Source organism: Caretta caretta, chromosome 10 (assembly GCF_965140235.1).
Source record: "Caretta caretta isolate rCarCar2 chromosome 10, rCarCar1.hap1, whole genome shotgun sequence".
Classification (NCBI taxonomy): domain Eukaryota; kingdom Metazoa; phylum Chordata; order Testudines; family Cheloniidae; genus Caretta; species Caretta caretta.
The window spans coordinates 65,094,575-65,149,106 of record NC_134215.1 but is presented as its reverse complement, the minus strand read 5'-3'; the positions used below and the strand labels follow the sequence as shown (position 1 = coordinate 65,149,106).

Sequence of the window (54,532 nt, the reverse complement as noted above, 5' to 3'; positions counted from 1 at the left end):
AGAATAATCAAGTGATATCTCAGAATCTGTTGCTGTGGAAGGGAGAAAATGGAAGAATCCTGAAGACTACTGATACAACTCAGGTGCTGCTGTAACACACCCATATTCTATTGACAAAAGACATACTTTCTAGATTAAATCACTAGAACTCCAGTTAGTCTTCTCCAAAAAACAGAGAGACCTCTATCATTTGCGTATTAATAAGTCCCTGACCCGCTCTGTGGGATAGCTACTGCTTACAAAGTACATTATCCTATGCACAGTGGCAGAATTCTAGAAAGTTTTCCTGAAAACCATCTTAAAGCCTCTGAGAAAAGTCATTGGCAAGCATGCCTATGCAAGTCACTTCACCTTTCTGTGCCCAGGGGGCTATTACTTCGCAACTGAAGTTGTAAGAATTGGTTAATGTATGTAAAACTCTATCTGTGCTAAGTATTATTAAGATGTTACTAAGCCCCACTAGGAAGGACACAGATGTACTTAGGGAAGCCACACTGAAAATGCTGAGCATTTCAGTCCCTTTATCAAAGTGCATGCAGATTCCACTGAAATAACAGAAATTTCCTTGAACAGATTAAAATTTGTATTTGGATAATTTCAATAAATAAAATGTTATAACACACGCACACAAATATCTGTGTGCTCTTATCTACCTCAATATGTCTCTATCAGGACTTCCAAAGTTTATATGATTTAATGCTGATTCAAGCAGTGGAATTATATGTTTATGGAAGATGTCAATGGGTCAAATTCTTTTTCTTAGCAGATGAGCAAATGATTCATACCTGGGAAGACCCTCTGTATTGTTAATTGTTATGCAAATATATGGTACAGGCAGTGCCTTTGGAGTTCTTTGAGCAGCAGAAAAGTTTGGCTTTTGACATGTTTCTGATTATAATCAATTCTTGAGGCAGAGTCATTCTCTGAGACTTGAGTAATGGTGGTAGGCTGAAAGAGCTGAAAAAGGGGATTGCTCTGAATGTTGTTTTACCACTTCATCTAGTATATGTGTGTTAATAAAACCAGCTAGACTTAAAATATGCCCAGCAATTTGCACATTTGGGGAAGCAAATGTTCCCCCTCCCCCACAAGATTTTTGTACTTGCTCAAAATTTCATATGGCACCCGGGAGCCATGGCTTGACCATTCTTAAGCAGTGGATTTGTGCTAAATCAATATGATCGCTGCTGGAGCAGCCCTGAGTGTCCTTTTAGCTGCAACATCATAGGAATTTGACCCAGCCACCCCACAAAACAGAGGAAATTTCTATGCGTGGGATTGTGAGCAGGCCCAAGGGATCAAAATACACTCAGATTTGGCTAGGTGCCCCTCTGTCCAGATAGAGGGGTAGCCAGACCAAATGGTGGGGTGACTTGGCACATGGGGAGTGTGTTCGAATGCAGAGAACTCCACTCAGAGCGCAGCTCCTGGAAGCACTGGCACATGCATTGTATGGATAAGAGAGAAGGGAGACTTTATGCCTAAGGGAGACCATAGGTCCCTGCAGAAGGAAGAATGTAATGAGAGGGGACCAGAATATGGTCTCTGCAGGGGAAGGACTGGAATTTGGTTTCCTGCCCCCAAAGTATCTGAATTGGTGCCACTTATTTTCAGGCTCGATATGTGTTGACTGCTGTGTCCTCCACGGGGAAGCCAACCTGTAAGACTCCAGCCACCGCTACCATTCGGCAAAGGGACAACATGGATATCTGAATCAGCTAATGATATCAGTGAATGGGGAAATGTTACAATACAAGCATGTGATATGCAGCATCATTCATATACCCCTGTCTCCCAAAGAAATTTATTAAGAAATCAAGCAATTATCAATTCAATAGTCAACCACAAGCTGCACTCAAACAGCTCATGTTAAAATCAGTTTCAGACCTCTCATCACATGGCATCTGTATAATGCCCCCACATTTCAGCTTCACATGGTCATGGGCTCCTGCTGTGATGTCATGTCTCGTTGCCATGGCAGGATGCCATCATGTTGCTATGGCACCGCCATGTTTTTGGTGATGCATCACATGTTGCTTTCATAACCGTACATGGCAGACCCCGTGGTGTGTGCACGTCCCACGCCCCCCTCCTGTTAGGGTCCCTCCCAGCTGTAGGCCTGGGACGCACAGTGGGGACGAAAAGGGGGATAAGGGACTGGCCAGCAGCAGAGGTCCGCTAAAACCCGCCCCTACCAGCCATTGGCTAAGTTCCCTAGCCAATCAGCGAGCGGCAGCGCTTCCCGCGGCCTCCCGCGCCTGCTTTCAAACTGCAAACTCTGGCGTTTGCGGCGCAACTGAACCTGAATGAGGAGGGACAAGTAAGTCCCGCCTCTAGAGCAGAGCCCGCTAGGGCGCAGAACAGCGGCCTGGTCGCTGGCTGGAGGATTCGGCTGTCACTCAAAGAGGGTTAGGCTGTGTCACGCGGAAGGCTACCGGTGGGATTTGATGGAAGGCGAGTAACTGTAGCGTCCTGCGGCCTCTGGTAAGTATCGGTGCGGGCTCCGCGCTGCTCCTCTCCTGGAGACCTACCGGGAGTGGGAGGCTCCCCCCTGGAGCGCGGGCCCTGCCTCTTCCCTTCCCCCCTCGGGGGGCACGCGAGCCCCGTTCCCAAGCCCGCCCGGGGGGCTCGGTACGGTCCCTAGCTGGTGGCCACAGCGAGTGGGGCCTTGTCCCTCCCGGGGGCCGCCTCCTACCGCTTCCCTCAGCGCTGGCGCTTCCGTGGGATGGGGAAGGATGAGGGGGACGGAGAGGGAGGCGCGACCGGGCAGCTAACTCCGCCCACGGGCTTGTCTCCTGTAGCCTTCCGGTGCCACCGTTCTGCTGCCGCGGGGCCTTCTGGCAGCCCCCCGCCCGAGGATGCGAGTGCAGCCGGCTGCGCGGGGGGTGGCGGTGATCCTGCGATTGCCTCCCCCTCGCGTGGGCGGAGCCCAGAGTCAGTAGAGGGTGGGGATGGGGCGCGCCCACCGCCCTGTCGCAGGATCCTCGGCCGCTGGAATCTAAAGACTTTTAAACCGAATGGGACCGAATGGCTAGGCAGCAGTTCTGCGGAAAAGGACCTAGGGGTGACAGTGGACGAGAAGCTGGATATGAGTCAGCAGTGTGCCCTTGTTGCCAAGAAGGCCAATGGCATTTTGGGATGTATAAGTAGGGGCATAGCGAGCAGATCGAGGGACGTGATCGTTCCCCTCTATTCGACATTGGTGAGGCCTCATCTGGAGTACTGTGTCCAGTTTTGGGCCCCACACTTCAAGAAGGATGTGGATAAATTGGAGAGAGTCCAGCGAAGGGCAACAAAAATGATTAGGGGTCTGGAACACATGAGTTATGAGGAGAGGCTGAGGGAGCTGGGATTGTTTAGCCTGCAGAAGAGAAGAATGAGGGGGGATTTGATAGCTGTTTTCAACTACCTGAAAGGGGGTTCCAAAGAGGATGGCTCTAGACTGTTCTCAATGGTATCAGATGACAGTACGAGGAGTAATGGTCTCAAGCTGCAGTGGGGGAGGTTTAGATTGGATATTAGGAAAAACTTTTTCACTATGAGGGTGGTGAAACACTGGAATGCGTTACCTAGGGAGGTGGTAGAATCTCCTTCCTTAGAGGTTTTTAAGGTCAGGCTTGACAAAGCCCTGGCTGGGATGATTTAACTGGGAATTGGTCCTGCTTTGAGCAGGGGGTTGGACTAGATGACCTTCTGGGGTCCCTGCAACCCTTATATTCTATGATTCTATGAAACCCCACTCCTGTTTGGGGCCAATGGCTAATGAAATACAGTCGTGACCTGTCAGCCAGTGTGGCGTGCCACTGATGGCTGCAGTGGATGTTTTCTCATTGCTGGGTAGTGAGAGCTGCTCTGGCAGAAGCAAAAGGCATTCGCTCTACTTTAGTTGGTTTAAAAAAAAAACACCTCAATTGTTCTTCAAAACAACTTCTGGGTACGATACTTTGAGTCTTTAAAAAAGAAGAAACTTGAACTCTCGCTCTGTTGTCACACTGGTTTATGAGCATCTTTCTAGCAAGTTAGAACAACAGCAAATTCCTATGAACTTTGCATCAGGAAGGAATCACAGCTGAATATCATCAAAAGAGTGATCTGATTATACACAAAGTACTGCAAAATTCACAAAATAAAGAAAATGAACAACAAAGAATTTTCTGCTACCTTTCAGTTGTAGTCATCTTGGATGTTGTTTGTAACTATATAGTGGGTAAAGAGATCTTCAGTTAGAAATGTATGCTGGCGATTTCAGAGGTCATCTGTATGTCTCTGAAATTGAATATGTGGTGGGTGCCACCCCTAGGTCTCCTTGAAAATCCCAGCTGTAATTTTCAAGCTGCTGGTTTTTTTCCTTAACTAGTACTGCCAACCCTGAAGTAGCTTTAGAAAAGGGAGGCTTGCCAATGGATCTGGTACTATGTGTATGATGAGATGCTGTTACGTTTGTGTTTGATTAAAAGATGAGTGTGTGTGCACTCTGATTATGTGCACAGGACTTCAAAAAATACATGTATTTATGGTGAGTAGGTGCTAGCAAATTATGCAGGATTTGAGCTTGGACTGACCATCACAAACTTCACTACCTTTTGTTCTATGTCAGGGGTTCTCAAAGTGGGGGGTCGGGACCCCTCAGGGGGTCCTAAGGTTATTACCTGGGAGGTCGCAAGCTGTCACCTTCCAACCCAAACCTTGCTTTGCCTCCAGCATTTATGATGGTGCTAAATATATAAAAAAGTGATTTCAGTTTATAAGGGGGGTCGAACTCAGAGGCTTGCTTTGTGAATAGGGTCACTAGTACAGAAGTTTGAGAACCACTGTTCTATGAGCAAGGTGTGCTTATTTGATCTTTTCTCTTCTAATATTTAAAAATAAAAAGCATGTACATATTAACGTAAATAAAACATCTCTACCAAAACACCATCCTGCCCCCAGTTCTCCCTCTGCGGAGAGGGGGAGAGAGGAATTGAACCACACATGACAGATGTTAGTCCTGTCATTTATGTATTGTTGGAAGCTGCCCAGATGCTATGGTTTGGAAGGTATTAGAATCTAAATGTAATATGATAGGCTTTTAGAGAAAAATATTGTTTTACACAGATTCACTTTCCTGAAATCAAGCTAAACTAATGCATTGCTGTCTTCCTAATTCTGAAGACTGCTTCAGTGCCTTATTTACTGCTTATTGCTTTTGTCAAGCTGCAGTAAAATGAAAACTGACCACCTGAAGAAGAGTGTGTAGCTCAAAAACTTGTCTCTCACCAACAGAAATTGGTCCAATAAAAGATACTGTATTACCTCGCCCACTTTTTTTGGTCAATGTTACTACTACCAGCAGGGTTCTGAATAGCTGCATTGAAAACTGACAAGAATTGGATCAATTTCACTGCTGCTGCTTGGGAAAATTATCAGTAGATGCAGGTGCAAGAGCTATTTAGTAGAGATGATTTAAAAACAGGCTGAAGGGAGGAGTAGATGAGGACTGCTGCAACCAGTAAGCTCAAGTAACCTTATGCATGTTTTGAAGGAAATTTTGTGATGGGTGCTATTTGTGCTGTAGGAAATACTCAGATTAAGTAGGCAAACACCTTTAAAGTAATTATTTACAAAACGTTACATTGTTGATTCCAATTGGATGTCATCTGCTTTCCTTAATTTGGGAATGATGCGTTTACTAAACCTATCGTTTGGGGGTGGGGTGGGAATAGCAACATGTACTACAATTATATCTCCAAAAAAGTAGGGGGGAGGCTAGGTGTAAAAGTGTTGTAAAAGCTGCTGTAATAGTTCTGGTGTTGCCACTTACAGTTGATCAGAAAAGATTAAATTCTAAACAGCTAATTAAGGCTTGTCAGAAGTCTTTAATTGACTGGGGACTTTTTTTGCTTCTATTATGGTTTGTATCGGTGCTCTGGCAGTAGCACACTTCCAGCATTTTTTATATCAGTTACATGAACTATAAAACAAACAAACAAACCCAAAACCGCAGGACTAATACAAGGTAGAATTTATCTACTTATACTGAGTGAATATATACTAACTCCCTAGAGGCCCAAAGTTTTGAAATACTTCAGAACATAATTTATTTTAAGTAAACTGTTTGTTTTAATGTTCATGTAATGATTAAAGGTTAAACACTTTAACATCTAAATGTTATTTATTAAATGTTTTAATTGCTAAAACACAGAATTCTTAGAAATTAAAAAGTTGCTAATACATTGAGATGCTACAGTGGAAGATCAAGTTAATGCACTGATAGTTGCAGTATTTGTTCTGAAGTAAACATTGTGTTGCATGTCCACTTGATTTTTGTTGTTGCTCATATGTAACTTTTTCTTCCTCCTGTGATAGGTTTTAAACAAGTTGGACAGCAAAAACTTTACCTTGTTAGAAAACAATGTCACTTGACTTTGACGGTGGAGCTCTGCAAACTCAACATGAAGAAGAAGATGAATATGACCAGGAGGACTATGCAAGGGAGCAAGAGGTGAAAGCAAAGAAATGGCATAAATCTGAAGGCTTGTTTAATTCTTTCCTTTTCATTTCTTTTTTATCCACAGTTGTAATTATTCTAAAGGATTATAAATTTGAATTTTTTAATTCCCAAGGCTCTCATGAGAGCACAGCATTCAATATTGCAGTATGTTGTTTTTAAAAGAATTACGCCAAATCTCAAGAAGAGATGAGAGCCTACTTTTTAAAGAAGGAAGCTCATAACAGAGTGCAATAATTGTGAGAACTGCACACCTTCAATACATGATGAGACAAAGCTAAAGGCCTCCATCACCTGAGAACTGTGGTTATTTCTCAGCAACCTCTCCCCTGGTTAGGATTACTTACTTAAGAGGCTAAAGTTTTGGTTGGAGTTGAGGGAATATTTTCTACTCTGGGCACCAGCTTGATTGTGTGACACAAAATATGTTTTAATATTTTCATTTTGTAGTTGAGGTGCTCCCTTGTCTGATTATGCTGGATGCTTTCAAGGTGGCTAAAAACTGATTTATTTTTTATTTTTCAATCAAAATCATCAGACTGTTTTTAAATTTAAATACAGGTTTATATTTAAAAAAATTAAAAATTAAATTTGAAATTGACAACCTAAGTTGTAAATGTCTTATCTATTAAAATGATTTATATTAAATATAAAAAATATTAAGCAAATCTTTGCTGCCAGGTTTAAAAAAAAAAAAAAGGCAGATCTTGAACTGGTGGAAGTTTAGGACTTGGATCCCACAGAGAGGAGTACAGTATAAATGTCTAGAAATCTCATTGCCCATGCACACACAGCACAGACAATAGCAATATAGCTTGCATACGGCGTCTAGAGAATCAGGGAATATTCTCTGATCCCTGTGCGGGTCTCTTGCTGTGTCATCCACTCCCTTTTGGGGTCCACTCTGCTATCTAAAGACAAGATGGGCTCTTGTGATACCTTATGAGGTATTACAAGCACTTGTGTGTGGACATTAATGACGTTTTATAGTAAATGCCAAAGTTCCCTAGCACAGACTGACCTTTACAGTTGCAACATTTCTGTAATAATACTATGATTACCGCAACACTTTTCACAAGAATTAGGAGCACTAATTTCAGTGTCCTAGCCAAACGTTCATTTAGGGAATTTAAATTTTACTGTCTTAGTTAAAAGTTACTTTCTATTTCTTTCTGGAAGCATCACCAGCTACTTTTAAAATAACGTTTAATGTTGTCAAGGGAGATAAGGTTATGGTGACATCACAATCTGCTTGAGTTTACTTTTGTGTCTCTTGTGATCACACTAGAAACAGCTGATGGGTTTTTAGTTCCTTTTATTTTATTTTATTTTATTTTTGGGGGGGTGGGGGGGCTCTTGTTCTAGCTGAAGGCATGTTTCTTGACTTCCCAAGGTCAGTTGTTTTAGGAGAATTGTGAAATGTGCCATTTAAAGATTGATTGTGTGTGTGTGTGGTTGGGTTGTGAGAAGAGAATTTATGACAGCAGTTGTTATAGTTGAACTATTCTCAAAGTTCATCTTTATCCTTTAATGAGAAGGGACGGCGTCTGAGAGTGTTGGTCACACTTGTTTGTGGTGTGGGGGAACTTCTTGCACCTGCAGACATTGAGGCAGTATTTGTCCCATGGTGAAATGTTCTATGCTTTATGTAAACGTTGATAATAAAGAACAGACTTGGAAACAATTAATGACCTCTTGATACACAAAAATTATTTTGCTTCTCTTTGTAGCGGTAGCTTCTATGCCACTCTCCTTGGATAACAATAGTGATAGCTCTTCACAGTGAGAGATGCTGTGCTCCTGAACTGAGAGAAGACATTCTGAGATCAACAAAGCAATTAATGTTCCATATACTTCAGTGGAGGGTGAACTTTTTTAAAGAGATCTCTATTATGATGTATGCTCTTGTATACTATGGCTAAGGTATATTACCTGAAAGAACTCCTTGTGTGTCATTCTTTTTGTGTCAGCTTATGTTTGCTTCCACTGACTCTTAATTTTTGTTACTACTTGCTGCGTTTGCCTTAGAACTGCAGATCTCTATGTGGCAAGAGGGTGCTTTGGTACCAGAGGGTTGAAGGCAGAGGTCAGAGTATTTGTAGTGTCTCACTACAAGTTTTATTCCTTGGCCACTTTGCTGAGTGGAGCTTTCTTTAATCTGGAATTTCTCTGTACTCATGAGCTTTTGGAAGTTGACTGGTTACTGCTTCTTTCCTGAAACTGGGGACAGTTATGATCTTTACGTGTGTGATATGGTGATCTGTCTAGGACTGGAAACACCTATTGGACTGGAACTGTATATAAGGTCAGGTTTGTGGTATGAATGGCTGTGTGTAAGCTGGAAATCATCTGAGACAGAGAGAGCTGGTTTGGGGCCATTGTGTTAGAGGTGTTAGCAGTGAGATGTTGTAGACCTCCTTGACTGAGTCTTGGGAACTTTAGTACGGTTAGACAGCATTTCAGTCAGCTCTCTGAAGAAACCTCTTCTGGTTAAAGACTTATATGTTAGCAAGATACCCACATTGGTCTTATCTCTAAAACTGCAAATGTAACTAGGCGCATTTGAAAGTCTCTGATTAGACTCTTGTATCTGAGGCCAGTTTGGAATAGAATGGCTACTTATTCATTTTAGTACACTAGAATCTGTGATGTACTCATTTAGCCTGAAGAAATGAGGGGAGCTACCATTGGGCCCATAGTGTTAGGCAACCAAATTCTGGTAAATCATATCCAGTTAGGGTGCTCACAGGTGATGAGATCATAAATGTGATGTGGTCTTGCATTGGTTAAGAGGAACTTAAGTTCTGGAATTGATCTTATCTGTGTGCATATACATGTGTAATTGCTCTGGATTGGCTGTAGTATCCAATGAGACACTGCTTGTGGATGTTTCTTCTAGATAAAACTTGCATTGGGAAGGAGCAGGATTGGGTTGAAGGTGATATTGGGGGGTGGGAGGAGTTGTGTTTTGGTTGTGGTAATCTATCAATACTGTTGTTAGAGTGTGGCAGGTGTGTGTAGGATTCTCCAGGATGCTGCATTAGTGTTGTGATTGTGGGAAGGGGGTAGAGTTGGCAAAGCCTTCTTCATGAATAGTGTACAGAAGAGCTGCTGGTAGATGATCTTTTCCTTGTATTGAGGCTATTTAGGGCTGTTTTCTTCTTGTGTTTGGTGTTTGCATCCTAAGAGCTTTCTGCTGCTGTAGATATTGACAGGGAAGGGTGACTGTGGTGATGTAGCCTCTGATCTAGGCTGTTGAAATGTCTTTGTTAGTGTGAGGTCACACTAACCCAAAAGTTTCTTCCACCACTTGCTGGTGAGCAGCTCCTCTACTGGAGCTCGGAGAAGAGGCTGTTGGAGCAATGGGACCCAGTCTTTTATAGGCCTGAAAAGATAAGCATAGTTTATTGGTTCCTTTCTGTTTTAACTCCAGATGCTCCAGAATTATTTCCTTCATTTCCCACTAGGTGTTAAGTATTACTTATGATGCTTTGACATCTGTTTAATCTAGTTATTTAATGCCATAACATTTGTTTTATAAGCCCAGTTCTCTTTCCTTGTGCATTAGAGAACACGTCAACAAGAAAACTTGTAAATTTACCAAACCAAAGTAATTGCCCATTTCTTCAGACATAGTTATAAGTGAGGGTCTTTCCATCCCCGTGAATGGCTTTGCTTATTCTAGGTTTGGGAAAACAGGACTTTTTAAAGGTAATTAGTATTATTTTCTGTGACTTTATTGCATGTGGAATGTGATTTTCTTCTACCGTAGGTGTTAACTGAGTATGGTGGTCCTCTCCCCCATCAAAAAAAGGGTGTGGTGGGGCAAGGGGACACAAAGACATGGCACTTCTCATAACTGGGCATAAATCGTGTCCTGACACCTTTTTTTAACAAGTTTTTTTGTGGAGTAAGCTTAAAAAAACAATACTTCTAGCAAAAAATATACCTCCCTGCCCTGCTAAGATTACTTACCGCCCTGAGTATCTTGTTAAGTCACATGCTCTGTCTAGCATATGTGGTAGGTAAAATGGAAAAAGGCAGCTGTTCTCTTTTTCAGTGCAGCAAACAAGGGTAGACTCTCAAAACTTTGGGCAGTCATTTTTGTCACGAAGAGTCCCAGTCTTATTGGAACCAGGCTCACAAGGAGACAAACAACCTTTCTATTTTTACCTGCTTTCTTTTGCTCTATAAAGTCATCTTTATCTTTGAGTGATTTTTGTATTGAGGCAGGTCCGTTATTAACATCAAATTACTGCTCTTGCTGCTCCCACTGCCATGCTACACGGCCTCAGCCTGCTTGGAGTCCCATGACTTTCTAATTTATAAGAGTTACCAGAGATCCTCATTGTACTAACTCTTGATGGGTGCTCAGCTTTCTGCTGCATGCTATCAGTATACTAGATCATACGCTCACTGCGCTTCAGTTCCTTCTGCCGGACTTCAAGTCCCCACCCCAAGGTGAGGCCAGCAAAATTGCTGATGTAGTAGTACTTCCCAGTTGTAGTTAAGGAAGAGGAAAGTCCTGCTACTTTTAATGTTGCTGCTTTCCATTTCTGATCTCCTGCTGGAAACAATAAAGCTAGAGAAATATCTGAAGTCCAGCAAGGTTTTGAAGAGCAGTAAAAGTTTGTCCTTTCAATCTGAATACAGGAGAACTCTGCAGAAGGCATCTCTTCTCTCTTCCTTTTCTTTGGTATTTTGCTGTAGGCTTCAGAATTATTACTTATAATTTTACATTGTAGTCTCTCAGATTGAAAGACTAAAAGGTGTTTGATTCATATAACTAGTCCATAGTATTGTTGAACGTCTGGAAACAAGCAAAGGTTTAAGTGATGAGGTAGTGGTGTTAGGAAGATGTTTTCCCTCACTTCCAGCCTTCCTCTTTGTATATGTGAAGTCTTAGGAAGCAGCTGAGTATGTTAATGATTTTTTTAAAACAGAGATTTAGCAATTTGGGAGAGTTTGATCTGAAATGTTGTTGTTGGGGGGCAGGGGGAGGTTATACTAATTTTATCTTTTGTCATAGTAGTAACTGCTACTCTGAGATAGTGTCTTCTTTTTTTTTTTTTTTTTTGGTACTTCATGTGTAGAAGCTGATGTTTCTGCTCTAATTAACAAGTATGTGTAGACTTTGCTAGTTTAGAGAAGAACAAAGTTCGGGTGCAGGCATTAGATGCAATAACTGATTATATATTATGTAGCTTTCTAGTATCCTTTTGAGAAAAAGAAAATGTACTGCCCAGATCTACCAATTGAGGGTCAATATATGGCTATATACAGAAACCTTTCTGAAGGTTTGGAAGAACAGGTACATTCTATACAGGATTCCTTACTCCAAGTAAGTACAGAAGATTATTTTATTTATTTATTTATTTAGAATTAATTTATGTGGGCAAAGGGAATGACTAAATATGGGAAAGTCAGGGTAGACTGCTTTGGGGAAGATAACATGGCAGTGAATATTTTAAAATGCTTTTTGTGCCTTTCTCCTAAAAACTTTGAGGTGATTTAGCTTGTTGAAGCTAAATAACATGCCAAATGAGATCTCAGGATATTTTTTTTTAAAAGACATACTGTTTAGAGGAGTGCCGTCTTTTTATACTATATTATTTCAGTTATTGCACTGACTGCAGCAGTATAAACAACTCCTTCCTCAGGGGAGAGTTGAGAGGCTTAGTTAATGTTTGTACAGTACTTTGGAAGTGTAAAACACAATATAAGTACTATTCTGATTTTTTTAGCTGACAGTCATTCTTGGTTTGACTGGTGTCTATTTACATATAGAATAAATTATAACCTCCCCATGCCCTAAACTAAACAGTCAACTTTCTAAATAAAATAGCCTTGACTTGTGAATAAACAGCATGCATGGCATACTCTGGCTACTGCACCTTCCAGCTGTAGTCTGGGGAGCAATAACTGCCTTTGACAAGCAACTGCAACTCTTGGGCCCATGTCAGCGATGCTCTTGTAAACACACAGGAATAACCCTTTTTGACTCTCATAAGAGATGTTTTCCCCAGAAATAAGGATAAATCTCTTTTTCCTAAAGTTCACCTTATGTGCCAGTATGTACAATTTATACACAGGTATTTTCCCCAGATATATTGTGTACCTAGCCCGCCACTGTTCTATCAGCAGCCTCTACCCGGTGGAGGAGATCGTATACTTGACCTTCAAGATTAGTTATTGCCAGTAAAATTCCTGGCCAGTATTTTGAAGGACATTTTTGTTGTTGTACTAGTTTCCTCCCTGGCTGAATACGTCGACAAGTCTTCCATCTATCTTACGGTTTTTCACCAGCCGTCAGCTCACCTTGAAATCTGTCTTGTGAAATAGAGGCTCTGAGGCTGAGTGTACTCTGGTAAACTGCGTATTAGGTGGGGAAAGTGACACATTTACATGTTACAATTTTGATTTTATTGTATATTCTTGATATACAGTAACTGAAAACATTAATCATCACCACTTTTATTCTCCTTCTGGGCTGCCACTAGGGCAAGGGCAACACAACTTTCTCTTTTTCTTTGAGCATGTTGGATTTTCTCAGTTAGGGCCTGACTACCCTGCCCCCTGTTCTACTTGAACATCTTTGAATACTGCAGCACTCTGATCTCCTGTATATACTAGCATTGGGTGGAACACTCTGTAATCAGCACTCCACTCTATATGCTTCATAGCTTCAAGTGAAGGACTGCTAAATCCTCCCCTATTATCAGCTAACTAATCCTGCTAAGGTAGTAGCACCCAAGGAGTGCACCTTAGCATGGAGGAAGAGGTTCCAGCAAGTTAGCTCTCCAGAAAGAGGCTCTGTTCTGTGACACTCGATCCAATGACTCTTCAGCACAAGTCATTTACTGCAAGTACCTGCCAGAGAAATCACTAGGGTAGTAACTCCACCAACAAATAAGCATCCTTAACTTAACTGTGTCCCTGAGTTGCCATGGTAGCCCTGATGTAACTGGCATCTTCTCAATGGAGGGAAAATTGTGTTTCACATGTGTTTGCTATTTCATCAGTCTCTAAGATGTGTATGACTTTTTTTAGTTTAAGCATACGTTTTCAAAAAAGCATGAGTAAATTGTACTGTATTATTGTTTGCATAGGTAACATGTATTATTTGTCTTATTTCAGTTGCAACAACTATTAACAGACCTTCCCCATGACATGCTGGATGACAGTGGAGACCAGCTCTCTAATTATTCTGATTGTAGCATACAAGAGGATGCAGAGCAGTAAGAAAGTTAATTTTTCTTGGTAGTCATTTTGCATGCGTTAAGAAAGTGTAGTGAAGCTGAAGCTCTATCTATGGGTAGATGGTGTACAAACAACTTTAGCTTAACTTTTACGAACAATGGGAATATACCACAACTTTAATTAGGCCTTAGGTTCCACAATAGATGGAGTAGATGCTAAATAGCTTAATCTAGTTCTCTTTATGAGAACATGGACATAACTATATACACACACACAAACACACACAGTATAGTTACTAATGTTTCATGAATATTTTCTTTCTCTCTGTATAGAGCACATGAACCCTGGGAGCATGAGGGCAGGTGGAATGATCATCTGCTGATAGCTAATCCCCAAAGTGTAAGTCCCCGACAAAATTGTGACCCAATAATAGGGTCTTCTCATTAAGAATAACTTGTTTTTGATCTAGGAATTTATAGGGTACAATATTAATTTATATGGTCCTTTACAAACAAATAGTAATGCACGTTGCCTACCCTGACAAGCTTGTAATCAAAGAGGAAAAACAGGAGACAACAGTTCAGGTAAGGAAGAATATCAAATCTCTAATCTGTTCATAGGGCTATGAACAGGGACAGAATTTGTATCCTGAACAGTTCCTGTATGACCAAGGAAATAATCATGGTGAAACACATGCCAGTAATTGGACTGACCAGCACAATGCAGACAAGGAAAGATGCATTTACGAAATTAAAGAGAACTACTCTGATAGACAGAGTGAAGAGGATTCTGATGATGTGTATCTCGGCAGAGATGGGTATAAAGCACCAAGTCGTTGCCAACAGAACAATGTATATCATCTCCCAGAAAATTTTAGGCCATACACAAATGGTCATACACAGGAATTAAATAACCAACAAAACAAAATAGTAAAGTTTCCAGATGCTCCGAAGGAACATCTGAAGGTATTTAAAATATTGATGTATTTCTTTATCTTGTGTGTATTTTAATGATTTAAGTGTTGATGCTAGAGTATTATTTTAGCTGCTTTCAGTTTAGAAGATCTGGATTTAGTGCGAAGTATTACATTTAGAGGAAAAAAATCAAATGGACAGACACAAAATGGGGAATAACTGGGGAATACTACTGAAAAGAATCTGGGGGTTACAGTGGATCACAAATGGAAGATGAGCCAATAACGTGATTCAGTTGTGAAAAAGGCTAATATTATGGGGTATTAACAGAAGAGTTGTATCTAAAACATGGGAGGTAATTGTTCTGCTTTACTCTGCACTGGTGAGGCCTCCGCTGGAGTACTATGTCCAATTCTGGCTAGCATACTTTGGAAAAGATGTGGATAAACTGGGGAGAGTCCAGAGGAGAGCAACAAAAATGGTAAAAGGATTAGAAAACCTGACCTAAGAGGAAAGGTTTAAAAAAAACCTGGGTATGTTTCGTCTTGAGAAAAGAAGGCTGAGTGGGGGGGGCGCGATGTATACAGTGTGTAGTTGTAACCGGGTCAGTCCCAGAATATTAGAGACACAAGGTAGGTGAGGTAATATATTTTATTGGACCAGCTTCTGTTGGTGAGAGAGAGGTCTTCAAATATGTTAAGGGCTGTTATAAAGAGGACAGTGATTAATTATCCTCCATGTCCACTGAAGATAGGACAAGATGTAATGGACTTAATCTGTAGCAAGGGAGATTTAGGTTGGATATGGGGAAAAACTTTCTAACTGTGAGGATAGGTTTTAGAGTGGTTTTTAACTATAAGGATCGTTAACCTCCCTTGGTAACCTATTCCATTACTTATTGAATCTTCATCACTGGAGGTTTTTAAAAACAGATTAAACAAATGTGTGTCGAGGTGGTCTAGGTATACTTAGTTCTGCCTCGGTGCAATGGGATGGACTAGATCAGTGGTCCTCAACCTTCCTTGTGGGAATAGCATATTGCTATTTCCAGAAGACTGTGGCGGGCGCCAGACACGTCGCCGCCAAAATGCCGCCGTTTGGAAGCAGCAGCGGCAAGAAGCGTCGCTGCCAAGAAACGGCAATGCTTCTCGGCGGCTTTTCGGCGGCGGGGTGTCCTGTGGGCGCATAAAAATGGCCCAGCGTGTGTCATGGCGCCCGCGGGCACTGCGTTGGGGACCCGCCCGGACTAGATGGTTTCTTGAGGTCCCTTCCAATCTACGTTTCTTTGATTCTATCTCCAGTTGTTACAACATGATATGCTTCTGCAATCAGTTTATCATATTAAAGTAACTCAGAGTTAACTAGTTGAACTTTCAAGCATAAAAATGTAGTGTTTGGTTTTATTTATAGAATAATTAGCAAAAAGTGGTACTAGATGTGTTTTCATATTGACTGTGTAAACTTTGCCAATAAGACCCCATTCAACAAAGCACTAAAGCATGTGTGTAGTCCTGATTTCAGTGGGACAACACACACATATTAAGTGCTTTGCTGGACTGGAGTCTCTGCAACTTCTTTTTTTTTTAAATACCAAACCTTGTAAATCCACAAAGGGAAATACTTTTGCTGTGCAAGACGAGGGTAGGTTTAAAACAGTTGTCCTTACTTTTAATCTGTTGTCACAACAGCAATTTGGTGCATCTGAAGTTGCTAACGGCCAAGCTGTGGAATCTTACAGAGTGACGTATAAACCATATCAAAATGCCATTCAGCAAAAAATCCCAATAACCCAAGATGCAACAAGAAGAAATGAAGTGCTTGAAGAGCTGCAACGGGAGTTTTTGGGTACTGAGGAGAGTAAGTGTTATCTAGTTCAAGCTTTGATAAATGTCCTGGGGTGAAATCCTGGTCCCTCTGAAGAGTTCAGTGGAGCCAGGATTTTTTCTTAGGCTTTGTTAAACAAAGGAAAAATACAGCAATACCTTGGATGTGTCCTAACCTCTAAATTTTTATCAAGCGATAGCTCGTTGAGGTGGTACTAGTTTCTTCCTGTTACAATGAAAATAAGAATAGACCATTTCTTTTGATCAGTATGTTCAGTTTTAAATGCTTCATAATATTCACTGTAGGCCAGTAGGATTTTGCCTGAGTAAAGGCTGAATTCTTTTATTTTGCTGATGGCTCTTGTACTACTGATTGCATTGGGAGGAGCTAAGGCCTGATCTGTAATTGAAACTTAGGTTGACATCCTGCTCAAGGATGTGAAAAATCCACACCCCTAAGTACTGTGGCTATGCTGACCTAACCCCCAGTGCAGACACAAGTAGGTCAACGGAAGAATGCTTCAGTTTACCTAGTTACTGTTGCTGGGGAAGGTGGTGTTCCTACAGTGATGGGAAAAACCCCTTTCATCATTGTAGTCTGTGTCTACGCTATGGGGATACAGCAGCATAGCTACAGTACTGTAGCTATGCAGCTGTAGCACTCGTAGTGTAGATGTGGCCTAATGGTGCTCAGCATCTGTTCGGAGTCACCCTGCTGCTTACAAGACTGGGCCTTGAATGGTTCGCCGCCTTGTCCAATAAATGTTTATACTATCAAATCTGTAGGCTTAGTGGAGAAATGTCAAAAGTCTCTAGATGACTAGGAATGGAACTCTGAGAATTTACGGTAAGTACACTAATGTTAACACTCCGTTAGTTGGTGACAGTTGTGTGGAGTTTTAGCTGACATTGTAATTCAGGCCTAATGGTGGGACTGTGAGCTGGTGCACTTTATTTAGTAAGCAAGTTGTATAATTTTTCTCTGTTTTGGAGTTACATCTTGTGCACCAACAATGAATTTGGCACTGTTCAGAAGGTAGATGGTTTTTGCCCCAAAGACCTTATAATCTATTTCAGACTAGTTAATTGTACTATAAGAATGTTATGCACTCTTCAGAAGCTAGCTTGTTAGAAAGTTAGTTATATTTTAAACTTCGACAGATTCTGCGGACAATATGCAGATTCTTCAACTTCGGGTTCTTAATAAAGCAAGAGAGAGACAACTGGAAGAACTTACTGAAAAGATGGAAAAGAGTGCACAGCAGATTAGGTATCTGAATCATCAGCTTGCAATGGTCAAAGGTAAAACAAAAGTTTATATGGACCTTTAATTTCTAGAATGTACTGAGATCTAATGTGCTCATCAATTTCTGTTTAACACACTCCAACATACATTGATTGTACTTGCAAACTTGATTTGGGTTCAGAGTCTGAGCCTGATTCCCCACCCTCTTTGCATCTTTTATAGTCATTTACACAATGGGGGTGTAAAAACACTATCAGCGGTCCAAACAATTGAAGAATTCTATTTTGCTGGCATTTTAAACCCCCTGTGCACTCACTCAAAACAGGTGTAACGCTGCAGAGACTTGGCCCCTTGTGTATAGCTGAAGGCTTACAGTTGCACTGAAACTTTTTTCACTCTTTTTAGTACTTTTTAAAATAAGATAGGAATGGCCACATTAGATCAGAGCAGCGATCTCCGACAGTGGCCAATACCAGCTATTTCAGAGGAAAGTGCAAAAAACCCAATAAATGGATGACTAAAGAAAAAGAGAAATTCAGTAAACAAGAGCCAAATTCAAATAAAATACTGCTGTACTTTTTCATCTGTTTGACACACATTACCCACCATGTCTAATCTCTATGATTATTAAATAAATTAGACAACACTAATCTGGATCCCAATTCTAAAATATTGGCTTATTATTGATCTACTTAATAGCCCCTGTCATTTTAATAATAGTAGAGCCCGGGGGCGAGGGGGAAGGAAGGGTATGTGTAGAAAGGAAGAAAGAATCATCTCTCTTTCCTGCTAAATTGCTGCTTTTGTAGTACCTTTACTTTCAGGTGGATAGTAACTAAGTGCTTCCTCTAGATCTGTTAATACACCCGCTGGTTCCAAAGAGATCTGTTAACTTGGGTGCAGTGAGCAATGATTGCTGAACTACTTGTGCCCATTATTACTATATTAAGGTCTTGAGTCGGGAAAGTGTTCTGTTCAGGACCATTCTTAACTTTAAGCGCTTTCCCAAATTGGGGCCTAACACAATACCTCTTTGGTTTTCTTTTATTTAACTTTTAAACTTATATTTATAGCCCTAGAGTGAAATTCTTTAAACTTCATGGTGATAACTAATGTGAGCATCCTGGAGAGAAAGGATGCAGTATTACCCAAAGGCTTCCATCAGGATCTGGAGCTGCACTATGCTAGACCCTGTAGAAGCATACAGGACAATGTGGTCCCTGCCCTAGAGAGTCCAAACAGTCTAAAAATAAAAAATTGGACGAAGGGTAAGAGACAGAGACACAACCGAGACAGTGTTCAGTGATGATGGGTACACACTTTGTTGTCTTAATTTCTTTGTGTGGGGGCAGGAGTGAGGTAAGGGGGAATTGTAGCAAGGTGGGAGGGAAAGAAAGAAGAGAGGAGTTTGGGTAGGGAGGGGGAAAGGGTGGGAAGAAAGTTGGGCAAAAAAAGCAAGCAGCAGACAGAAAATAATGGCCAAAGTTCAAAAAGAAACCAGTCTGCTGACATCCTTGGTTGTCTCTTGGCAAGTCACTGTTGTTCATCTTCTGGGAGGTCCTATTTTGTTTCCTCCATCCCGTCCCCTGCCGCATGCAATGGTGCTGGTTGCTTGTGCAAGTAGAGTGGTGTTTCTTTATAGTAGGATGTTGAGGGTGCAGGGGGTCCTGGCTGGGCCTCTCCCTGTCCCTCTGCTGGTCTGGTTGTTGCTGGCTGTACTCTTGGAGAGTCTGCTCTGCTTCCTCCAACCCATTAGGTTGAGGGAGGAGGCCCACTAAGGTGTTATACTCCCAGACCCAGGTGCCAAATGAAAATTCCTCCAAAAAGGCTTGTTGCAGAACTCCTCTCATAGCTCCCAGGATGCTTAAATATTTATTTCTCTTGTAAGATGAAAAAGATGGCTTGGCACTCAGCCTCCAGGAATCCCAGAAACTGTATCAAAATGGAAAAGAACGGGAGGTACATCTTGAAGGTCAAATTAAAACACTTGAAACCCAAATTCAAACTCTTACTGCCAACGGGGAGCAGGTACTGTAACTGTTATCTGTAACTGTGGGAAATTTCTGTAGTTGTACTTACGATGCAAAAGTGAATCTTAAGTTTAACAAAGATTTAATATATTCTTATGGACATGCTGGCAGGATTATTTAAGACCCAGAGTATATGACTAATGAGTTGGAACTTCTAGTGTAAAAATTATAGATTATAATCTATTATCCAGACTGGAATTAGCAAAATTTCCCCACTCTTATCAACTGTTGACACAAAGGCCCTAGTCAGAAAGGTAAATATGACCTCACTAATTTACAGAGTTATTTATTCTGTAGTTTTGTAATTGCAATCTGGAAGTATAAAATCCATAGTTTCTCAGATGTCTTGGTTCTTCTGGTGATACATCATTTACTTTGAATATCCAAAGTCCTCCTATCTGCGAACCCTGCCTATTTATTTTTATATATGTATATATGTTGCCGTGGCTAAGATGAGTGTTAGTCTTTAACTGCTGCATGTTCAAGATGAAGCTTCTATAATGAAAAAAATATTAACATCTTGTTTTCAGATCACCAATATTCTTGGTCTTAAATGAGTCACATTAGCTGATGGGAGTCAGACCTCAATGAAAAAACTATTTTGATTTATCAGAACCTTTTTAAAAAAAAAAATGTCAATAGCAGCTCTTATAAGGATTCATTAGAGCACTTTGTTTGTTTTTGTGTTTTTCCCCTCTGGCATACCTCTCTGGATGCTTTACAAGGCCTTCTCTGTTACTGCTCTGTCTCCATGACTCAAAACAGGATGTTTTTACTTTCCCAAAGGTAAATACATTGGAAATTCTGAATTTTGTACTGGTTGTGATGCACTTGGATATCATTAACCAGATTGTAATGGTCTTTAAGTGCCTCCCAGCTATTGAAGTGGGAGGAACATTGCTGTGATTTGGATCATAAAAAAGTTTACAGATAATCCAGTGAGATTTATTTTATTTTTTGTGTGTGGCATATGTCTACTACCTGATAGAACATACACAAAGCCTGTGGATTTCACAACTTCTCAACACCAAAAGTGACTAAAGAATGGTTTTAGGAAGTATAGCAACTTTCTTACGTATCATATGATGCTAGTTTCCTTTTCCTCCACTTATTTCGTGTCATCCAATCCAGGAACAAGAGTGTAACAATCTACTCATAAACTAAAGTCATTTATTTTAGTTCAGTTTTGGTGGATGGTGGGTAGAAGCAACTTAAGTGGAATGTAGCCCAAGCTTTCTAAAAGGACAGGAGTTTTCCCTGATGCTCCTATCCCTTAAGAAAGTGAACTGTTCAGATACTTCTAGACCAAATAAGTCATTGACAAGTCACTTGAAAGCTTGAAGTTGGCTTCCAATTTACTCCTTTTTGGTGGAGGGATTTGCTTAAACATAAGTGGTCAAATCCTACACAAGGCAAAACTGATTGGCTAAATGGATATGTCATCACTGTACCATGCAGAGCCTGGCTAAGGGATGGAGATGAGGTGGCTTGCACCCTAAGTCCCCCATAATACTAAAGCTGCTGGGGCGGTTGATCCCACAATACAGTTAGGACAGCCTTCAGAGGTACCCTATCTTCCCCCAGCCTTGCGGCAACCAGGAAATAAACAGGGAACAGGACTTTCCTGGTCCTTTTCTGCTGTTGGAAAGTCCCCTTCTTCCCAGAGCACAATCAAGAAAGCCCCCTTCGTTGAGGGCTCTTGTGTAGGGATACAGAAGGCCCCCTGCATTGGAGGTATTCCTTTGGAGGGCTCTTATAGTTGCATTGCTTCCCTATTGCTCTGACATACTTGGTGTAAAGGGCAGGATGACTGTGAATCTGGAATGTGACTTCACAAAGTCAATGGGAGTTATGCTTGTGTAAGGATTGCAGAAGCAATGGTGGTAGTTTATAAAATGTTTGGTTTATAGTTCTCACTTGTCTAGTGTACTTTGACTGCTATACAGATAACAAAATATATGTAATTGTGACAACCTAGGAGAATTTTAAAGTTTCTTCATAAAATTCCTCACCTGCTAAACTCTTTATCAAAAAGATATATAAGCATAATATGCAAACTATTTAAGAAATGGAGATCTTTCTAACAGCCAGAGTACTCCAACCACTGATTAGAACATACCCAAGGAGACAAACTTGTGCTCCAACTTGCTGTTGGTTCCTGCTAACTCATCCTGTTAGGGATGGATCCTACAATATTGCATTTTTAATAACAAACATATACTTCTGGTTGGAAATGGAGTTGGCAAGAGCTGTTTATAATGCACACACGTGTGTGTGTGTGCGCACGCGCACAGGATTTTCAGTGGGGCTGATCTCCTCTTAGAAGAAGATGCAGTCCCAGCTGACTCAAAAGAATCGTATTTACTTTGACTTGTGTTGTAAGATAAATCAGTGACTTTAACTTCTTGTGGTTACATTCTCAGATGTGTGTGCATATGCCTCTTTGGGGGCTCTTCCTACATCCCCCACAGGAGAAAGTGGTTGCAACTTACCTTCCCCTTGCAAAGTCTCTAGGGATCTTTAAATATCTGGGACTCCGTATGAGTTCTGCTGACAAAGGCTGATGTGCTGGGACCTTGATTATATCCTATTAACTAAATGGCATTATATTTTAGCACTGGCTTCTTTTGAATTATACAATGCAGAGTTCCGTCAGGGCACCCATTCTGTTAGAGTACTTGTTTCCCCACATTAAAGGTGGATGTAATTTACCACTCCCCCAATTCTAACCAATAATAAAGAAGACAGGTCACTGAAACAGAGCAATCTGGATCACTTGTTAAGATGGGCGCAAGCAAACAATATGCATTTTAATACAGCTAAATGTAACTGTATAGATGTAGGAAGACTGAATGTAGGCCATACTTTCGGGATGGGGGATTCTATCCTGGGAAACAGTGAATCTGAAAAAAGATTTGGGATAATCTGCTCAGGTAGGAGTAGAGAGGTAATTTTACCTCTCTGTTTGGCGCTGGCACAACTGCTGCTGGAATAGTGTGTCCAGTTCTCGTGTCCACAGTTCAAGAAGGCTGCTGATCAATTGGAGAGGGTTCAGAGAAGAGCCACGAGAATGATTAAAGGATTAGAAAACATAGTGATAGACTCAAGTATAGTGATACTTGATACACCAGGGGTCGGCAACCTATGGCACGCGGACCAAAGACGGCATGTGAGCCAGATTTTAATGGCACACTGCTGCCTGCAGAGTCCCAGCCACCGGCCCCGCTCCGCCCGCTGCCAAACCTAGGCCGGGACCTCGGCAGTCAGCAGCATGCAGTTAAAAATCCTGCCTGCCCCAACCTGCTCTTCTCTGCCCCCCCCACCAGCTGCTGCTGCAGAGCAGGCAAGCTCCCCCTTCCCCCAGCATGCTGCATTCCTCCCTCCCCCTCTCCTTCCCTGCCGCTGATCAGCTGATGGCCCTTGAGCCGGAGGGGGAGAAGCGGAGCCAGTGCACTCGCTGCTCCGGGGAGGAGGCGGAGAAGAGGTTGGGACGGGGCCTTGGGGAAGAGGGGGTGGAATCAGGGCATATCCCCTCCAGCCCCCTGCCATGAGCTGCTCTGGGCAAGGGGCTGGAAGTACCCCCAGCCCACACCCCCAGCCCTCTGTCCTGACCCCAGCTCTAACTCCCGTACCTCCCACGACCCCAGCTCTAACTCTTGCACCCCCACATTCGCACCCCCACCCTGAGCACCGAACAGGAGCTCCTGCACCCCCCCATTCCCATCTGCACCCCTCGCACCAAATGGAAGCTGCCCAGGTAAGCACTCCACACCCCAACCCTGAGCCCCCTCCCTCATTCTAGCTCCTGGCCAGACTATACACCCCAACCCCCAGCCAGCTCCTTCACCCCCAGCCCTGTGCTCAGTGCACTCCCACCCTCAGCTTAGTGCAGAGAGAGAGGAAGAGAATGGGCTAGAACCAGGGAGAAGGTAGGTACCCACTCTGTGGCACAGCCGGGATCCCAGACTGGCAGCGGGCTGTGCGGGGCCGGCAGCTGGGACCCTGGCTGTCAGGAGCCGGAGGACTGAACCCCAGACCGGCAGTGGGCTGAGCCGCTCAGCCCACTGCCAGTCTGGGGTCCTGGCCGCCAGCCCCGCTCAGCCTGTTGCTGGTCTGGGGTTCTGGCTACCAGCCCCTTGCCAGCCAGGGTCCCAGTCGGGGGCCCCGCTCGGCCTGCTGCCGGCCTAGGTGAACAGAACCCCAAGCTGGCAGTGGGCTGAGCGGGCTGGTGGCGTAAGATCAGCATTTTAATTTAATTTTAAATGAAGCTTCTTAAACATTTTGAAAATCTTGTTTTACTTTACATACGACAATAGTTTAGTTATATAATATATAGACTTAGAGAGAGAGACCGTCTAAAAAACATTAAAATGTATTACTGCCACGCGAAACCTTAAATTAAAGTGAATAAATGAAGACTTGGCACACCTCTTCTGAAAGGTTGATGACCCCTCTGATAGACTCAAAGAGTTCACTCTATTTAGTTTAACAAAAAGAGGGTTAAGGGTTAACTTGGTTACCATCTAATAAGTACCTTCATGGGGAACAATTATTTGATAGTAGGCTCTTCAGTCTAAACAAGGAAAAGTAGAACACAATCCAATGACCGGAAGTAGAAACTAGACCAGTTCAGACTGGAAATAAGGTGTACCTTTTTTACAATAAGGGTAATGAACAATTGCAACAGTTTACCAAGTGTCATGGTGGAGTCTCCATCACTGGCAGTTTTTAAATCAAGATTGGCTATTTTTCTAAAATATATGCTCTAGGAACTGTTTTGGGGAAGTTACACAGGAGGTCAGAATAGATTATCACAGTAGTCTGTTCTGGTCTTGGAGTTTATGAAGCGATGAAAACGTATTTTTAACTTTGGACATTCTTAACTGTGCAGTCACTTCTCTTGAAGCCTTTATATGTTCAAAGCTTTTTTGTAATTGAACTCAAGTATTCTATATCGTGGGTTTTTGCAGCTATTCAAGCAATCCAAAGTGGCAGAGTTAGCCATGGAAAGCATGCAGCAGCAGCTGTTAGAGCTTCGGCGTTCTGACTCTCTTCAGCGAGCCAGAGAACAACATGAGACCATAGTTGCAGCCCTGAAGCAGAAGTATGAAGAGCAAGTATTGTCATTAGAACAGAAACTTGAAGCTACAAACTCTGCACTGCAGGAGCAGGTTAGGATGGAATTTAGAACACTGAATATTTGCCTAAGTCATAGAAAACTGTAGAGCTGCACTCTTTTCCCTATCCAGTCCCTTCTGAAACCATTCTTCCAAATGGCCTGTAAATCTCAATCCCATCTTCCAGAAGATGGTAACAGAACAGAGAGAAGTAGACACAAAAGTCACAACATTTTGAAACAAACACGATATATGATATGTTTATAAACATTGCCATGCATGTCCACAAAGCCATTTAAGTGTGATTTAGTTAGATACTTAACAAAAAAAGCACCCAATACTTCTACATGAGAATATTTAAGCTATCATTGCTACAAGTAACACCTCAGACTTCTCTAATTTCTTTTAGTTATAACACAAGATAAGATCACACCTTAATCAACTCTTCGCATTGTTACACTTTTAAGGAATTGGCTCTTATTGATGTATAATTTTTAAACTGAGGTGTGGTCTGAGCACGCCCCAGGAAATCAGGAACTGACTGTTTTCCTTCGCTTAAACTCTTTTGCAGGTGGGAAACAAAATTAAATTGTAAAAATAATACTGAAAAACATACTTCAATTGGAGTGTTTTGAGGATTAACTGATTGTGAACTGGAAGGCATACATTAGTGTCACCATTCTTTCCTCCAACAAGCATTCTGCTGCTAAGGCTTTGTCTTCACTGCAAAATAAAAAGGCGTATTTTTTACATCAAGATAGCTATTTCAGTATAAAATTTTTAGCAGAAACAAGATGCTGTAGTTTTTACCTCAGTGTAGCTAGTTGAGGTCAACCTTATGATCCCTGTCTGGGGCTTACCTTGATGTAGCTAGATGAGGTAAAAACTACTTGTCTTAACATTTACATCAAAGTAGGTTTCTTGGTAAGGCAAACTTTTTTTCCAGTCAAGACACTGTTTAGGTTGTGATATGAGGCTGATGTTTCGCACTTAATGACTTGAATGATACCTTTCTAAAAGATTTTGGTAGATTTTGTAGCTTAAAAACATTTAGATCATACTTTCCTTAGTTCATAAAAACCGTAGAGAAAACCACGATCCGTATGATCTCAATACCTCTGATATATGCTTAATTTAATTGTATTTTAAATTTTACTGGATGACTATTTAGACTACTGCCTGTGAGTGATGGATTTGTAACTTGAAAAATCTCTCATTAGAAAGATCTTTGCTGTAATCTAAGGGAACATGTGAAGCAACTCGAAAGAATGCTTGAAGAAAGCAAACTAGAAAAAACAGAGATAATCAATCGACTGACAAGGAGCCTAGAAGAAAGCCAAAAGCAGTGTGCAAACTTACTGCAAACAGGTTAGTCTCGTCCATACACCTTATCTGCTATGGCAGAAACAATTTCCAATACGGATGGAATTGAATAACAGGTGCAGTGTGATTAATAAACGTGTTAGACTTTTGGGGAAGAAATAAGTTAACCATATATTTGAAATTCATTAAATGATTCTAGATTTGAAGTGACATGTTAGGACAAACAACTTCTTGTGCAAGATACGTAGCATGAATGTGTAAAACTTGTCCCCTGTACTACTCTACAGTTGACTATTGATAAACCACTAACTTTAGCAATATGGCTGTGTCCAGTTTCTTAAAAACTGTGCCTCAGGGCACTGGATGGTTTAGGAGATTAGTGATGAAATAGTGTTGTCACTTGGCCCAGATAAATAACGACTCAAAGCCATGAGTATTTCATTGGTGGCTGGTGGTTTCAGACCTTGTCTACACACAAACTTTCAGTGATTTAGCTAGATGTGTTTTCAAACGGGCTTCATTAAATCTCTGTAAGTTTGTGTGCAGGTTTTGGTTTGAGTGGTTTATTTTGGGTTTAATACTGTTTATTTAAAACTAAAAATGTGTGAATGACGCTAAGTCAAAATAAGCCTCTCTTAAACCAAAATAAGAGTGCCTGCCCACAGACTTGCACTGGTTTAACTAAACTAGTTAAGCAAACACAACATAAACTAATCCCAAAACAATGCCAGTTTATGTGCAAACAACCTTAGTTCAGTTCTTACTGGACTGGTGTCAACATACCCCTGTTGTAGTTTGCCAAAAGGAGTACCATTGAATGCTATCTCCATAGAAGAGTTAAGGATTTGAAACTAAAGGAAAAACAAAACAACTTTTCAGTTCCAGGCAGTCCCTTAAGAGCCACATTGAGGAGCATTCGCCAGACATATTAGGAAGCTTGCACTATTGCAAGTTGCAAATTGTGATTTGTAGATAGCCTTGAACTTCTCCATCTTTTGACCAGCATTCTCATAATGAATTTATTTAATTGCAAAAAGAGTACTTATGGCACCTTAGAGACTAACAAATTTATTTGAGCATAAGCTTTCGTGAGCTACAGCTCACTTCATCAGATGCATTCAGTGGAAAATACAGTGGGGAGATTTATATACATGGAGGACATGAAACAATGGGTGTTACCATACACACTCGAACCAGAGTGATCACTTAAGGTGAGCTATTACCAGCAGGAGAGTGGGAGGGGGGAGGAGGGGAAGGGGGAACCTTTTGTAGTGATAATCAAGGTGGGCCATTTCCAGCAGTTGACAAGAACCTCTGAGGAACAGTGGGGGGTGGGGGATAAACATGGGGAAATAGTTTTACTTTGTGTAACGACTCATCCAGTCCCAGTCTCTATTCAAGCCTAAGTTAATTGTATCCAGTTTGCAAATTAATTCCAATTCAGCAGTCTCTCCTTGGAGTCTATTTTTGAAGTTTTTTTGTTGAAGTATTGCCACTTTTAGGTCTGTAATCGAGTGACCAGAGAGATTGAAGTGTTCTCCAACTGGTTTTTGAATGTTAACATACTAACCCACAGAGAGCTTCCTACCAAGACTACAAAAAGAAGGATTCTGGGTGGACTCCTCCTGAAGGTCGAAACAACAGACTGGACTTCTACATAGAGTGCTTCCGCCGACGTGCATGGACTGAAATTGTGGAAAAGCAGCATCACTTGCCCCATAACCTCAGCCTCAGCTACTGCCATAGTCAATATATTTACTTTTAATGGTGAATTTTTAGTAGTAATCTTCCTTACAGTAAGGTTCTCTTTCTCTACAGGCTCAATACAGGAGACAAATCAGTTACGATTACAACTGCAGCAAGCCCAGTCTGCACAGCTGATAAGCAACAACATGAACAAGACTTTGCAGGTTAATATATTTTATGAAAAAATATTTTGTTAGAAAAGGGAGGGGACATAAAGGGTAAGCATCTGCTAGGCTGAAGCACTTTATGGACATGGCCCTGACATGGTATCCCTTTTGAAAGAATCAGTTGGTACCCCATTCCTGAAGGGAGAATGGTTCTCCAGAGTCACAGTGAATATTCCATGCCAGGCTTGCTCATTAAAACACAGGGATACATGTGTCTCAGCAGGCCAAACTTTACGTAATGTGTTTAACTCGTGTGCTAGTGGGAGAAGAATGGAAAGTACAGTATTTAAAATTCAAATCCTGTTTCCAGAGGGAGGAGAAAAATCTAATTTAATTGGATAAGTAGGGAGGGATAGCTCAGTGGTTTGAGCATTGGCCTGCTAAACCCAGGGTTGTGAGTTCAATCCTTGAGGGGGCCATTTAGGGATCTGGGGCAAAAATTGGGGATTGGTCCTGCTTTGAGCAGGGGGTTGGACTAGATGACCTCCTGAGGTCCCTTCCAACCCTTCCAACCCTGATATTCTATGATTCTATGACTATTGGAAGTATAATATGGTTCTGAAGTTTATCTTCATGAGCAAGAATTATTATCATGAGCGAAGGGGGAGAATCCCTCTACCAATTATATCTGGAAGTCCATGTTCTCATTGTAGTTCAGATATTTAACGTGTAAGATCCTGCCATCTTTGAAACTATGAATCTTCTCGCTGCTCTAGCTGCTACTGCAGCTAAACTGCACTCCCCTTTACAGAGAGATCCCCATCATGATGATGATTGGGAGAAGAAAAAGAAGAGGTAAGGACGTAAGAGTCTGAAACCATCCTTACCTGAATGCTAGCTGTGATACTAAGAACTCTGTATTTACTGGACATATAGTGAGAGTGTAAGAAATATTCCCCACTTGGTTTTTAATGTAACTTATAGTATAGTAGAGAGGCTATCACATAAGTGATTGAGTAATAACTGGTATTAGCAAAACAAACTGTGTTTCTAGAATTAAAGCAATGCTTGGTGGTTCAAATATGTATGGCCCATAAATACAGAAATTAGTTTAGTAACTTAAGAAATTTGTTTTACTTTTAGTGACTTATCTGGGGAAATTCTTGTTGGGCCTAAAAGGCTTGATTTCCTGGTTTGTTTTGACTTAGTTGACCTACTGTCTATAATACTACTATTTTGCCTTTTTTAGGAAGAGCTAACAGAACTAAAGGAAGAAATTGCTTTGTACGAATCTGCTGCCAAGCTTGGGGTGTTTCTGAATGATGCAAGTGGAGAACTTCATGTGGACATGACTGATTCTTATGTGGATTTGGGTATTAAAAAAATCAACTGGAAAAAAGCAAGATTTCACAGGTATTGGGTGAATATCATTCTAGCAAATGATGCATCAGATCAGTCTACAGTAGAAGATGCAGTCTGTACAAAATTATTATATGTAGTAATTTTTTAAAAACTCAGTAAATTAGCAGCAGAGTACTTCTAACAAACGCAGAATTCTTTGGTCTCCTCAGCATATTTAATAAATTACCATAGATTATTCTAACGTGGGAAACAGCGCCCACCTTCTGTTCAGTTTGAATGAAACAAGCTTACCTACAGATCTATCTTTCTGATATTGGCCTACAGAAGTGGTCTGCAGACTCTGTTGTATGAATATTAGGAGTACATGAAAATATTTGGATGATAAATCTGTACACTGAGCATAGTGTATTATTGCAGATAAAAGACAACCATTCCTTACCTGTTGAAACGCTTGGTCTTCAAGAACAGCCTACAGAAATATGTACAAATGCACTTGGACACTCAAAACGGCACTGCTTATTTACTGGTTTAAAATAATATTTCAACCAACTAATCACTAGTTATAGCTCACAATAGCTCAATTTGCGCAGGGGTGAAGCAGTTTTAGGAAATGACTTCTTAATCCTGGAAACTCAGCTACTTGTTTTCTAATCAGTTGCATAGGCAAGTTGCTGAAAGATATTTATTATAATACATTAAATGTATAATTGAAGTCCTTTCCAGGTAACATAATAACAAAGCAAACATAATTTCTAGCATTGCTTGAGGTACTCGCTCATGGTGAGCGGTCTTCTTACAGTTCTTTTAACTGTTCTATTTTTGGTAGATTTAGTAAAGTGAAGGAGAGTTGCTGCTTGTTTTATTCTAAGCTATGTCTACAGGTTTTAACAAAATTGGACTGCCTATATTTTCTCTAACAGTACTGTGCAGAATAGAGATTTGGAGAAAGAATTTTCTAAAGATGAGCTCATCCTAGAGTTGAAAACTGAAATGGAACGTTTATTGGGCAGTAACAAAATGAAAAGAAATCAGATTTCTCAGTTACAAAATGATCTTAAAGACTGTCAGAGGACAACAGAAGAACTCAAGCAGCTGTTGAAAACAGATAAAACCGCAAACGAGAATGAGGTTTGTTCGTTTAAATATACCACTGAGCATTTGGACTTAATAGAACAAGGCAAAAATTCACTGGATTTAAAGTAAACCAAGCAAAACCTATAAGTGATCTCTCATTTTTCTCTTGAGAAAAGCAGTTACAAGTAATTTCTTTGAACTACATTTACAACAAGTAAATGAAGCTGTTCTTAACCTTAAGGAAGGGATTACTATTTTGCAGAAATAAAATAAGTAGCATCCGAGAAATTGGAAATAACTGGCAGATGTCTTTAAACTACCACCAGAACTTGGATAGTTTGTGCTGCCTTCCAGTTAAGTTTCTGGTATGAGGACTTGCTTACAAATGGTTGCAAGCTTTATTGATTGATTACTTTAAACTTCTCTTGAGTTCTGTTTTCTTGGAGGAAAGCAAATCACAGCCTTTAGCTGAAAACTGCAAACTGTACAAGGAAGGAGCAATCATTTGAGTCAATGTAGCATTTCTCCCATACTACCTTTTTCCCCATCTTGAATGTTAATCTTTAAAGTGGCTTTCATAAATAAGACAAACTTGTAATATGAAGAAAGACATTGCTACCCAACATATTACATGTGCAAATTGTGGCTTGAATGGTGGGGAATGATGATATACCCTGCAAAGGCCCGATGTCTCAATTAAATGGTAGTTGGTGTTCAACTCTGGTACAGGGCATTGAGCATATACATCTTGAATGAACCCAGAAGAGCTTACAAAAATCAAAGATTGTCATATGGGCAGAATACTTACAACCGTAGTGTCCTGTATTTTGCAGTGAAGCCATTGCCTTTACTGCTTTTTTTTTGTATCAAGGAAAAATATTTGCTTAACATGTTAACTTCTAAAGCAAGTATGTCTACATGTATTTCTGAAGAGTTGTTCCAACTTAGTTTTATGTTTTCTTGATAGCCTAAAATAAGTAGTATAGAAAATCTGACTGAAACCTTGTGGTCCACTCCATCTGCTTCTGATATGTATCTTCAAAAAGAGCTTCTGAGACTTAGAAAGGTGAATCAGGATTTACAACAAGAAGCTGAGGTGAGTTTGTCACATTTGCAAACTAAGGAAAAAAGATTAAAGACCAGCCAAATTGTCCAAAATGTAAATTAGAATGCATTCTTTAAAATTGTCTTTTCATGATTTTGACTTTCATTTGTATAGAACTATAGTTTATGTATTCAAGAACTTAAAGCAAATGAGGAAAAATTGAAAATTGCAAACCAAGATCTGTGTAATCAAATGAGACAAATGATTCAGGACTTGGATCGGGATAAACAAGAAGCTGTTGACAGGTAACTGTTACATCTACAACTTTTACCACATGGCCTGTGTGGTCCTTTCGTACCACCTTTGTACAGAGATCGCAGCTTTAGACCTCGTTTCTTACCAAAATAAAAAAAATTTTAGCTGCTCTTGTACATAAACAGTTGAATGAAGCTTTAACTTTTCTCCATCCTAGGTGTGAAAGAACCTATCAGCAACACCATGAAGATACAAAAGCCCAGCTTCGGGAAGACTTCATGGAGAGGCTTGCTGCAGAAAAAGAACAACTCATTCAGGCTTATGAAGAGACCATCTCGCGGTTAAAGTAAGATCTTATCAATTTTGACATCCTTCATTAGACTGAGGGTCTACTGTGAAGTGGCCCTTTTCAGTCACACTTGAAATAATTTCCTTTTTAAATTGTGATCGTGTTTGTGAATTTAAAGAATAACAATTTAAAATTACTTATGTAAGGGCTGACATGGATGAGCTGAACAAGGAGATGACGGCAGTGAAGGAATGTTATATAGCAGTCTGTGGAGAGAAAGACACACTGGAAACCACGTTGAGGAAGAAACTTGAACAAGAGCAGCAGTCAAAGGAAGAGAAGGTACAAGAGAAAATATCCTTGATTAACACTGGAGAATGCTTTGTATCTAAACTAAAGGTATGGGAAAGGTATTGAATTTCATTACTTTTCCTTTTGGTTGACGCATTACATCAGGAGTGAAGGGCTGAGTTCCACTTATAGAATCATAGAATATCAGGGTTGGAAGGAACCTCAGGAGGTCATCTAGTCCAACCCCCTGCTCAAAGCAGGACCGATCCCCAATTAAATCATCCCAGCCAGGACTTTGTCAAGCCTGACCTTAAAAACTTCTAAGGAAGGAGATTTCACCACCTCCGTAGGTAACGCATTCCAGTGTTTCACCACCCTCCTACTGAAAAAGTTTTTCCTAATATCCAACCTAAATCTCCCCCACTGCAACTTGAGACCATTACTCCTTGTTCCGTCATTTGCTACCACTGAGAACAGTCTAGAGCCATCCATTTGGAACCCCCTTCTGGTTTTTGTCCATGGGTCAGGGTATAAATCTAAGTCTATGTACAAACTTTGAGCTATAGCAGAATACCTGCTGTCAATGGGAAGTTGCCACAGAGAGAAATGATAGAATATAGCCTTTATATGGTACCTAAATGTAAGTTATTCTTATTTGTGTGCTCATACCTTATTGTCACATTTAAAATTGTTCCATGGAAAAGTTATGCTCCCCTTTAGGACCACTGCTATTTCTGGCCTTTATTTCCTTTTCCTTCACATCCTCCTGTCTGTTTATCTCCCTCATCTTTCTTTGCATCTACGTTCTGTTCTGCATTTCTCTCCATGCAACAGTTTCCAAGTCCAACCTGCTTGTGGGCTTTGCTTATACCCCTTTCCCATTCCATCTGCTAAAAGGATCAGTAGTTAAATAGTTAATGCTGACATGGAATTGCCTTGGTTAGACTTTAAAGTTGATGTTTCAGAAAGACTACAGGGGAGTTCACGCTTTTTGAGTCCTTGTTCTGAAGCTGTCTGCACACTTAGGGCAGACATCCCCATGTAGGCTTATACTAGGGTGACCAGACAGCAAATGTGAAAAATCGGGACAGGGTGGGGGGGGGGGGGTAATAGGAGCCTATATAAGAAAGAGACCCAAAAATCGGGACTGTCCCTATAAAATCGGAACATCTGGTCACCCTAGCTTATACTCAAGGCTTGTCTGCACTACAGAGCCTTTACAGTATAGCTATGCCAGCATAGCTTCATAGTGGAGCAGCACTGTAAATGAACAGAAGGAGTTCTGCTGGCATGTCTACACCACCTCACTGAATGACATTAGCTATGCCAACAGAAGCACTCATATGTTAGCATAGTTGTGTCTACACGGGGGTTTTTGCCAGCATAGGGGTGAACTAATTTAAATCTAGGTGATTTAAATCACCAAATGGAAAGCTTCAGTTTAAATCATTGATTTTAATCAACTTTTCCATTTGTACTTCAGTTATTTGCTAAAGAAAGGTGCATTTTCATTGGTTGATATAACCATTAAAACATGTTGATTTACAGCTGAATAGAGTCCTTACGCTCTATTTGATACATCTTTTTTGCTATATAGGAGGGTACGCTATAACTATATACAGTTATTTAAGCAATTGTGTAGCTTAATATAGCTAATGGAAATTCACTTCTGTTGACCTGAGGTTTTTCATCAATATGAATTTAGTTCCTTTGTGTTTGAGGTGCACATGAAGAGGAAAGTAATTTGTGTTGGGTTTCTTTTTGTTTTTTGTTTAAACTGTTTTACTGTGCATTATGGTGGTTTGTCTTGTAGGTGCGCAACTATATCAAAAATTTAACAAATGTAGCTATCAAAAAATGCTGTGTTCACTAGCTGATAGCACACATGAAAAGGTCCATGATCAGTGTAGCTTTCTCTCTTCCTCCTCATAGCTGTCTTATGAAAAACGTAGTGGATGGTTAGAATTGTGATGTCAGATGTAGCTCCTCCCACTACCTGCTCATTTGCATACATCAGTCCTATTTAACATTGTTATGATCTGAAAAGGGACTCTGTACAAGTTGATTCTGTGTCAGACTTGTTCAGCGTACAGACTAGAGTTACTTTTTTAACTGCGTACACTGCAGGCTCCATCTGGGATCTGAAAAGTGTTTTCTCTTTCTCATCTATGACAGTGAATTAAAGCTACCCACTTTTTTTATTCATGAGGTAGAATACAATCTATTTTTCTGTAGGTGTATTAACTCTGAAGAAGCTATTGATGTGTAAACTGTCTTCTTTAGCAAAGCAGCATAAATGGATGCAACTCAAAACACACTGGGAGCAGATATGTTGACTCAGAAAAGTCACTTTTACAATGGTCACTTATGACAATCACACTTTATCTTAAAATATTAATCAAGAAAATCTATCATCAAGAGGTCAATGATAAAGTGCACAGACTTTATAATCTTAATCAGGTCTCTTTTCACATTCCAATCTCTTCTTTCTGGTGTATGTTACTATTGGCTAAAGTTTGTTCAGTTGTATGCTTGAATTTTTCCTAGTTCAAGAAACAGTTATTAGAAGAAAAAGAAGAATCTCTTAACCATCTGAGGACTGAACTAGAAGAAAAGCACAGGAATTCTATTATAACAGCAAAAAGCCAATGGGTGAAAGAAAAAGAAGTCAATATTAAGCAGCAAGTGGAAAATGAAGTGGCATTAGCCAAAGTCCAGTGGGAGAAGGAACAGAAAGAGGTGTGGGGCTTGTACTAATAGACACAAAGAAGTTCATAAACTTCTATTAATGGACACTTGGGGCAGATCCTCAGCTGTCATCGCTCAATTTAAAGTCAGTGGAACTACAGTAGCTTAAACCAGTTGAGGATCTGCCCCTTTAAGCCTAATTGTGAGAAGTACTGAGTTGCTGAAATTAGTCGGACTTGCAGATACTCAGTATATCTTGATCAGGCTTTAATTTAAAATTAACATGTAAAATTCACAATAACTGCACCCATAAGCACATCTAAATATTTCACTTGAATTCTGGAATGGGTGATTCAACATTTCTACTTGCCGTTTGCTTTAATAGCAATGTAAACTTATTTGTACATCTTCTATCACCTTCTCTAAAACTGTGGCACAGGAACACAAAAGCACTCTGCCTTTGTCACCAGTCACATGCTCCTAAGTATTGTGATTTGTTACATTTACCTTGAGCGCTCTAATGAGACCTGGTAAAAAGTGTCTGAAGAAGCTTAAATTCCACTAACCTTCAGAAATGGAGGTAGTCTTGTCTCTACAGAAACAACTTTCTTATGTCCTCTGAGCATGGGTGTTGCTCTCTTTTCGCAGGGAAGGGTGTGCACATCAACTAAGACTACATATTTGACCAGTAGTAATTCTAGTTTTTAGGAATTTCAGCGATATTTTTTTCTTCTAAAAAAATACTCTTCTATAGATCAAAGAACAAGCTATCCAGAAAATAGAAAGAGAGTGGCAAGGCAGACTGGATCAAACTCTAGAAGAAACTAAGAAAACTTTAGTTGAACTCCAACATTGTGGCAGCCAAACTGACCAAGTAACCGAAACCGATGAATCATCAAGTAAGGAGATTGCAATGATTGAGGAGCAAAAATTGCAGCTGGAGGAGGCACTGAAAGTAAAGGAGAAGGCTGTTAGCGAGGCCTTGAAAGAACCTGAAACAGAACTGGAGAGGAAACATCATGAAAATATTGCCAATCAGGTAATATATACAGTTCACCCTGTTTATTGTTTTACAGCGTTCAAACATATGCAAAGTGGGTGCTACCAAATCAGAATGGTAATGTTTTATGGTTGCTTGTTACTTGCTCTCAGTAAATGACAACATAGGGTGCAAAGCAGTAGAGAATCTGACCCTAATATATTTTAAGCAGAGGAAATTATTACAAAGCAGGTTTAATCGTACTATACCTGAGTAATTCGAATTCCTGTATTTGTTAGCCTCAAAAATTCTAAAAAATATTAATCTTCTCTGCTTGATGTTATAGAAGTTGGGACTTGGAAAATGTTATCAACAAAAAACTATGAAGGATCTAATAGACCAGTGGTTCTCTAGCTATGCTAACTTTAACGTGTTTTATAAACTCTTATATTGATTCATTCTATTGAGTTATGTTACAGAGTTCCTGAACTTTTGAGCAAAATCACTTGTATTTATTTATATATTTTTAGTTAACTAGTTTAAAATACAATTAATGCTGCTTAATTCCCCTTTTTTTTGGTAAAGGAATCTGAAGCTATAATGTAGTGGGATTTACTGTTTAAAAACAAAAAGATGTTGTAACCCTGGTACTCTACACTCTCTAAACATTGGCAATTCAAATAGAAATTTGGTTTTGTCTTGTATTAATGTACTACTTCACAATGATTAAAATGACCTCTTCTTTCTCCATTCCTCTTTTGAAGGTAGAAACAGCTTTGACCAAAGCTCATGCCAGGTGGCTGAAAGAATTAACAGAACTTGAAGAGTACAAAGCAAATCTAAAGGCAGAACGAGAAAAATGGGAGAAAGAATATGAAATCAGTGCAGCAAAACAGGTAACAGAGGATACTTGTTAGGATGCTTGGTAGTTCACAAGCTTATTTATATAATTTGAAAAAAAAAACTTAATTCAAAACAACTCAATTTTCCAGCAAAAAAAAAATTGAGCCCTGATTCAGCAAAGCCTATGCTTAAGTGCTGTGCTAAACTAAGGTCTTAGGGAAGTAAATTACTCTGTTTAAAATTGTGGGTAGATTTCTCCATTAATAGAAATAAGCAGAATTTGAATGATGAAACCAATTTCTGGAAGCCGGAGCCAAATAGTTTGTTACTGAAATCCGTAATAGGATATCTAGACTGACTTACAAAACTCTTCTGAGTGCAATGGAGAAACACCTGTAATTGTTCTTTCTAAAACAACTCCATTAAGGTTTCATTTTAATTGGAGGGTTTTTTTCTGTTGTTTTCCTTAGACTTCTGCAAGATGTTTAATATATACTAAAGCTGGATATCACATTGATTAGGTAGGAGGGATACTGTATATATATTTACTGAGCAATACAGTACAGTGTGTGCATCAATATTTTCAATCAGTATTCATCTGTTTGTTAAAGTTTATGCAGTTATAACCAAACATACCTAACATGAAAGTCCTTAAGGGTTTGCTGACAGACTGTTTTAAAATATATTTTGCATTCTTTAGCTGTCGCTAGTTCTTTCAGCAGCTGAAGAGAAATGGAAGAAACAACTTGAGAACACAGAGAAGTCTGGAGCCAGAACCAAAGAGCTTGAAGAGAAGATCCTTTCCCTTAGAAGGGAACTGGAACTAAAGAAAGAAGAAATCCCTGCAACTGTTAAAGCAGAGCTAGCGCAGGCTCGTACTCAGTGGAACAAAGAAAAGCAAGAAGAAATCCTCCGGCTACAGGAACAAAATGAGCGAGACTACCGTTCATTCTTAGATGACCACAGAAATAAAATAAATGAGGTGCTTGTAACAGCCAAGGAAGATCTTGTGAAGCAAAAAAATGAATTGCTGATTCAGAAAGAGGCAGAACTTAAGATGTGTCTGGACCAAAAGCAACGAGAATGGGCAGCTCAGGAAACAAAGAGGCTCCAAGAGGAAATTCACCAATATGAGGAGAAGATTCTAATTGAACTTGAGTTCCTGTTAGGAGAAATCCATGAAGAACTAGTCAAGAACAGAAATAATGAGCATACTTGGCAGAATACATGTTCCAGTAGTGCCCTTCAGTTAAATCACCAATACAAGGAAAAGCTAAAGGCTTCCCTACAGAAGGCTTATAGAGGCACAGTGCACACAATTCTAGAAAAAGCCAGGCAAGAATGGAGAGAGGTAACGGTTCTATAAATTAAAAATATAACTTTGCCAACCATGAGAAGGGACTTGTCTGATAACTGTCATAGGACTTTGCCTATCTCCCAAGAAATTATATATGATATTGTGGATCAAAAAAGTAAAATGATTGAGTTTCTTACGAATCTATTCCTAAATCTTTAGAAGAGAGATGGAAGAGTCCCTCTTAAATAAATAAGTTAATAAAGATGACTACAGGTATAGCTTTGGTGACATTTTAAATATTTAAGCCAGACAAATTCAAATTAGAAATAAGCACACATTTTTAACAGAGTGTGATTAGCTATTGGAACAAACTCCCAAGGGAAGTGGTGGAATCTCCACCTCTTGATGCCTTGCTATCAAGATAGACTGGACTCCCTTCTGGAAGATATACCTTAGTGAAACACAAGTTATTCAACTCAGTATAAGGGTAATTCGGTGAAATTTTGTAGCCTGCATTATCAGGAGGTCAGACTGGCCTTCTGATCTTAACTCAAGAAATTCATTCATAGATTAAGTTGGTTTAGAATGGTTACCTGGAGGAATTCCAAAAATTGTCTTCCAAAGTCAAATAAATGGATTCTGTGTTCTACAGTATCAAATATCCCCTTTAACAGCAGTTTGCATATTTTACAGGCTGTCAAACTCTTATGCATTATATCCTATAAACTGCTGATATAGGCTTGGTGTAATCTTTTGATTAGAAGTTTAAAAGAATGAACCCAGAAAACTGCCACCTACCCTAACTGTATACAAAAGGTATACTGGAAGCACATGTTGTTGATTTCACCCAAAACACTTCAAACCACAAAGCACAATACTTATTCTTGCTCTCTTGTTCTAACATATAGTATGAGGAAGGCTACGTTTTAGTCACAGGTATTTTTAGTAAAAGTCATGGCCAGGTCACAGGCAGTAAACAAAAATTCATGGCCCGTGACCTGTCCATGACTTGTACTGTATACCCCTGACTAAATCTTGGGTGCTCTGGGGCAGGGAGCAGCCAGAGACTGATAGCAGAGCTGGGTCATGGGGGGCCAACAGGTCCTGGAGGTCCTGGAGAATCTTTGACTTCCGAGACCTCCGTGACAGACTCGCAGCCTTAAGTATGACGATTGCAACATAATACAAAGAAAATAAACAGTAAATAACTGCAGCTGGATTGGGCTCTCAACCAGAAGATTAAATGGCCAGATAACACTGCATTCACACAGACAACAGCTTCTTGTCCTGATTCTGGTCTCACATCATTGTAAACCTGGAATAATTCCACTGACTTCAGTGGAATTATACTGGTGTAAAACTACTGTGAGAGGTATTGGATGCAATGTCTAATTCTTCCACAAAACCAGTTTGTCATCTTGATGTTACTGAATTCCATCCATTTGACATCTACACTGTTAATTTGAACATCTCATCGTTGCTAAGAGTCCTGGTTTGTCATGTTTGTGCTGATTGCAATGTTTCATCAAGAAATTTATCCTGGAATACAGTCTTACATATCAGATATGACTATTGCCAAATGGACAAACCAGGCTGATTAGTCAGTAGCCAGTAATTCTCCTATTTTTCTGATCTATATTGGGTGTGCCAAAAGGACGAATCCTGCAAGCTTGTTTGTAGTAATGACACCTGTGTAACACTTCTACTTCTGTTAGCTTTGTTGAGACCTTAAGCCAGTGCATTTATCTCCCATTTCTGCTTCTTGCTCAGATATTTAAAAATTAGAGAAGGCAATTTTAAATCAGTCATACAAAGAACCTACTACAGGCTTGAAAAATTGTTGAAAATGTACTGTCACAGATTTAAAATAGTCTTGCTTGACTTTACCAGGATAGGAAAAATTCTTGTCTTGCCTGTCTCCACCCTGATCATCTTACCCTCTCCTCTAAAAGGGAATAGGCAGAATTTACATGGCTCACACAAAACCAGAAGTAGAACTCTCAATACTCTATCAATCTTCCTTTTTATTTGTTTTTCTATTCTTTATTTGGAAAACGCCTCTCCTGCATTGCCCATCATAGCTGTCACTTTTGATTACGGGGAACAGACCAATGGAACTTCCATAACCATCCAACATTATGTAGACTACCTCATTCATCAGTTGGGGAATCATGTAAGAACATGGCAAAAGCACATAACATCTTGCCATTTATCTTATCCCTTCAAGAAAAGGAATGTGAGTAAGGAACTACTTGTCATAAGACTGCTACTAGTATGTGGTGGGGAAACCAATTTCTGCTTAAAGCTCACCCCATTCTCAATCAAATGAATAATCTGTAAATTTAATTTTTATTTTTGACATAGCCATAAAATATTCTCACTGATAAAGCTCCTGATTCTATACATTTACTTATGCCTGGTACATCTGGCCTAAACAATGAATCTCATTTCAAACAGGACTATGTTAACATGTGCTAGGTATCTTTTAGTTCAAGCTAGCGAGTTCTGTGGGGGGCAGTTACAGTGCAACAGTTTAGTGGATGCGTCACATCCCTACAGTCCGCACTGCAGGGCCACATAGACAAGCCTTGAGAGGCAAAAGCCTTGGTGAAAGCCCTTGGCAAATAATCAACATTATTAATATTCAATTAAACTTATAAACTACTGATTATTTGAACCACTTAACTATCCAATGAGTTCCTTGGGATTCCTTAGTAATTTCTTCTATTACATTTGCCACAACTACAAACAAGAAAGTGAAATTATCTTTTTCTGCCCTTCCACTATCCCTAGTCAAGCAGAAACTTTATAAATAGGATCCAGTTCCTTTCTATTGGACACATCCTTGAATAGTTTCAGCTTGTTTTAGGCTCTGCTTATTTCTGCCTTATTCAGAAACTAATTGAAGCATATCAAAAATACCATCAGGATGACCAAGTACTAATAAAGCTGCAGCTATGAATAAGAGAACACTGTGGTAAACTGGTGGTAGAGTAGCCTTTCTCCTTCTACCTTGAATGTGCAGTTTTAGAACTACAATAAAAGTTTCCCCATCTTGATAGGGCTCTAGAATAAAATTATTCAAAGCTAATGGAGGCATTGTGGGATGAGCCATTTGTATTTGCTTCCCAGACTGTTTCTGGGTGTGGCTATTTCTAAGTATCCATGAACATTATGTTTTATACTACTTACTGAGTAGTCCTAATATCTGGTTTCAATTACAGAAACATGAAGAACTAGCCTTCAGTTTAAAAGAAACAGAGCACTCTTGCAAGCAAAACGGTGAAGGAGAAACTGGGGACCAGGCAAGACCACCTATGTATGATGTTGGACTCCAAGTAGAAATACAAAGAATATTAAGAAGGCAGCCACCTTTGCAAGACACTGAAATGGATAATGGTATTCTTGATTTCGCTTTTCAGTTAAATCTTGTAAATTGCATTGTGCAGCATATAAAATGTATTTTTCGCTAGTATCAGTCTTCTGTAATAACACTTGTCACTTGTAGCTAGACTCACAAAGGAGCATAGGTGTCATGATGCTGAGTGTCACCACGCCTAAATTTTAGGATCCTAGAAAATTACTGGGATCTACAAAACCTGGATGAGGTGCCTAGACCCATTATACAATGAATGGGGAGAGGTAGGCACCTCAGAATGGGATTCACAAAAAGCCAGCATGATAGATAGCTCCTCGCCTAAACTAGCCAATGGGAGATGCCAAGCTGACAGGGTGTGTGCTATGCCCAGCACCTCTCCTGGGGATAGCTGGCTAAGTCCAGGCTGCAGGGAGGTACCTCCCCCTGCTTGGGAATCTCTGCTGCAAATAAACCCTTGGTGTTAGGCTCCTATGACATTTTAGCAAGAAGCTGGGGGCGGGGGATGGAAAGAGAAGTAGGAGTAGCTCCTTGATAACGTTTAGCCCAGTGGTTAGGATACTCACCTGGGATTTGGGAGGCCTTGGTTCAAGTCTTCCCTCCACCAATCAGGTGGGTGCCCTAACCACCGGGTTATGGGATATTCTGATTGGGGTTTGTAACCTTTTGTAACCTTTATGTTGAAATGTTTCCAATTAATATAAAGTTGTTTAAAAACATACGGGTACAATAAAACCCAGCTTTGTTTTCAGGTTCGAGCCTCTAGGTCGGTTACAGAAAATTAATTTAGTAGAGGACCTCTAGGTGACACTTTGGTCAAATCAAATTTTATTTAAAAGAAAAATGATTAGTTAGTCCTGGAACCTAATGGTACTCTTTTTTAATGTTTAATTGGAGCTCTCCTCATTTTTAACAAAACTACTCCTTTTATAATCTGTTATAATACTAATTAACATTTAGCCTAACCATTACTATAGTCATGTTTCCACGCCTCCTTATTGATTCTTTACATTACACATTATTTAAATTAACATCTACAGAAATGTCCTTCACACACTAACAATATAGATAGCGTTTTAATAAAACATTCACAATTTTTTGAAACATTTTATTAAAAACCTTGCTAAAACCAGCTAACCAAAATATAGCCACAGCATAATCTTAGGTCACGTCTTTGCTTATGGTAATTTTCCCATCTTATTGTCTCCAACTTATTTCTAACTTTCTCACATTAGCAACATCAATTTCCCAGTCTCCTCTATGCTTAGACCAGTTTAGGCCAAAACCTAATTTCTATTTAACATAGGTTACAGACTCCCTCAGTTTCTGTTGTTGAAGTGGTCCCAGTTTGGATAAATAATTAGCTATTGGGCCAGAGAGAGACAGCAAGCATGAGAGACTGACTCTGTGGCCTGGTGATGCAAGCAGTCACCCAGGAGACCCGGGATCTAGTCCCTCTGCTCCACTGACTTTTCAAAAATTATTTATCTACAATGGAACAGCTTCAATAGGAGAGACTGAGGGAGCCGCAGATTAGAATATCCCATAACCTAATGGTTAGGGTAGTCACCGGAGAGGTGGCAGATCCCTGTTCAAATACCTTCTCCTTGTCAGGTGGAACCAGGGCACTCTCCAGTCCCAGGTGAGAACGTTTAGCCCTGTGGCTAGGGTAACAAGGGATGTTCTCCTCCTCCTCCCCAGCTGCTTTGTTTAAACTCACTAATGGGTGCCTAATCCAGTAGGCAAAGTCTGAACATTCCTACTGGCTCAGGCGAGTTAGGCGAATGAAAAACTATCTTCCCCTGGTTTGTGGCTCGCCCTGGGGCTCGTGTCTGGATGCCTGGTGTGGAGCTGCAGTGCGTATGCTCAGAGACAGAAATATAGCCACCTAGGGAAGTTTTACTGCAAAAATTTAAAGGCTGAATGAGTTTAGGCACCTATGGGGTTTGGCGGCAACCTGTGTGTGAGGTTTGTGAATTCCAGGGGAGCCTGATTCTGGGACTTAGACGACTACTGCCATTTTGGATGCCTAAGTCCTTTTGTGAATCTAGCCCTTGATGACTTATGAAATCAGAGGGAAAACACTCTGCTATAATTAGTGAATATATGGACGATGTAGCACACTTAATATGTACCTTGATTTTTTTTCCATTTTAAACTAAAAGTGTCTCAATACTGCATAAACTTCTATTTCATTAGAAACAGAAAAGCTGCAGTGACCGTATGGCACCTAGTCGCTAGTTTACTGATCCAGTGACATAATTTAAGTGTTTATTTTTAATAAAATGTTGTATGTCTTCTGGTTTTAAAGCCAGTCTTCAGGATGTGAGCAAATAAGTGCCATCTTTTGGCTCTGAATCTGAATAAGTCAAAGGGAGCAGACAAAAGAACTTCCATGTTTTGCATCTAAGTCCCTGTAGGGTAGGTTGTATAGGGCTGTGTTTGTACATGATACTTCCTAAACCAAAACCTCTGACTTCACTATGGATAGTGCAAAAACAAATGCTTTGGAGGTCAAGCTATAGCGGTATGAGTCAAGGAATTCCACGTTTGTGTTAAATATGTTTTGTCATGCTGGGTGAATCCTGATTTGTGAGATTAAAGTTCAGATTTTTTTTGAAAATTGTGGAATTAGTGCTCTAGAATAATCTGACTTTATAGTATTTTAAATTAAACAGAAATGCTGTAGCTTGCTCCCAGAGGTCTTGTATACAGTGTGGCAGGGTCAGGGCCTGTGCAGCTGGAGAGAAACATTACAGGAGGCCCTCAGGTTATGCACAAAGCCCTCTCTGGGGTTTCATGTTTGCTTTTAGAGTTCTTATGCTACCAAAGAAACATAAAGCAACAAAACGCATGAGAGTCTCTGGCCCTATGCCCATAGTGCGGCTTAAATTCCTTCACCAAAATAACAAACCATCTATTAAACACACATAGTATAACCAGTGCAGCTCTTCTGCTTCTGGAGCTCCCTCTCCTGGCTGTAGAAAGCAGCCCTTTTCCCTCTCCGGGAAGTAGCCCAGCCTGTTTTTAAGTTTCTTAACCTAACTAGTCTCAGCTGCATCTGATCCTTTCCAGCTGGGAGTGCCTCCCTGAGATGCTCCAAGAGCTCTGCTAGAATTTAGTTTAAAAAAAAAATACAGTCCCCAAATCCACGCCACTGTCTGCATCAGTGGGACCTCCCTTTACACTCATGGCACTGCTGGGATGGGTACATTGTGGCTGCAGTGTGCAAAAAGACGTAAAGTTTATAGACCCTGTGACAAATACTACATGTGGATTGTGTCTGTAGCCTCTTATGAGAGTTTTAGTTGGATAAATAGTGTACACTTTCCTAGGGTGTAAAGGAATATCTAATTAAAACCCTAGAAATAATATGCTTTATTTTGGTTCTCTTGATTCTATGGCTGATGTGTAACCTGTAGTAATTACTATTGCAGATCAGAAATGTAAGAAAAGGAACCTTTGGTCTCACGAAGATTTTTGCTGTGACCACTGTTGCCAACAGCTTGAAACAAAGGAGAGAGAATGCCAGGATCTAAAAAGAAAGCTGGAGAAAGCCTGCAGGCACCTCCAGCTTGCAGTAAGGGAACACAAAGCTAAAGTAGAGCAAATCCAAGGTGAGTATCTCTCCTCACCTACATAGAATTCTGAATGGTTTCATTTCATGCTAGTTGTATGAATCTGTCCTTCATCTTTTGAGCTGTAGAGTGCAGCTGCTGTAATGGTGCATATCTAAATAACTCTCAGCCCTAATAAATTCCCTTTCTAATAGTAATCCTTCATCACAGCACTTTCTTCTGAACCTTTATATCCTAGCACAGAGATCAGCGTTTCGATGCATTCTTTGGTCTCTGAATGGAACTGTTCTAGGAAAAGTAACTGACAATGGATGTTCTTCGGGCAATTGTCCACATGGATCCCACTATAAGCGTGTATGCCCTGTGTGCACAAGCCCATAACCTTTTAGCAGCAGTGTCCACTGCAGCTGCATGTGTACTCTGCAGGGTAGAAAGAGCTGAGCCATCACAACTGCCACACAATTCCTTCTCACAGCCTGCAGTAGCGAGTCAGACCCCACTATTCTCCTCCTTTGCTGTAGTCCTTAGATTGTTTTAGAGTTAATAGCTTAGTTTTAGTCTTAGTGTAGTTTTAATAAGCTTTAAAGAGCCAGTGACTTAAATAATAATAAAGGGGTGGGGAAATCCACACAACTTTTTCCCTTTCTTTTTAGAAGCTAACCTTGCTACCGAGGAGTAGGTCCAAATGGCAGAGGACCGGCTTTAGAATCTTCCCTGCTTTAGAAACAGTTATGCCTGCCCAAGATGCACATACAAAATATCTGCTTTGTTTTGGGGAGTCTCTTGCCCCTAGCAACTGTGCCATTCAGAACTCTCTTTCTAAGTGCACACAAACAGCTCCTGATGCTCAAGGTCGGAAGGAGCAAAAATCTCTGGATGGAGCTTGGATCAGTTGCCTTCTCTAAAAGTCATCACCCCTCTGGCTTACCTAAACCAGCACCTTTGAAAATTGCATTGGCACATGAAACTTCAAAGACTGTAGGATCATGTTTTTCTGCTGTGCACTTTGTCCTCTATCTTTGGTGACAGATATTGTTTCCTTAGCACCATTGGCATCGGTGCCATATACTTCAGGTTCATTTGGTACCTCATCCTGATAAGACTTCTGCTGAGACTCCTCCACTGGTACCATCAGTCATGATACCATCAATATTGCTACTGCTTGCTATGTCCTCCAAGGCTACTTTCACGTCTCCTGCACATCCTACCATCACTCTGGAACTGGAGAACCCTTTGCTTGATGTGTCTCTTTATCTCTGGTACCTAAGTCTCTGCTGGTACTAGAACTCAGGGTGCCAAAGATGGACCAATGAGAGATGCTCTAATGGAATAAAACTGAAATGAAGATGAAACTCAAAGATATTAGTCCATTGTGGCAGCTTCTAGATCAGATGCTCAGCTTGACATCATTGTCGTACAGTTATGATTTAGGCAGAACTTCTATACCCTCCTTTATACCCTTCTTGTAAGGAGTTTGAGGTTGTACAAGGTGCATGCACATCCCCCATGGACGCTGCTAGCTAAAAGATCAGGGCTCACGGCAGCACTTACAGTGGAATCCCTATGGACAAGAGCATCTCTAAACTCCAGTTGCTGTAAGATAAGTAAACTGTTTTTCAACATGCTTCACTTGACCCTTCCTTCCCACCTGGTGTCACAGTTGTCACCTTAACACCTTTTTATAGAAAAGCATGCTAGATGTTTGTCACTATGAATATTTATACTCAGTCCTGTCTACCCCAGTAAGACAACCACTTCCATCACTTACTGCAAGAGGCATGCCCACTCACCGCATACCTTACTCACAGAGCCAGTGATTCCTGTGTATATAGCTTGTGCCATTGCAGACTTTATGGGCCTGGCCCAATGAAATATTTAACTGCACAAGCCAATGTGCACTGATTGAGTCAGAGGTCAAGATTAGGATCTGTGGACCACCAATACATTCAGTGTGCAAATTCTGACAGTGTTTAAATGACTTTGAGTATACAGTCAGATTAGACATACATAGCGAATCCCATCTTCCTTTAGCATGTCAGCTGGTGGTTGTTAAAAATACCATGATGCATGTGTGAAGTGTAAAATATGTGAAATGTTCTCTTTCTCCCATCCCAAAGAAGTCTCCCTATACTCCACTATAAATAACCTTTCTTCCTCCCCAACTTTTTCCTTCTAACATCCCTGCACTTCTGCCTGTAGCTAAGAGTAAAAATTACTTACAAAAATCTTCTAAACCACCACTGAGTCCGTCATACTGCTTTGATATTCAAACTTCAAATGTCCTGTGGTCTAGTTAGTTCCTAATGATGATGTCATTTTGATGGGATGGCATGGCATGTTGTAGCTGCCTTTGAAACTCTGACCTCTTATCACAGAGGCAGTAATTTTACATAACCTATGAAGATGTTTAAATGGATTAAAAACATACAGATCAATTATCTGTCTTGGTTTTTGTAGAAAACGAGAGAGTTCTAGAGGCTCTAATGGAAGAAAACTGTGAGATGAAGATGAAACTCAATGATCTGAAAACATGCAATGCACCACCCAGGTATTTTTAGAAAGCCTGAACAAACTGGCTTCCATAGAAGTCATCCTACCTGTCTTGTAGTTCTAAAGTACTGCATGTTTTGTGTGCTTTCAGGTCATTGTCAGAGGGGGCTATTTCAAAATCTTGTACCTCCTGTGATGGTGTAAAAGGCTTGGAAGAAATGCGCTCACAGTATATTAAAGCTGTGGGCAAAATTAAGGGTAAGTGCTAATGAGCGTAAGTTCACATACACAAATGCAAATCACACTCTCCTCATCAGCCAGTTTATGCAAGAATCCAAACCAGTGTCAGATTTCTGACAGTCTGCTGAGGAGTGAAATTTGCTGCCTAGTGAAATATTTCATTGGAGTTATTTGCTCCTTTTCACCTTTCCCTTCCTAAATAACACGTGTGTGTATGTGTATATGAAAGACATCTGTGTTCTCTTCTTGCACTCAAGTGTCTCTTAAGATCTCACATTCATACCTCACATTGTGTGCTCTCCTGGTAGATATTAGTTTCCTTAATTCAACTTCTTGCATTCTCTCTCTTATCATTTAATCCTTTAAAAACTCATTGCAACAAGTATGGGCCTGATTCTGCCAGCCTTACTTACTTTCTGGTACATGATTACATGGCAATGAGGCTACTCTTCTAGTACAATACTAGTCAATGTGAGGAAGGCTGGCAGAGTCTAGCCCCGTACAAATTGTTTTAAGCTGTTGTTATAAATGGCAAGGGCTACTTTGTGTCCTTGAATAACTGGGCTCTATTGTTTCTTCTGCACTATAACTTTCAGCAAATGACAACCTTCCCCACCAAAGAATTTGTCCTCGGGGACATTTCATTGTCCCTTGTTTTATATCACCACATTCCAGGCCCTATGTTTTAACCACGCTCTTTTTGGCTGAAGAGGACTAGATCAAATGCCATTCCTTATTTGACTGTAGTTGTTACTGTTGAGTGCCATGCTGCCATTGCAACACTTCTACCCTCAATCTCCCTGCCCCTTGGCCAGGCTGTCTCAAATCCTTTTTTCCTTTTGAGACTCCATACTAATGAAATTTCATTTATGTAGGTGATATGCTTCGTTACATCCATGAAAGCAAAGAGAGGGCAGCTGAAATGATTAAAGCAGAGGTTTTAAGGGAACGTCAAGAGACTGCCCGGAAAATGCGCAAATACTATTTGATTTGTCTTCAGCAACTTCTCAATGATGATGGGAAACACGAAGGGTGAGTCCCAAACAAATACATTCGAAATTATTGTATAGCACATATACTTGAAGAAAATACATATACAGGAATATTAAAAAGAAGTATATTAAGCCCCCAATTAGTTGCCCATTGTTTGTTTGTTCTGAGGTTGTGCTGGTCCGCAAGCCCAGCTCAGTCTGCTTTAAACTCCATCAAATACATACTTTGGTGTGGGTCCTTCAGTCCAGCTGGCATCCTCTTCAGTGAACTTTGGGACTGAGACTAGCTGAGCAGCCTTTCTTAATACCTTCTCAACAAGTACCCTTGATTCTCCAGAAAGTTTCCATCAAGTAGACAGGTGAACAGGAAAACCTCATGTTGTGACTTCACAGCAATTGTGCAGCTTTACAAAAATTAAATCAGGCTTTAAATGTGACCTGTAAAAGGATGGGGAATGAGCTTGTACCTTTTCTTGCTTGCTTGAAGTATTAAAAGGTTGTGGAATGTTTTAAACTAAACAAAATTTCTATTTTTGGTTTTTATTTCCCCCCCCCCTCTGGCTTTTCTGGAAAACTTGTCTGAGGGGGTCACAGATACTGTTACTTTTCTTTGGTTTAATTGAAGGGACAGGGTAATTTGAAATTCTAACACATTTTTTCTCTGGAGTGTTTGTGTGGCAAGTGAGGTAAATAGGTATTAAGAAATACAAGTGACTGGCAGTCTGAATTAAAAAACACCTCCCATCTTCATCAGGTTTCATTTCCTTTAAACTTTGATGGCATAATCCTACCAATTCATAGTCTCCTAGGATAGACTAGTGCTGGATTTCTATTGTTAGAAGAAGAAAAAGCGCCAAAGTTATAACATTTTGCAGTAATGGGGGTTCAGGAGTCAACATTTCAGTCCTTTATAGAACATAAATTCAAAATGGGCATGTACTCATTTTTTTCCCTCCCTTTTTATACATGTCTTTTAATAAATGGCCAGTTAGTTAAAGGGGAAAGGGTATAAGATTTAGTATTACAAGAGATGTCAGTGAGACTGGCAAAACAGCCTAGGAAAAGCTAGTTAGCTTCAAAAACTTACTGATTTTAAATATTCTGGGGTTCTCAACAGGGCTGAAAAGAAAATAATGAATGCTGCTAGCAAGCTTGCTACAATGGCAAAAGTGCTTGAAACGCCTGTTCAGAGCACACCGCAGAACAAAAATGCCCACTCAAGTAAGTTGGAGTGACAAGTTGGTTCCCTTCCTTCCCCCTCGTATAGGTTTAATCCATTTAGCAGTGAAAACGCAGGTGGGCAGTGGGAGTAATTTTTTTTTCTTTGCTTTGCCATCATTTGCATAGGCGGTAACTTAAAAATGTAAACCACTTGATTTAACATCACTAGTATTGACAACTCTCATTATATAAACTGACTTTTTCCCAACATTAATGCTTCCTTAAATTAATCTTTTTTTTTTTCTTTCTCTCCCCTTCTCTTAGCCCTGCCACAAAATTCTGAACTGCCAACTGGAGTTGAGCAATCAAAAAGAAATCACATTCATCAAACTAGGCTAGCCCATATGGAAAGCAAATCATGTGGCGAAAGTATTGCCAAAAAAGCCAGTGATCAAGTTGTTCAGAAACGTGTACCTTGTAACTTAAGACAGCAGCTTGATGCAGTAGAGGCTGAAACCCAGTTTGGGCTTTATGAAAGAGTAAATATCCAAAGTAGCGGGAGCACTTCTAAACAGCCAGCTGATAATTCAAGAGACACTGTGTTAGAATTTTGTCCGGCTGAAGATGGAGGAAGGCTTAGAAATGGCTGTGTCTCAAATACCGACAAAGGTCCGACAAATACTGCTAGCACTACAGCACTTCAAAAGGCATCCTCGTGTGTTCCTCAGGTGAAGTTTGGAAACACGCGTACATCCAGCTCTATAAATAGCTTTTCCGACTCTGGGCCAGCTCATGTAATGTTTGAAAACCAGATTCAAAGACCAGATTTAAACAAATTTAAATGTAACCAGCCAAATACATATGGGGAGCCAACATCTGAGAGAACTCAGGGGTTTGACATTCAAGAAACTCCAGTAAGGGATGACGGAAGCTCTGCTGACTGGAGTTCAGTTAGTGGGAGTCTACATTTGGATAGTGGTGATATGCCCTTCTTGTATCCTGTGCAAAAAGCAAGTTCTAATGCAGAAGCACAACATACGGCCTGTGAACAGTTTCCTATGACCAACTTGTTTCTTAATGCAGATGAAAATGTTGGTACATTTTGTAGGCAACTTACCAGCAAAGCCAAGATTCTTGGTGCAAAAAGTGAAGCCATACTTCACAGTAATGAGCAACTGAACATAAACCCAGGACACAATTCATACAGGAACGCTGAGAAATCAAATTTGGATGTCTCACAACAACGCAATGCAACCCCATATTCGAATATAGGAAAAGGCTATAACCAATATTCAAGGAAACTGAGACTGGATGCTAAATCTTTTCAGCAAGATAGTGGCTTTGATAGCCCACTTCCTAACTTGGATTAACATCAATAATTCTTCAAACATTAGTTTAGAAGAAACTAATATATTTCAATGCAAACTTGGGGCATGCAGAAAACCTATTATTCTAGAAACTTGTGGGTTTTATCCATTTTGTGATCTCTCAGTGTTATGTGACTTGAGACTGTTACATGAAAAAACAATCATAAAATTACTTGAAATATCGATGTAGGCTTTTGTTTACCGTGGTTATCTGGCTTCACAGTTATGTACAGTGTTTTATATAAGTGTGTGTATTTTTTGTTTAAACAATCTATTTTTGTACTTTGATTAGTTTGCAGTGCAATGTTACATTTTTATTTATATATAAATAAAACTACTTTTAATTGTAGTCCCTTTTACAATCAGTATAAAAGGTTAGTGTGCATTAGAGATGTTTTTCAGAATCTGTTTGAAATGGTCAGGCATTTCATCCCTGTAAGCGCCAGTGTATATGTAAGTTATAACCATAAACAGTTACATATGTTTTTATAAAATGATTATCAGTCTTTTATACTCTGAATCAAACTCCAAGCATGTGCCATCTCTTTGAACATATGTACAGTGAAAGCTGGTTCACTTCTGACTGAGAAAAAAGATCTTAGCTTTGTTTTCAATAAAGCAGCGTAACTTCATTTCACAGCTATTCCTAGATAGCATTGACTATCCTCTTAATTCAAACTAAAGACTTAGTAATATTTCTCGTGGTGCTTTAATAACTTCCATTAAAGACCTGCTTGTGTTTCTCTGAAACACTCTCTTTAGCTCATTCTGCCTCTAACCTATATTTTTTACTTTTGGGTTGCCTTTGCTTTTGTTTCTAAGGATATTTATATGAAAACATGAATTTTGCTGTTTGCTTCATCTGCTCCTGCTGTTTGTTTCTCACACAAAGTCCAAACTTGTTGTGACAATACAACATCCATTATGACTAATAGTACAGTTATAACCCAAGGATTCACTTGAAGAGTGGTATGAACCGCAGTCACAGATGAACGTCTAAGTAACAATCATTTTTCTGTATAAATGTCTGCAATAATTAGAGAAAAGAACTATAGAAGCAGATCACTCTCCAGCGAATCCGTTTTCTATGAGGTGTTTGCTCTTCAAAGTTTTTGAGTTACAAGCTCACTAGGAGTACTTTTATCTTTCATATTTGCTTATTCTAGGGTGGAAAAAGGACGATGGCACAACATACAGCTATGGTTAGGACTGTTTTTTGAGTCTTCAGGGTTAAAACTTGAACTGCACAAAGTTTTATGAGCAATATAGTCTACTTTTAAAAGAAGGATAGAGCAGTGTTAAATAAAAACAAAAACTTCAAATGAAAAATGTATTTAATTTGTTCTACAAAAATGTCTTAATTGGCTACTTTAACTTTCATGCTAGTTGGCTTGGCAGATATGCATTACATCTCCCTGATTTGAAATTAGGTCAAGGGCTCTAATATGAGAATTCTGAAATTCTTGGTGGTCCTTTCATGTTATCCATAAACCCAATCCTGCTTCCTCTGTAGGCAAGGTTTTGCCATTATCTTCAATGGGAGCAAGATCAGGCCACAAGAGACCTCTTGTGCCTAAACCAGCATGAACAGCGGCTAAGCTCAAAGGCCCGATTCCCAGCTTTTATCTGAGTAAATAACTGTGCTGTCTGTAAAGGGGAAAGTTTTACCAGTTATATCTCTATAACCCTCCCATCTGAACGCTTATTCCGGTATCAGTGGCGCTTTTTTTTTTTTTTTTTTTTTTTTGGTTTAACTCTTTCACAATAAAGGGAGCTGAGAAAAGCACACTTATACTAGAATAAGAGTTCCCATACAGACTTTGTAACGGACTAACTGTGCCTGTTTAAATTCACACCGGAGATTATACCAAAACACCTTTTTCATGTAGACAATCCTGTGACTGTAAAAGTTAATATGCAGCTGTTCTGCAAAACAAGCAATTGAGCACACAAATTGGGCATCTGCCTGATTTGTGGTTCAAAACTAAATTCTAAATTCATCTTCCCCCATTATTGATCAAAAAGTTCCAAAGTGTAAGCACTGTTTAAAAGATTGGTCTATGATGGTTCAAGTGGATTTCTCATTTTTTTCCAGAAGTAATAAGCAAATCCAGACTTTTTCTAAATTTTAAATCTTCCAGTAGTCTTATTCTGATGCAAAAAAGCTTTTTAAATGCCCTTTCAAAACTTCTAACTTCCTACAACATATTGCTTTACCTTTTATTAATATAGCTACCAATTTTAGACATATAATATACAACTTGCATTTTAGTTTTGTTGTAGTTTTTAAAAATTGCCTTAAGCAGTTGTTTGAAGGCCAGTGAATCCAGTTCAAACTGAAGTAATAAACATCCAAATCAAGCTCAAGTCTGAACAGCTGATAAAGTTCAGTCACATGTTGGATTAAAAGAAGAGCTACACTGAGCAGAGACAACCTTCCTGCAACAACAATTGCTTTCAAGCAAGCTATGGCGGGCTAAAGCAGATTGATAGCGTTGAGGAAACCAGATAAACTCTGTTTAACAAACTGAAGCACCTTTTGTCTTGGGTTTGGGAAGGATTTCCTCTTATGCACTGCCTTTCTCCACTACCTAGTAGAAGGCTTTTTTATGTAGGTAGGAGGTAAGATACAAGTCCTCTCTCACAGTTTGAAAAAATAGGGATAATTAAATCTGAGATCCATTGACCAACCTTCTCCTGTTTAATAATTTAATGTCCCATAAAGTATCACAGCAGTAGACATAAGCTACTAATCCATAGCAACTATAAAAATCTTCACGCACAGTAATATTGTATGTGTAGCTGGAAAACTAGTTAAAGTGTTCCCCCGCTCAGTGTTAATGGTATATTAGCCTCCCTAATGAGACTTCACTGCAGAAGACTGAAGGGAAGATGGCCCCAAACAAGCAGCAACAAGAGTTTCCTGATGAGTAAGGATTTGAGTCCCTGTGAGGGCTGGGACAACAACAAATCTAAGCCCCCTTGTGAATAGCAATTCCTAGGCCCCTGCTCCTCTAATATCAAGAGGGAAGAATGAAGCAATAACTGACTAAAACAGCAGCAGCCCCTGGAACTGTGAGTGATGGGGAAAGGTTAGTGTTGCAATTTGTGGTTGGATTTGTAGAGTTGCATGAAGGCTTGTAATGCAGCCACTGAAAGAGAATGTTGCAAAATAAGTTTACCATGTGTCTTCTCCCACTTGGTTATATACT

At 40.0% G+C, this 54,532-nt stretch overlaps 1 protein-coding gene across 9 annotated transcripts; it reads left to right on the top strand.

Annotated features, from left to right (window-relative positions):
- Positions 1-2,186: 2,186 nt before the first annotated feature.
- CEP152 (centrosomal protein 152) lies at positions 2,187-51,814 on the top strand. Of its 9 annotated transcripts, none has more exons than XM_048867781.2 (28): positions 2,187-2,484; positions 6,346-6,481; positions 13,625-13,725; positions 14,020-14,086; positions 14,308-14,652; positions 16,290-16,458; positions 17,586-17,726; positions 19,559-19,698; positions 24,671-24,871; positions 26,038-26,185; positions 27,959-28,050; positions 29,243-29,406; positions 30,276-30,483; positions 31,397-31,525; positions 31,649-31,779; positions 31,947-32,075; positions 32,225-32,417; positions 34,857-35,048; positions 35,752-36,036; positions 36,741-36,872; positions 37,520-38,170; positions 41,341-41,515; positions 44,930-45,109; positions 47,528-47,618; positions 47,712-47,818; positions 48,676-48,832; positions 49,910-50,013; positions 50,278-51,814. In XM_048867781.2, the coding sequence occupies exons 2-28, from the start codon at positions 6,392-6,394 to the stop codon at positions 51,321-51,323; spliced, it is 5,568 nt and encodes a 1,855-aa protein (XP_048723738.2). In that variant the 5' UTR covers positions 2,187-2,484; positions 6,346-6,391; the 3' UTR covers positions 51,324-51,814. The 9 variants fall into 9 exon arrangements, with proteins under 9 accessions (XP_048723738.2, XP_048723744.2, XP_048723741.2 ...); XM_048867784.2 differs by having other exon boundaries at positions 2,189-2,484; positions 32,225-32,360; XM_048867787.2 differs by lacking the exon at positions 34,857-35,048 and having other exon boundaries at positions 32,225-32,360.
- The last annotated feature ends 2,718 nt before the right edge of the window (positions 51,815-54,532 follow it).

Coding starts and splice junctions, on each gene's coding strand:
- CEP152 (XM_075133112.1), top strand. CDS start 11,721: ATGTACTGCCCAGATCTACCAATTGAGGGTCAATATATGGCTATATAC. Junction 11,829..13,624: donor TACAGGATTCCTTACTCCAA/GTAAGTACAGAA, acceptor GTCTTATTTCAG/TTGCAACAACTATTAACAGA. Junction 28,051..29,242: donor ACATGAACAAGACTTTGCAG/GTTAATATATTT, acceptor TGCCTTTTTTAG/GAAGAGCTAACAGAACTAAA.